We start from the raw sequence: 72,089 nt of genomic DNA, 5'->3' as shown, positions 1-72,089 counted from the left end.
TCTTGTGTTGGAGGGTTGGAAGTTGCTTAGGAGTTGAAAATTTCTGGCATTTGTAGCCAAGCTAGCAGTCTCTTTGGACACAATTCCTTCAACAACTTAGTAGAAATCCTGTCTACTTGCTCCCAATCAGCTCCATGTACAAGTAACCACGGCTAAAGATCTCGTCCCATAGATTTCCCCCCAGGTCTTTTACCTACCAGCCTCTGTGCTCTTCCCAGACCTCCTCTCAAGTTAAGGATGATGACCTTGAAGTGGTTTGAAACAGGCTTCAGGGTTAATCTTGGGTAAACTGCCCATTCCCTCCAGACTGGGATGTGTCATCTGGTAAAGAACCCTTAACAGAAGGTATTTCAGAAGGGATTTGGGGCCATTGTTTTATCTCTTATTAAGTCCAGATCCTCGGTTTACTCCTTAAAACTGCTTTCCTTTGGTTTCCAGTGGAAATTGCCTTGTTTTCATTCCTGCTAGCCTCTGGGTTCCCAAACTCTCAGTCAGCTTAGACTGAAGACCACAGACAGAAAACACTTCTCCTGGAGAGTCCCTAGAAGTTCCCTACGGCTCACAGCCCACCTAGTTGTGGGCCAAAGTTCATCTCCCTTGTGGGGAGGATAGCAAGAGGCAGCCAATACACCAACATCCTAACTGTTTCTCACCATTTCCTCCAATTTTTCTTCTACCCTTGGAGTGCACTATTCCCCCTCCCTTATTTTCATCTTGTTAGAATAGTGTCCAGGTCTCATATCTGTCCCTTTTACACAACATCTTCCTCTCTGGTCTAAACCCGAGTGGATGGTCACCAGTTCAGAAGCTGAACAGCCACATCGGGCTTCGTTGTGCTTCAAACACTGCAATCCTGGTAGGGTCACCTCCTCTCTGCAGCTTTGCTTTTCTGCATCTTGCCACCTGCTGTGTGTGAGTGGTGGCCACTGCTCCGTCCAATAGAGGAGACTCCTCTATCCTGCCTCTGTTGCCTTGGCTGGCCCCTGGCTTCATGTCCAGGTATTCTGACTGCCAGGTCAACTGAATTCCACATGGCTTCTTCCCAGGTGCTCCTACTGGGCATGTGGGAGACTGGAGTGATAAGGTTTGGCTTATGGAGACCCTGCATTCTGAGCCACACAGAAGCTCTGCGATTTCACCCATCCCTACTGGCTGAAAAGAGTCCTCTAAATGAAGCATTCCATTTGAGCTTTTCAGTGTCCCTTCACCTCCAGCCTCCTCTGACCCAGAAGCAACAGGAATTATGAAGGGGCAGCGAAGTTTCCCTAGAAGTTTCTTACAAGGTCCAAACTGCCTTCTGAGGAAGATGAGCTACAGTTCTGCCCGGGCTGTCCTTCCACTATTTCTAGTTTATAATTTCACATTTCATTAGCATCCTCCCCTTGCCTGCGATGCTTTGAAAGACTTCTTTTCTGCTTTTAGGTCTCTTGGTTTAGTTCATTCAGAGCTGCAATGGTGGGAAGGGGAAGGAAGCTGGTCTCCAAGGTAGCATCATTATTTTCAAGCTCCCAGCCTAAATGTGTTATTCGTGGTCAAGACAAGGAAGGTAAAGTACAGCAAGCCACCTCTCACATAAAACAAGAAGTACAGGCTATTCTGAAATGAATCCACAAAAACTTGGGTATGGCCTGGACTGTTTTCCAAGAACTCTGTGTGGATGGTGGCCATAACTAGACCTAAGAACTGGATAAGGACTGGGTAGCTGGGTAAGGGCTTTTGTTTTCATGAAAACACAAAGCAATTATTCAAGAACAAATGGCCAGTGTGTGACAGAATAGAGACAGAAGGCCTGATTAATGGAATCTGGGGAAACCATGCCGCCATCTTGATGCCGCCATCTTGATGCCACCACCATTCTGTGATGTAGGCTGTGATGTACCCTGAAACACATGTCATGGAGGTAGCATATTCTCTTCCTTTATGAGTCAGCCTGGAATGTAAAATTAGAGGAACTTTGCACTGGAAAAAAAAAATCCCACTTGTCTCATTTCTTTCTTTCCTTATTAGAAACTTTCCTTTCACAGTTTTGATTAGTGCCTTTGCCCATTTGGAGAATATTTTATGATCAGGTTTAAGAGGAACCCATCCATGGCTATTTGGCTGCCAGAAACTAAATAAATAAATACATAAAGAAAGAACAATATCCAGAGAAAGCCAATAAAAGAGCCTTTAAAACTTGTGTGTGTTTCTGCTGATCATGTCTTGAGGTTTCACTCTTTCCCCTCTTCTGTGGGGAGAAGGTACTGGCAGGCTGGCTGGACTGCCAAACGCTGATGCAGAGTAGATCCAGGCTGGCCGCTGTCGACAATTCTTTGATGGGCCTCTTCTAGAAGGAAGATTGATGTGAGTCAGCAAAGTCCTCATTAAGTGAGTCACACCATTAATAAAAGGTGCAGATTGCAGAGTGGTGTTTATTTCAGTGTTGATAGAAACCAGGACACAGTGGCCTTGAATCAAAAATAACCTTGGGCCAGACACATTGAACTTGGATCAGACCTGCAATCCCAGGCATTCATTCCATCCAAAGGCAAACACACAACCAGATACAACATTCCCTTCTTGGTCCTGCAGATGGGTTGCTCCTCATCACCGGTTCCTGCCCCGAGCTTGACAGTTTACAGAGCCCATCCACTTAGGACGGCCTTGTCCCAACTCGAGTAAGCCTTACATAACGGTTAAGTGATGTGCTTAGGTTTCGGCCAGTCCTGGGTCAGCATCGAGGCTCTGCTATTTTCAAGGGTTGTGAACTGAGTTGATTCATTAACCTCTTTAAGTTTTGTTAAATAACTTGTAAGTACTCTTACTAGACTAATTCTCTCAACTTCCCCATTTGGGCCCAATGTCCTTAAATGCTCCAGCTTTATTAGTGAGGATGGTGGTCCCTCCACCATGGAGCATGAAGATACACTAGGTAATTTAAATACTGAAATCATCTCAATGAGGGGCACATAAGAAAAGCTCAAGATATTACCCTGAGATTTGGGGACTGTAGACATTATGCCAATTACTGAAAAAGGAAACTGGAGTTGAGAGAGTTTGTCTAAGATTGTAGAGGTTGAACCCAATGGTGTCACAAGCTGAAACAAGTTCTTCTGACATCAGAGTGAGGATTCTTTCAAAGCCACCCATAGCACAGGTCTATGAAGGATGGGCATATTTTCTCTTGCCTTGCTTATTCTCCAGGAAATGAAATTGTCTCATACTTTCTCCTGATTCTTATTGGTTTACTGTTTTATCTTTATTCACTTTGGTGTAAATGTCAGAGGCTGGGGCTACCCTCGCAAGTAAGACAGGTGCTTCCTACCTAACAGTTGTTATGGTTAAGTAACAAGGTCACTGTAATTTAGTGTGTTGGGTAATACAGGTGCCTTACAGGTGGCATCTCACCTGTGTTGGCTGGGGAGTGGGGCAAAGAAGGTGATCAAAGAAGGTCTGGCATTTAGTAGGTGGTCCGATAAATATTTATAAACTAGTTGCTTACTTCTCCTGAGGAAGATGGGATTGAGCTGAGATCTGAGGGACAGTAAGTGTCAGCCAACTGAATTCGATTCAGGCAAGTATGATGCATTGAGGGCTCCAGGGAAGAGGACATACCACGTTCAGGGAGCTGTCGTTACAGGGCAGGGTCAACAAGTCTCTTAAGGATTTTAGACCTTATTCTACAGGCAGCAACTTGGCTTCCAAGAGAAGTCTTTTGGTTTAAGTGGCTTGAAGCTGTCCTATTGACAGCACCATTTTTTTTTTTTTTTAACACAGTAAGAATTTGATGCAGGAATAAAACAAACCCTTTCATAGGGAAAATTGCTATCTCATTGCCAAACAATGTACCCACCATAATTCATGGTTATACATGGCCCTTAGGTCAGGTCCAGCCAACAAATAAATCTGTTTTGTACATTACTGGATACAATTTAAAGTTAAAAAGCTTAATAATTACAGACGAAAATGTGAATGACTATTTCTATTATCCTAGGATAAGAAGGTAGAAAACTATACGGAGACATTGAAAGATGTGCCTACATAAAATCAAAACTTTCTTGAGAGGCAACAAAAGAACTATAAAAGCTGAAATATACACAGAACTTTATCGTTTTTTAAGTGTTACAGTAATTAAATAATAATTTAATTAAATAATTTAAAAATCCTAATGTACACCAAGTGTTTAAAAATCAAAAGGAACAAGATGAGCAGATTAGTAAGGAGCTCATAAAAGAAAAATACACAGAATGCATGAGGGCAATGAATTATGTCTGTTACAGTAATGTACACATGCCAAGTCCGGAGAACAGACATGGCGGCGCGTGGTAGACACTATTTGCCGAATGAATAAATACAGAATGTTCTTTGGCTTCCTTAGTGCTTTCAAAGAATACTTTTTTAAAAACCCACAAGATTTACTTTTCAATCACAAATTTAGTCAACGTTAAAGATATTGATAACATCCAATCAGAGACTGCGAGAAATTTCAACCGAAATTCACAGAAGCACACTGTATTGATTATAAATTAGAAACAATGAATCCCCACTAAATAGAGGCTGATTAAATAAATCAGAATATACCCATGAGTCGAGTGAAATACTATACAACCGCTCAAAACATTCATATTGGTGGATATATAGGTGGATAGTTTGATTGGAGACCCATATATGACATTTGAAATTGAAAATTAAAACTGAGAAGCTACAGAAGGAATAGTTTAAGTGTTTCACTATTAAAGTATAATGTTTACAATAGGAATAACTTTAGTGAGTTAATGAAGTTTCCTCTGTTCCTAGTTTATCAAAGTTTTTTTTCTCATTTTTTTTAAATCCAGTGTTGCTGTTAAGAATATTGGTATTAATCCTTTTTTTTTTTTTTTTTTTTTGGTCCTTTGCAGATATCCTTGTTTGTTTGTTTTTTCCCTCTCTTTCAAATTCTCATTTTAACTAAATTTTCCCATAATGTATCTACGTGATGGTCTTTTTTCATTCAGTCCTGCTCAACATTTAAAGGGCACTTAATTCTGGCATTCTTCTTCTTCTTTTTTAAATCTCTGTCACTACTTTCCATTTTCCCTTTTCTTCACCCTTCTACTCAGCATGTTTTAATTTTTATTTCATAATTATCTTTTCCCTTGTTGGTGCTGAACATCAGATTAAGTTTTTGATGCAATCTATTAGCTTGTAAATTTATTCTTTTTTTCTTTTTATGTGTATCCATGCTGCTCTTGGTCCATATAACTGAGCTTTAGATTTTTGTAATAAAATTTCTAATTCACAAGCTTTCTAGTTGATTCTGTCTTCTTTTCAAAATAATCTGTGATGTGTACTCTGTTTTGCAAGGATTGTAATTACATATATGTATATATACGTGTGTGTGTGTGTGTGTATATATGTATCTTTAAATATACATATTTAAAGATTTATTTATTTTAAAGAGAGCGAGAGAGAGCATGCACAAGTGGGAGAGGGAGATAGAATTTCAAGTAGACTCCATACTGAGTGTGGACCCCAACACGGGGTTTGATCTAATGACCCTGAGATCAGGACCTGAGCTGCAACCAGTTGACTGCTTAAACAACTGTGCCACCCAGGTGCCCCTATTTTTCTGTTCTCATCACTCTGTTAAATCTATCCTCTTGACTATTATATCAGGCAGCTGTTGTTGTGGTAATGCTGCATAACATAAAACTCTGAAAAGCAGTGGCCTATAATAATAAGCATTTATTTTTCTTGCTCACAGGTCTGCAGACTAGGGTGATTCTACGTTAGATGGCATTTGGCTAGGCTGGGCTAGGCCCTAGGACTCAGCTGGGATTCAGGTCTGTCTCACTTCACCCTCTCCTTGGACCAAAAAGTGCCTGGGGGCATCTTCACCTCATGGTCGATCACGGGAAAACAAGAGATCAAAGGAATCCGTGCAAGCATGTTTGAAGTCATGGCTCATAGCCACATCTACTGACAGTGATGTTTGCTTATCTGCTCAGTCTTGGATTAGATTTTCTTAACTAGGATTTCTGGGAGGGCTATATTTGTTCAGCACTGTTTGTTTGTGGGGGAGGGTGGAACTTGGAGTCATATCGGGTCTACCCAAGCCCAACTCTAATGATTGCATAGCAGATGCTGTTGCTGCCCTACCCGTATCTTTTCGGCACATACATTCTGAAATGCTGGCTTTGTATTGTTAAATACTCATGACTCTCTGCCCAGGGGCTTTTTTTGGTCACAGTAGCTTGCTGAGCCTATACTTAGAGTGGGACCCAGAAGATTGGAATGGAACTAACACCCACAGAAGCAACCCTCAATCAATCATGGACTGGAAATGGATGAAGTCACTAATTTACCTCTTTCCTGTGGAAAAACTCACAAGTGTATATTACATATCTCACAGTCATCTCCAACAGACTTGGGCCCCAGTTGTCCTTGGTTCCTCTACTCTAAATCATGACCTGCTCTTTAACAAAGCCTATATTGACTTCCTTCCCATGCTTCTTTTACCTCCTCACTTGCCTGTAGGCATGTCCTGAGATTATTTCCAAAATAAATGACTTACATTCCAATCCTTATCTCAGCATCTGCTTTTAGAGGAATCAAACTTAAGACAAAACTATATTTTGGTAATAAAAGTTAATGTAGGGGCACCTGGGTGGCTCAGTGGGTTAAGCCGCTGCTTTTGGCTTGGGTCATGATCTCAGGGTCCTGAAATCAAGCCCCATGTCAGGCTCTCTTTTGGTGGGAAGCCTGCTTCTCCCTCTCTCTCTGCCTGCCTCTCTGCCTACATGTGATCTCTCTCTGTCAAATAAATAAATAAAATATTTTTTTTTAAAAAAAGGAAAGAAAATCAGTAAAATCAGAAGAAAACCGTCTCTCTCTTTAAAAATGAATACATCTTAAAAAGCATCAACAACAACAAATAACCTCAAGTAGAGACCGGGGCACACTGAACCGTCCTACCCACTCTTGGCACAGATAAGGGAAAACAAAGAACCCTCTCATATACTGTATGTGAGAATATAAATTGGTACAGAATTTTGGGAGAGTCATTCCATAATTGCTATTTAAATTTAAAATACCCTTTAACTTTTTACTTCATTTACTTCCATATGGCCTAAAATCTTATACTTATGTATCACTTCTAATTTTAAAAAGCCAATGAAAAGCATTTAATGCTTTACGTTGCACATTTACCATATCATGACCCATACACACACAGGGTGTGGGAGGACAGAGCAGAGCAGCACAGAGTCCAAAAGCCAAAAAACAAACAGGCATCTCAAGGCAGAATTAAGCAAAGAACCCAGGTCCCTATAGCGGCCATGAATAACACTGAATCAAATATAAAACTCAAATTTAGTCAAAGCCAGCTCAATATCAATTTCTTGCATTAATTAAAAGTGTATTGCTTGAACTATGTCCAACCCATGTCTTTCTGAAATTTCTAAGCTTTTGGTTCCAAAACTTTTCACCATTTATCATACTTTACAGCCACCCTCTTAGGAAGGAACACAAGGTTGGTCTGTGTAAGTTAAATACACAAGTGTGCGCTGGTGCTTTTGTTATGTCATTTCCCGTAGGTGATCCAGGAAGAAGTCTTGAGCCTCAAAGTGGCAGATCATGGAGGCCAGTTTATTGCAATCAATTTTTCAGTAACTCCCAACTGGGCCAGATTCAATCCAATAACAAAAGATGAAAGTGTCTAAGTCTATTAAACTTTCAGGTGCCTGAATTTACTTAAATCACATATTAATTTCCTTCCCTGATCTCACTGCTAAGCTGTCAAAGTGCTATCCATGTGTCACTGAATCAACTACTCTGGGGTCAATTATGTTGAATTGCTTTACTATTAATTGGATCACAGCCCAGTAGACTTAATTCAGTCTTCAGTCTGGAATGGTCCATGATCCAATCACCCCCAAGTCCTCTCTCTGAAAGCAGCACAAGGGAATGTGTTGTCTGATTGTCCTCTTGGAGGTCAACCTTAAAATCCAGGCATGCAGTCTAACAACCCCCCGCCCCTATAGTAATGTTGAGTGTAACCATTTGTGAGCTGGTAATTTGGGCATGTCCCAAGAGCAACTATGTCACTTGAGGCATAATGACATAGTCCTGCTCCCCTCCAACCCCCGCCCCGAATGTAGCACCGTCAATGTAATGGCTTATTGCTTCTGGAGTCCTCATTTCCAACCCCATTCTTTACAACCCTCATTCTTCCAGAATGGAATTTTCTACCACCTACCCCAGACTTCTTGCTTTACAAAGTTAAGTCTTGTTCATCTTTAACACCTTTGCAAGTGCCCACACACTCTCCCTCCAGTTTCCTGCTTTTAATGTTCTCAAAAGCCTGCTTTGCATCGTGGCTTACTGGAACGAGTCCAAGAGTCCTTTCAGAAGCACGGTGATGGTATCCATTTTCCCTGAGGAAGAAGTGTGGCATCTTGAAGGAACAATGAAAGATTCTTCTTAGCTGCGATATTTTCTTGCAGCTTTTAAAAACACCTGGATGTATTCTGGGATATTCTTGATAGAATTTCTCCTTCCAAATATGGATCTAACCCACAGCTGGAAATAACATGTTCTCCAAATCCCCTTGCCAAAGAGCTAAATATCTTCCCAGCATTTTAAATCATTTAAAGGCACTTAACCACTCAAAATGGTATGAATTCTCCTTCCACTCACATGGAAAGCATTGCACAATTGACAAAGAGCATTAGAGGGGCTTCAAAACCAAAGCTTGAAAAAAAAATCAGGAAAAGCAAATACTCTAGAGATTTATGAATGAAAAATCCTTAACTAAACCATCGTGAAAAGCTTATCAGCAATGAGTGAGCAGTCCTTCCTTGGTCTCACACCCAAACTGGCAAGAATTTACATCTGCTGGCTGGAAAGACAAATCAGACTTCTATAAAATAAAATAAAATAAAATAAAATAAAATAAAATAAAATAAAATAAAATAAAACAAAACTATGAACACAGTAAAAACAAATCAGTTTTCTTTCTTTTTCTTTTTTTTTCCTGAGAAGTAAACCAACTCTTAGAAATATGTCAGTAGAGCATATATTTGGGGATGGGTGCAATTTTTTTCCATCCCTATTCTTCTAGACCAAATCACTCTCACCTCTTATCTGAACAAGTACAACACTGCCTAGCTGAAGTGACGGCTCCCACTTTGGCCATGCTAATCCTTTCTTCAAAGAGCCTCCGAATCGTATCACCTCCCTATGAAACTGTCTAGTAACTTCCCATTGTTCTTAGAATAAACCCTTCACCAGGGTCAGTTAGGACCTGCACGATCTGACTCCATATGTGTTTCTTCAGGTTCATCTTGAACCATCTGTATTAGCTATGGCACTTCAACCTTGACCTGTTCTGAGAACACACTTTGCAGTTCCAGCTCAAGCCTTCTGCACTCACTATTTGCTCTGTCTTGAGCACACTTTTCCTGGCTACTTTATTACTTTTTTGGAGATTCTCGTCTTTTAATCCTCAGCTTAAATCTCAACTGGCAGAAGGCTTCTCCACTAACCTATCTAGAGCAAATCTACTTTTATCCCCAGTCACTTTTTATTACATTCATGGGTTTTACTTCTTCATAGCACCTGTTTACTACTTTTGCATTATCTCTTCTGGAATAGAGGTTTTGTCTGTCTTATTCAGCATTCTGCCTTCACTGTTTAGAACATCGTCTAGTAAATACAGCTTTGACAAATATTTGCTGAATGGATAAAGAATGAATTCAAAGATCCTCTCTAAAATATAGAGGATAATAATAGTCCAAACAACTTATTAGTGAACCAAGCCCAATAAATCCATACTTGTTCCTCATGAATGAGCTATTTAATGAGGACATAGTAATGCCAAGGCTGCAAAGAGCCCGAAAGCACATTGTTTCCAGAGATACTACTCCTTTCTTGGGCTCTGTGTTTTCAAATCACTCTAAAGCAGTATTTTTCAAATGTTCCGGATGATCAGAATCATGAGGGGGCACCTGTAAATATGAGACCTCCAAGACTTGGCTCTTGGAGATACTGAGATAGTGCCTCCAGGATGATGCCTGAGAGTTTGAATTTTTAAGAAATATCTCTAGGTGCTTTTTATCCCAGAAGTTTGGGAAACACTACTTTAGAGCCCAGATTGGAAGACTTTGCTACACGTTTGAACCTCAAATCCCAGACTGTATCCTCATGCCAAGCAAATCAGGATATTTGAAAGAGGCACTTAGGCATCCATTTTTCTTCTAGGACTTTGGATTATTCCAATGTCTGTCCAATCTTGGGAATCACTCCTCTAAGATGGTACTTCTCAAACTTTACCTTGCATATGAATCACCTGCAGAGCTTGTTAAAATGCAGATTCTGGTTCAGTAGGTCTTGATTGGGAACCAATATTCTGGGTTTTCTCATAAGCTTTCAGCAAATTCGATACTGTGTCTCTTTGGATCCCTCCTTGAGTGACAAATTTCTAGTGGATCCACAAATAGTACAATGTGTAGTGTCTTAATTTGTGTGGGCTGTTACAACAAAATACCCCAGGCTGAGTGCTTATTAACAGCCGATATTTGTTTCTCACAGTTCTGGAACCTGGAAGTCCAAGCTCATGGTGTCAGCATGGTCAGATGAGAGTCCTTTCCAGGTTGCAGACTTACTGTATTTTCTCTTGCTAGAAGGCTCTTGGGATCTCTCTGGAGCTTCTTTTCCTTGAATGCACTAATCCCTTTTGTGAGAACATCACCCTCCAAAGTCCCCACGTCTTGTCACTATCATCTTGGGGATTAGGTTTAACCTTTTGAAATTTGAGAGGGGGACACAAACACCCAGACCATAACACATGATGTCACTAGTTATGCATATGGTGTGGAAACCAATTGAAAGAGATTTTGGGGGCACCTGGGTGGCTCAGTGGGTTAAAGCCTCTGCCTTCAGCTCAGGTCATGATCTCAGGGTCCTGGGATCAAGCCCTGCATCTGGGTCTCTGCTCAGCAGGGAGCCTGCTTCCTCCTCCCCCTCTGCCTGCCTTTCTGTCCACTTGTGATCTCTCTCCCTCTGTCAAATAAATAAATAAAATCTTAAAAAAAAAAAAAAGAAAGAGATTTTGTCTCTGACATGTTGATTCAATGAATTACATTTTGTTATAGACATGTGGGGTTTGGGCTGAGTAATAGAATGTATTTGAATTTTTTTGACATTTTCATTCACAAATACATGTGGGTCCACTTCATGTGAGGCAATGTGCTTCCTCTTCTGTGGATGGGAAAACATCACAATAAAGCAAACAATAAAAATTCTTCCCAAAAAAAGTGGTATCTCTGTGTCACAAATAAATTCAGTTATCTTCTTCTGTCCTATACAAATGAGAGTACTCAAAATTCTTCAGATCTTTTAAATGGATAGGTTACTAAGATGGATGACAATCTTCCAGGCATATTCATAGTACGTAATTATTTGTGATGGGGTTCAAGACACACTGTCCCAAAATATGGGACCCTAGCATACTGAATACCATAAACTGAAGGAATTTGAGAATATAGCAGAAGTGGGAAGCCCACTCTGATAGGCCCCCTTCTTTTCTGAAAGAGGTCATAAAACTCCCAGTGAAAGGTACCCTCCCTGTACTAGGAGGAAAGAAGACATTCTTATCACCAGAAATGGGGAACCTGGGGGCCAAGAAGGCTGCATAAACAAACCTTGTTAAACTAACTTTATCTTCCTAGTTACTTCTTCTCTATTTGCTATCCTTAGCCCAAACCACTTTGTCTTTGTCAATTCTTCACAAATTCTTTGTCTAAAAGGTATAAAAGCTTTTGATCTGGTCAGTTCTCTGGGTCTTTAGTCTTTTGTGAAGGTTCCCATGTACACATAAAATTCAATAAAATGTGCGTGCTTTTCTCCTATTAATCTGTCCTTGTTGGTTTAAATGCCAGACCTAGTCAGAGACCCTAAGAGGGCCGAAGAAAGCTTTTTCCTTCTTTACACTTGCAATCTTGGGTAAATAGTTCCATCTATGTCTTCAATCTGAGTCTCAATTCTAGGGACACGTACATATTGGTAAAGTCAATGATCAGTTTCTGGGTCTGGTCATTACCCAACACAGCAAGGTCTTACTATAAGCAGAAGCTGTGATTGTGAGAAAGAAGTTTTTTCTTGACTGGCTTTGGTCAAAGGCCATGTCTTTATATCCAATTAGTTAGACCTTTGGCAGTTTCATCACTGAGCAATAGATCTGATTATCTTCTTAATGACTGATATAATCAGACCCTTTATTGATAAAGCCACTGCTTTGCACTCAACCATAACGAGAGTTGAGGGAAAAAGAAATTGATCCCTTTGGTGAAGACTAATCTGTGCCCTTAAAATATGGAGTCTTTCGAAAAGGGGGGAGGGGATGTGATTCTATTTCTCTAATGTGCTGACACCAATGGCATGAACAGTTCTATTACTGAACCTTGAACTACAGGTACAAAGTTATCCACTGTGAGAAGCAGCCTCATGACTTGTCCTCCAGGAACGAGAGACAGTTTGTTTTAAACCAATACACAGAGCTAGATAAATTCAAGTATGGCATCCTAAGTTCCACTTGTGGAGAGAGAATCTCTATTCATCTACAGCGGTGGCATATTTAAGACAGAGGTATTATTACAGAGTGGAAATAAAGACAGTCTTCCCACTTGCTAACTGTTCAGCATTAATCAAACTTCCTCGGTAACATAGGATTCAACTCCCTTAAGCCTAAAATTGAGCCTCAAAGTCCTTTCCATTCAAAAGCCTATGAATCGGGCGCCTGGGTGGCTCAGTGGGTTAAGCCGCTGCCTTCAGCTCAGGTCATGATCTCAGGGTCCTGGGATCGAGTCCCACATCGGGCTCTCTGCTCAGCAGGGAGCCTGCTTCCTTCTCTTTCTCTCTGCCTGCCTCTCTGCCTACTTGTGATCTCTGTCTGTCAAATAAATAAATAAAATCTTTAAAAAAAAAAAGCCTATGAATCTATGAGAGTGTTTCAGCTCGTTGAGCTCCTACATGGGTTCAGCTTGGAAATTGGAGGTTTGTAGGTTTCAGTTAGTGCGCCTTCATTACTGGATGGTTTCTGACAGCTGGGCTAACTAACTGGAAATTACCAAGTCTATTACCAAGTCTATTCTCTCCGACTGAGAGTTGTAGCCTTGTTCTGGAATAAAGTGAAGATATTTGCCCTCTGAACTGGGCTCCACACGTACCTCTCACTGGGCACAAAATTTGCTTAACAAAATAAGAAGACACATAGCCACAGAGATGTTTATTCAGACCTTTGCAAGTGACCCCGCTCTCAGCACCCCTTTCAACACTGTTGTGAAAATTACAAGGTAATTGCCAAGTTCAATCTGCTTCCATGATGTAATAAATGGAAAGACCTGTGAATTGCTCCATTGCTAGACATTAAGGCAGGGAATGATGTCATTCCTTAAAAATAAATAAGCATAACCTAATGTCTTTTTATTAATAGTCGACTAATTGCTGCATCAGAAGAAGGGAAGCTTTGTAGAAGGGAATGAGAAACTGCGCCTGACATCATACCAAATAGCACAAGAGGAACTTTATTCTCCGAGTGGACACACATTCACACATGGGTAAAATGACTTCTTAAGTAATGAATCCCCAGATAACGCTGTAAGAAACATGAAAGGGGTGTCAGCCATCCGATTGGCTCACAGCTGGAAAAAATTAGAGACTGAAAAATGACTAAGAAGTGATACAATGTGATCCATGGGGGAAAAGGCTGTCTGGGGAAGGACGGGAGAGGCTCTGTTTCAAACGTGACCCCCTCCTGCCATCACTGGCAGCTCTTCATTTCAGACCCCACATCTCACCTGTGCACTCGTGAGTTTGCTCAAGAGCGCTGCGACACAGGCAGAGTCTTGGTAATGTGCAGTATGGCTGAATTTGAAGAGAAGCAATGGAAAAAAATAGCATTCACCCATACGACAAGTTCAGAAGTCAAGGAACTAAAGAAGAATCAGAATCTCCAGGTATTATGATTTTTAAGTATTTATGGCTCAACAACTGGCCTTTTTTCTTATGTGGGTTGGAATGTTTCTCCCCAGGAGACTGAATTTATCCCTTTCTCATCTACTCTGAATGTGATGATTTTTGTAGCACTTAAAAAAAAAAATAAGAAAGAAAAGCCCATTCACAACTTCTGGAGTGTGTCCATCATATTTCCTTTGGACAGACGTCATAAAATACCTGGCCAGATTGAAATACACGGTTCATTGATAGTGGAAACAGGATCCCACGTGCGTTACCAAAGACAAAGTTGATGGCAACATGCCTCTTGTCCCCGACCTGGAATTTCATTTGCTATGGAAGTCAACACGCACGCCAGTGAGGTGAGGTATCTCCATCTGGATCTGGGCCCTGTAAGAGAAGGGGGTCAGGAAGCTGTCATCAAAGGAAAACAGTCTTCAAATCAGCTTCTTGATCAGTGTCCTGACAATTGTGGGCCAGCCATACTACCAGGTAACATTTCTCTTTGGGTATCTTTTCATACTGAGTCAGCGCTGGAGCACGTATGAGTGAATCAGAGTGAACAACGTATCCAAAGAGCATGTAACCATTCATATAGCCTGTCTTGGTTGAGGATCGTAAACACAAACAATTGTTAACCTCTCCCGACACATCGACACATCGCAGAGCAGAAACAGCCCTATTGAGATTCCCACCATTTAGGGTGCCTAGGGTTCAGGAACCATTCTGGCATGGTGAGTCCCAAGCAGAGGGCCATTCATAATTAGATACCTCACTGGGACCTCAGTGATGAGGGGAAGAAGTCCAGGAAAAAAGCAGAACGAAAGAGGAGAAAACCCAGTTAGGGGGTGCCATATAAAGAGCTTTGTATGGAATCCCAGGGAGCAATCAAGAAGAGAACTGTGGTTGAGGATATTGTCAACAGCAATGAAATAATTATTACCAATGGTAATGATTGGGAATCATGAGTTCAATGTGCCCACCTGAGGCTCTGGTTCTTAAAGGGTGGTCCCCTAGTTAGAAATGCAAATTCTCAGGCTCTATCAGGATATGAATCAGAAACCCTGGGAGAGGGTCCATAGATCTGTGTTTTAACAAGCCTTCCAGGTAATTCTGATGCTTGCTCGAGTCTGTGAACCACAGGTCTAAGAACCCTACTGAAGTAAGGCCCAACAACACTTGTTCTTTCTGAAAGCAAGTTCCTCACATTGCCGTGATCCTTGTTCCCACTCCACTCCCAGTCTTGTCATAACCTCTGATCACAGCTGAACTCTATGAAAAGGCACCTGTAGGCAGGAAAGAGATAGTGTGCGTTGCTTTAATACCCGTGACATTTTGGGCAAGTTCATCCACTTGCCCAGCTTGACCTCATTTGCCAAATCTGCCAAGTGAGCTGTTGGCAAGGTCCCTGGAGAACTAATTTTATATGATTCTATGAGCTGTCGGTGCCATTATCCTAAACCCTAACTATCCACTACTGCTCTCATTATGCATGTTATCGAGAGACTCAGAAGGGTAAGGAGGTCTGATAATTCTCCTCAAGATAGCAGCACAATAAACCATTGAAGCCTTGTAGATAATGAGACCCTTAACAAAAACTGCCTGTGACATCATATCTGAGACAGGGAAAGGGATCTATAACAAATAAACATGTCTAAATTTATCAGTCTGCATTCTTGCGACATACACTTAAGATAGTGTATTAATGTTAGTAAAAGCAAGGTTCTCGCCTGGGCTGTTCCCAAGTAAAAATTGAGTAATGAAATGGTAAATCTGGTGACTAGGTATGATAGTGAGGTTTTAGAATAGATTTATTCAGTAATAACATTATCATAATAGATGTAAGACCCAAAGCACTGGAAAAGATTTTGGGAATTAGACCGTGCATACCTTCAATAGAAGAGCCAGATTCAGGCTCATTTAAGTATTTTATTCTATTTTTTAAAATTTTCTTAAGTTCTTTTTTATGGAAAATTTAAAATAGATGAAAAGCAGACACAGTTTAATAATGACTGTCCCCCCCGCCCCATATTTGCTGGAGTCCACGTTTAGGGCAAAAACTGTAGTTAGGAAGTATGCAAACAGGGAGCATTGGAGAATCAGGAAATCAGAGAGAAGACCTAGGAAGGCACAAAAACAAGGTCAGGAGCTAAATGCTTACCTTGCGGGGTACACGAAGGAACCCTGTGAGGCTGTGCTCTGCCCTCGGCCTCCGCATGACTCATAATGGCATTGGCATTAGTGACCCTCACAACTCTTCAAAGTGCTTTACTCACACTCCCAACACAGCTGCACACATGAGGCATGGATTGTGTTCCTACTGTGTACATGGGCAACACAATCCCGGAGGTTAGTTCACAGTAGAATGGGGATTTGAACCCGGGCAGGAACCTTCCAGAACCTACGTGCATACCCACTGAAATGCCTCTGTACCTTACAGAGATTTTCCTACTTTTACAGACCAAGGAGAAGAGAAAGGGAGCAGCTTCTTGCGGGCAGATGATTCTCCTGACTTATACTGGGCAACCCCCCAATAAAACAGAAATTCTGATGCCCCACCCAAGACAAATTAATTTCAGATCTTCAGGGCAACCTTTGAAGCTCTCCAGACGATTCTGATGTGCAGACAAGATTGAGAAAACACTGATAGTGGAAGAGGCCTTCGGTGTCATCTGTCTTCTGCTTTGAAATCCCAACTCTGTCTCTTGGCCAGCTCCTCACCTGTTTTATGGGGAAGTATCTTTTCATTTAGATGATTACAGTAAAGATGATCTTTTGAAGGCTTCTGGCACATTGCAGGTGCTCAACAAATTATAGTTATTCATCCTACTATTAGCTGCTGACATATCCAAAGTTAGAATAATGGATTTTATTTTACTTTGTTTTCCAGTAAGCACAGTAAATGGTATCCAGCACATGGGGGCTTCAGCAGTGCTTTGGAGTAATAGCTAACATATTAAAGAACAGACTATAGTAATCAAAGCTTGTGATCTATAAAAGTCAACCATGTTGACAAGTATAGCGAACGCCATTGCCCTCCAGATGTCTTACATTTGTGCTCAGTAAAACCCAAATACCTCCGTTCTGACCACGCGGAGAGAAGCTCAAGTATTGTTTTTCGTCTTCTGCTGTTTATCTGTGTGAACTTGCCTTCCTTGAAGAGGCTGGTTAACCATGGCAAGTCCCAAGATAACTTGTTCTCTGCCTTCAATGATTTGAAGGGACTTTGATGATCATGAAGCTGACACTGTTTATTCCCTGGGTCTGCAGTGGGCTCAATGGAAAGACACGGCTTAAAATTGAAAGGAAAACTCTCAGATGGGCATCTTGGTCTCTGAGTGAAAATTTGCTGGGGACTCTCCAAAAATCAAATGCAGCCCTGTTCTGGTTGGATTGGCCTTCACCTGCCTCGCTTAGTCTGCAGGGTCTCCTCCCACACTGCAATTCAACATTTCTTTTGTTTCCCAGATTTAACGTGGCCATGCGTCCAGAGTGACTTTGGAACCCCAGTCATGGCTGAACTTGAGCTGAAACTCCAAGTCCCCATAAGCATTTATAGCTTACTGGTCATGAGAGAGAGGACATTTTCTTGACAAATCACTGCTCTCAGACTCAATACTGGAGGCCCTTTAGCTTGTGACTATCCATCCAGCACCCATTGTCACACTGTTCCCAGCTGCTGGGCCATCTCCCACTTCTGCCCCACTGAGGTTATATGTATTTATTTCCCAATCGCCCCAAAGAGGTTATATTCCATTGGCGGTAAAGTGATCACTCCAGAGAGTTTAGTTAATATAACCTTCCACCTACCAAAAATCAGTCTTTGATTTCTAAACACTTACATTCATAGAGTTTTAGAGTTGGAAGTGGCTCAAGCATTTGCTGGAATGTCTTCATTCAGTGAATGTAGTTAATCAGTGAAATAGTTTCAGTACAGCTGAGTGACTTACTGAAGACCAAGTGGTCATTCCAGACTGAGACCACCAGCTCCTTCTGGTGTTCTCATGTTGCCAGGAAGATTTTTAATTTTATTATCTTCCTTATTAATTTTTTTGACTTTTTCATACTGGAGAGTTTTAAACATATATGAAAGTAGACAGAATAGTATACAAGTCCTTAATTCCCTAATTCAACAACTATCAATGATGGCAGGTCAATTTGGGTCAATCTTGTTGACTCACCATGGTCAGTCTTGATGCTATGGTCAATGATGTTTCATCCAAACCCTACCACCTTCCCATATTAATGTGAAGCAAATCTTAGACATTACATTACTTCACTCATAAGTATTTGTTATGTTCCTATAAAAATGAAATGCTCTTTAAAAAAATATATAACCACATAACAGTAGAGTATTATCATACCTAAAAAATTCAGTCTCTGATACTCTCAAATTTGCAATCTTTAGATGTCATGAGTTCACCGTATTTTGTAAAACCATCATTTTAAAGTATTAAGGAATGTAAGATTATGACAATATTGTGACTAGAGTTTTAAAACCTGCTTGGAAGAATTCAGAGTACAAACTACCAATAATGCAAGAGGTTTAAAGAAGAATGTGGTAGGTCATATGTGTTTTAGAAAATCAGGCAGCAGGGTCACCCCAGAATACCATGCTCAGGAAAGAAGATTAAGGATGCCTAATTCGAACAGGGCCTTGAAAATGAGGACTCAGGCAGTAGAATTTAAAAGGGAAAAATACAGAGTAGGGAGAGCTGTGCCTAAAATCTCAGAAGCAAACCATATGATGTTGGTGTGGGATGGGGATGAGAGCATTTGCGTACAGCACAAATTTTGTAACCAGACCCAATACTGAACGAGAATACGGATATTTCGGTTGGATCAGATCTGGAGAGTCGTGAGATGTCAAGCTCAGGGTTTTTTTAGCTTATCTTTGCATACATTGGGGACCACTGAAGGCCACTGAGCTATTATAAAAGCAATTTGGCTTCATGGAGAATGCCAAACGGGGATATAACATTTTGTCATTATTACGCAAAATAAATCGAAGCAGAAATAAGACCTATCTATCTCCATACTACCATCAGAAAATATAATTAGGGGAAAAAGTATAATTTAAATGATAGCCACCAACACTCTGTAGATATTAAGATTTTTCCAGGGACGTTCTAACATCATTTGTCAGCAGACATCAAATTAAATTGGCAAAAAAAGAACATGACTAGCTTATGTCTCCAGTAAAGATATTTGAAGTTGTTTATTGAACTGGAATTCAATCTCCATAATTTTGTGGCTCCCTCTTTTCATCCATAATAATTCATCTCTATAATTAAAGCCTAATGAACCAAACAATTTCTCTTTTCATAATCAACCTCATCTGTGTGAGTGGCCGACATTAAAACACAATCTTTCCAGTAAACGAAGTCAGTGCTCCTAGTAATGAAAAAAATAATCTTTCTTTGAAATTTCACACAGACCCCCATTAATTAGCTTTATTTTCTTAAGAAAGCAGGATGTCATAAAGAGTACTAATAGGGATTCCTGATAACCCTCAGAATCTGAACAAAGTGATGTTATGATGAAATTAATTTACTTATGCACCTCAAAAATCCAAGAATGTATGGTGTCACTGTGATCTATTGAGGACTTTCCCTCCCTTCCACGCTTCCTCACTTAATAATGCTCTGGTTCTCAAGAGTAGGACGGTGAAGAAAAAAGATGATATCTCCGTCTTTGGGTCTTCATTTAAAATTTAAATATCTCTTGGAAATGTAAGGCTTTAAGCCATTATCAGCTAATGTCTTTGGGCATGATTAGTTGAAATCCAGCTGGGACCAAAAGGAAGACTCAGCCCAGGCCCCTGTTGGAATGGAGGCCCAGCCAGGAGAATTTGCAGAGGTAATAACACTAAGGGGAAATTTTCAGTCTCTACAATCTTGCATAGAGCCGTGGTCTAGTGACTTCCCAAGCAAACCACCTCCTAAACCAAGCAAACCACCTCCCATTGGCCTAGATGCCTAAGATGGCCACATCCAAGTGGCTAATGCATCTGCTGGAAAAAATACGTAAGGTTGGAATGATTGTAAATGATGTTCTAAATACACCGCTGATAATATCCTTTGTGTCAGAGTCTCCATAGCTCAGGTTTCAAACTGGCCCTCCAGGCTTCACTTGAGACCTCTTTGCCCTACAGTGGGATCCTTGAAAAGCTCTAATCAACATTTAAAAAGAAGAGATTTCACAGGAGGATATGCATGTCTAGCTTCTCTCCGAAAATGGGGAGATGTGGTAAAACTGACTGAGTGTTCCACCGGATGCTACAGGGGCTCCTGGGAGCAGCTGTGTTCCTTGGAAACTGTGTTTTCCTGTTCCCCTCCCCCTCACCTCTGAGGCTGTGTCATTAGCCATTATCATTGTCCTTAAACTGATTTTTCCACCTTTGGAAGAAAAGATTTTCCAATATAGATGTCTCTGTAAGAAGCTTCAAGACAGCTAAGCTGACTTTTCCTATATCCTACCTGTCTTGGTCCTTCAGGCTTCTTGCCTGGTCCCCATTGGCCTTTGAGTTTCAAACTCTGCCTCAAGACCTTGTAGGGGAGGTAAAAATTTTCCTTGACCTATTTAGTGTCCCTGGCTGGGTCTCAAAATTAAAACCAACAAAGACAGATGAACAGGAGAAAAGCATACAAATTTATTTAATATAGGTTTTACATGACACGAGAACCTTCGTGAAGACACGAGGACTTGAAGAAACAGTGAAGCAGTTACGCCTGGGTATTCGGGGGCTAAGTTTGATGAACAGTGGGCGGTTGTGTAGAAAGAGCAGCACTGTGGGGTTGTAGCAATTCCTCTCAGAGCCCCTTTGTCTTGGGAGTTGAGGATGCTCTTTTCATCCGGGCATAAGGAGGACCCCTCTCCCATGACGGTTTTATGACCTCTTTTAGGGGAGAAGGGTGAGTCAGAGCGATGTCCCCATCTCTGTTGTTTTCTCTGTTGAAAAACAAATCTTATATTTTAAAGTAAATTTTAAAGATCCTATTGGCTTTACTCAGTGATTCATGAATCGGGCAGCATCTTATCTAGCAGAGAGAAAGGAGCTCGGAGGAGCTGTACAAAAGGAAAAGACTTTTATACGTAGGGGGAGTGGGAACAAGGAAGTCATATGAAGGGAAAAAAGTGGATTGGTTATTGCAAGGTCAGTTTCCTTTAGGGGATGACCGGGTAGGTGGCCTCACTGGTGCCGATCAGGTGATTCCTGACTGGCTTAAGATTCTCTTGCTGGGAGCGCTGAGACTATATGTTTTTCTCAGTTCGGTGACACGGGGCTTAGCATATGTGACTCTAATTTGCTCTCTTTTTGACAACTCAAGCTTCTTCAGCTTAAAAGCCAATATGCCAAGGTGCCCTACTTGAGGTCCTATGATCGGAACCCCATAAGAGGCAGATGAATTCTCTCAGGAGGCTTTGCTTTTAGGTGGATACGTGGAATTCAGAAGAAACTTCTTCCTTCGGCTGTTGATCCTCAAATGTCTTCAGCTTAAAATAATCCTCATGCTACTGGGACCTGTTCAGAACCCCTTCGAGAGCTTGCTGGGAGAGATCGGCATGGAGTGACAAGACAGTGTGAGCCACGCCAAGATGGGACAGAGCCCAGGCAGTTTAATGTACATCTGTAATCTGTAAGGGCTAAGACTAAGGGTCAGTTCTGGGGAAACAGCAGGACTTCTGCTTTGTTTGCACGTATGTAATCGTTTTTTTTTCCTCCGTTAGTCCCACGTCAGGAATGCTGTGAGGCTCCCCATTGTACCCCCAGGGCCAGACACGTAGGTAAATGCTCCCTTGCCTGACATTTAAATACTAGGCTTCATCATAAAGGATAAAGGGGTTTTCCAGTAGGTTTTGTTTTGCCTTTTTAAATTTTTTTTAATATGTTGAAGACCTCCCAGGGGCTCCTGCCACAATCTGCCTCACATGCTTTTCAATCTCCTCTCACAAGGCTTGCATGGGAAGCCATAGCTCTAACTTTGTGCACTCTACGGAACCCCCATCCAATCTATCTGGCAGCATCTCATCTAGCAGATAGAAAGGAGCTCCTAAGAACGGGCACAGAACCTTCACGTGTCCTCTGCAAGGCAAGTACAGTGCCTTGACGGCAAACAGGGGAACGATCTTTCATCCCTCCCTGGATCTATGTCCTGTGCAACAGGATGCCACAGCTCCTCCTGTAAAGAGGTAGAATTTACCCCCCACTTCTTGAATTTGACCTGGCCTTGTGACTTACTTTGGCCAATAGGCAGAAGTGCTGGTGGGCCCATCCTACGAGGGTTCCGAGGGTTTTGTGCACTTCTGCTCACTCGGAAAGCTGCAGTGTCATGCGTGGAAGCTCAGGCTAGCAGGCAGGATAACAGGAGATGGATGGCCCAGTCAACCCATTGCCCAAGAACAGCCAGGAGATGGATGGCCCAGTCAACCCATTGCCCAGGAATAGCCAACTCACCTCAGTCACTTTAGTGAGGCCATCCTCAACCTGTCCCTGAGTGATGCACACCAACTCTTCAATGTTTGATGACCTGCCTGAGTCAACCTAGTACAAGTCACCAGTTGGCAGGTCTCCCAGAAGACTGGTTGGGTGGTAATCAGCAATAAATGTTTCCTGTTTGAAATCACTGGGCCTTGGGGTGGTTTGTTATATGGCAAAAAAAACCTAACTGATACAGGAAGGGCAAGTGATTTTCTCTTTTCTGCTTTTCATCATAATCTGGAACTCCTTCCTCTCCGAAGCATCATGCCCACTTTTCTCCTCGGCGGCCTCTCTTCCAATAGCCTTCCTCTATGATCCGTCCTTTGAAGACTCTGATCATATTACGTGTGGATTTCTATGTCACCACCATGAACTGAAAATGGAATCTGAATATGAAAAGGCTATTTTTTTTTTAAAGTGAGAACCATATCATTCAGGAGCTAATTGTGTGTGCATGCTTGAATGACTGACCACTGGCCTGGAGAGGTTCTCTAGCATTCCATCTTAGCTTGCTTATAACAGGAAACACACCAACGGTGTGTGGAGTCTGACGGGAAAGAGACCCCAAGTCAGTGACTTCCCAGTTTGCTGTTCACAGGCAGGAAAGATGTGGAGAGCTCCCATCTTTGCAAGTCGACACAGATTGCAAGTGACACATGCTTCTTGCCTTCATCTAGATGGGTGAGATTCTGGGGAGGAAGCAGAAATAGGGATATTGACATCAGAGGGACGGAGGATCCGGCCACCCGCATAGCATCTCTGGGAACCCATTGCTTGGCATCCCTACAAAGCCTCCCCCCAGCATTGTCCCTTGGGTCAGTACATAGATTCAAAGGTGAGTCATCTGCGGTGAGCAAAAGAGATATGCAGTTGTTGGGGATAGCCATTAGCACAAGTAAAAGAATTCATCTTGCTGTTTTCTGGAAAGAAAAAAAAAAGGCACCAGTAATTACATTTGCAGTCTAATGTTTTCAAAGCATTTTCTGATTATTTATGACACAGAATCCTTATAATGGGAAAGAAATAAATGATGTTCACAGAAGTGAAGTGACTAACTCCAAGTCATAAAGCATATTAGTGGCTGAGTGGCTAACCACCCAATGCTTTCATTTCCCTCATTTTACTAATTTAACAAATATTTCTTGATCATGCGGCATTCATAAAGCAGGACTCCCCCTTCACATACTTTGGAAATATTTTTTTTCCTGGAATTTTCTTTACTTGTTCATTTTATTATATATATGTGGAATCTGAATGGCTAATTTAAAAGAAAACCATGTTTGGGGAAGTTCTACATTTAATCTAGTAACCGACTTAACAAAGTGACTCTACAGATCACAAGAAACCATTTAAAACATTAAATTAAAAATATTAATGTTGACTTTAGCTAAGTAGACTACATCGAGAGGAAAATATAGTATTTCCACAAGCAGCCCACATTAGACAGCTACACGAAATGACAGGTACTACAAAAATGAGCAGGAAGCTGGTATAAATCCTTTTTGATAAGCGGCAAGGCATTTGTTAAAACGAAAGCATGACTTGAAATTGTAAAGAAGAAACAAATGGTCCTGGGTTGGGTGTGGACAGGAGGCAAATGTCTTGCATTTGCTAGGCAAATAAGACCTTAAAATGTAGGTAGGGTTCAAGTGTTTGCCTACAGTTTCATGAGATCTGTTACCAGCAGGTCTAAATCAGAACACTCTTTCTCTCTTCAATTCAGGCATCTGATTGGGAACAAAAGATTTCTCCAGAGGATAGTCCCCGAAGATGCCAGATGTGGTCCAGCAGAGGGGAGAGAGAAAGTGAAGGTAACTGACAGGGCGATGCAGAAATGTACACGAAATTGGAAGAAATCAGCAAAGCCGTGTTTGCCTGCCTGTGGAGGGAGGACATCTGGTCTGTTCCTACAGATGAGATAAGGTGGAATCCTGCAATTCTGCAGGCAAGAGAGGAGTTTCAAGAGAACAAACCAGTATCATTTTGGACCTCCTGGTGGGAAGTAAGGGGGACCAGAGCTCTAGACTCAGGGTAATGTCAGCCAGTCTTGTGTCCCCAGCAGCATCCTGAGGTTCCATACACAGTCTCAGCCTTAGTGGCTCCCTGTCTTTGCCTTCAAGACCTCAAGCCCATTTGGGTCTTGGTTAGCTCTGCCTGCCTTCAGGGAGTTCCCTCACTGGATGAGCTCCCCTGGCCCCTGAAGTGGGTATTATCCACGTGGAGCTCACCCCACAGGTGAAGGCCAACCCTGCCCATTTTCAGAAACAGCTGTGGATCTTCGACGTGAGACCCCAGCTGGGGCTCTGGGAGGAAACTCCGGGGAAGTGAAGATAGGGACTCAGCAGGGTCCAGGCAAACGATTTTGAGGAATGAAGCGTCTGAGTGACAAGCTCTAGGCAAAAGCAACAATTAAAAAAAAAGCTTGTGCAAGCCAAAGGGTTTGTAATTAGGGAAACTCTCTGACCCACTCTCCCCTTGCTATTTCCATCACCCTCGTGTCCTGGTGGGAACTGGTTCTGGAGCTCACCCTAGCATTATGTCTCTCAGCGTATCGTCTTTGTGTCAGGATTGGCTGAGGTGTTTTTTAAATGTGCGGATTTCCATGGCCAATCCTTATCTAATTGAATCAGATATCCAAGGTTGGAGCCCAGGAACCTTCATTATTAGCTAGATTATTAACATTATCATCCAGATGCATGGACTTTTGAGAATTGCTCAAGTATTTCAGAATATGGTGATCAGAAGTTGGAGGCAGTTCCAGAATCTTCTACAGTTATCAAAATTTTACTCCTCTTGTTCATCCCGTTAGCTCCACCAGCCTGCAGCGAGGGGGTCCTGCTCCCCACTGGTCAACCATTCACATTAAACAGGGATTTATTGAGAGCATACCATGCAACAGGTACCGCCCAGGTCCACACACACGGGAGAGATACAATTCAAATAAATGTCCTTGCTCTTCCAAAGCTAACCTTCAAGTGAGAGGCGACAAATAAAAAACAAATAATAGATCATAGAAAGGGGTAGCTCTGTGGTGAAATGAAGCGTGTGTTGACAGCATAACCTCCAATGTGACTATCGGTGGGTTCTTGAGGTGATCAAGATTAAGTGAAATCATAAAGGTAGGGGTCCTAGTCAACAGGACTCGTGTCCATCTGGGAGCAGGAAGAGACATCAGGGATGTGAGCCATAAGCCAAGGAAAGAGGCACCATGAGGAACAAGCCCGATCACCACCTTGGTCTTGGGCTTCCAGCCTCCAAAAGCATGAGAAAATAAGTTTCTGTTGTGTAAGGGACCCAGACTATGGTATTTTGTTATGGCATCGCAGGCAAATAATAGATACCCAGTTGACGCTTGCATTGCACATAGAAAATAAGTTTTTAAATACCATGCCTGCTACACATTTACACCAAAACATTACCTGCTGTTTGTACGAAATGTAAATAAAAGTGGGCGTCCTAATTTTTTTTTTTTAAGATTTTATTTGTTTATCTATTTGTCCGAGAGAGAGAGCACGCACAAGCGGGCAGAGCGGCAGGCAGAGGCAGAGAGAGAAGCAGGCTCCCCGCTGAGCAAGGGGCCCGATATGGGACTCTATCCCAGGACCCTGGGATCATGACCTGAGCCGAAGGCAGCAGCTTAATCGACTGAGCCACCCAGGTGTCCCGGGCGTCCAATTTTTATTTGCTGAATCTGGCATCCCTGGCTACGGGAGTACCTGGGAGCAGAGAATTCTAGCCTGAGTGGACTGCACTAAGTGCTAGAATTTAACCCCAAATGGAATGGGTGAAAGCGAAGAATGGGAAGAGATGGCTCGCAGCTGGGCGGCCAGAGAAAATTTGGGATGTCCTTACACGACTTGTTAGAATAATGTACTCTCTGTCGTTTATCTAAAATTCAGCTGTAACTGGGTGTCCTCGATATTGATTTGCTGAGTTAGGCAGTGGTAGGTGGGGGACCGGATTCTGCGGAGGGGGCTAGGCATTATGGGAGTTGGACTTAACCTTTTCCCGAGACAGCCGGCCATTAGGTGACTGTTGAGAGATGCAAGCTTTTTAAGGTCACTCCGAAACTCCTACAGCTCTTTGCTGGGAAGGTTTTGGTAGACAATGTTTTAGTTCAGATCTACTGTAGCAAAGACTGTTCTCTTTGTAACTTTCAGGCATACCCCTGTTGCTCCCCTAAGTCCCAGGTGACCCGGCTGTAACGGGAACTTGGAGCTCAGAAAAAGGTTCACGCTATACCCATTTTACACCATTAGTTCTCTCACCATATTGAAGCTCGAAAATCTCATTCTGATTTTTCTAAGCCCGCTCCTGTCCCCTTGGCATACTTGCATACATACCGTTTGAAAGGAAAGAAGGCGGGTCAGGCTGCCTTGTTTAATTAAGGCTTTCTAATTGGAAACTTTTTGTAAATCAAAATCCGATTCTCCTGGTTAATTTTGCTTATAAAACTTTACAAATTAAAACCTAGTGGAAAAGAACTAAAAAAAAAAAAAAAATTAAGGCTTTGAAAAATTCCTAAACACTGCAATGAAAACCTGTTCTATTTGTTCAGAAAGTTTACTGCTAGGAAAATCTTATAACCTGTTTAATCCCCTGCAGCTGGGAAAAGCAGTTAGGGTAGATAGAGTAGGCCATTGGCAATCTTCTGCAAAGAGCAGGGGGACAGAACTTTATTTCATCATGAACCATCACTATTCATAGCCTAAGGAAGATCCTTCCATTACTGGTAGGGTAAAATAGTGATTAGGACTTTGTTCCCACCCTGAATTCTAAGCACATGTCAGCTTTACTTCTCTTATAGGAGATTAAAGAATAATGAAGCAGTGGAAAAGTTTGGGGGAAAAAAAACACACACATAATGATAGTCGAAACAACGGATTAGGAGCAAAGTGAATGACTTTATTAATTGGTGGTCTTATTAGGACAGCTCAAATACAGACATGTGGTACGATTAATTTTCGTCATTTTTTTTTAGAAGATTTTATTTATTTATTTGAGAGAGAGTGAGCCCATAAGCAGGCAGAGCAGCAAGAAGAGGGAGAGGGAGAAGCAGGCTCCCCGCTGAGCAAGTAGATCAAGGCAGGGCTCGATCCCAGGACCCTGGAATCATGACCTGAGCCAAAGGCAGATACTTAAGGACTTAGCCACCATGGCGCCCCTTTAGTCATGTTTCTAAAGCAGAAATCTGTTCCTCAGAATAGTCTTCAAGTTGATGCAATTATAACACAGACTCAAGAAATGTGCATTGAGTAGTTGGTTATTTAAATAGTAAACCAATTTCTGAATATTTCAGTTAAAGGACACTTTCCTCAGATTCCTTAACTTTTAAATGAACAAAAATGTCCACAGTGAGCTTCTGTGGTTTTGGTACGCCCAGAATTCACTTTTCCATTCTTCTGTAGCAAGCATCCTTCCTCTTCCCTTAAGGACTGCTCCCCACTTCTGGGGGAGCTGGTGGGCATACAGCAGTGTCCTCAGGAGAAGATAGCAAGGTCTAGTCTGGGTCCATTAATATCGCTCACTAGCTCGGAAGAGTCTAGAAAACCGACGAGGAAACAAAGACTCTTCTCTTGGGGCTTTTTATATGCTGAGTGGGTAGAAACAGACTTTCTAACTAAGAATGGTATAAGGCTGTAGCTCTCTGGTCTTTGTTTCCTTCCACGTGGAGAAGAACTTTGAAGGGGAAGAGAAAAAAAAAATCCCAACACAGAGCCAAGGAGAGATAAGAGGGGTAAGCTGATCAAGAGATGACCCAAGGATGAGAAGTAAATCAAGAGCCACTCAGGTTCTTTTATTAAGATTTTGTCACTCCCGAACGCATTTTGTCCCTGCTTCTTATTTATCTGAATCACAAAGTTTCTGCATATGTTTTGTGAGGCGGAGTTAAGCTTCTGTCTTTGAAGAAACAAAAAGAACCTTTACATAGGTATGTTCATTTCTTTTGTCCTCCTAAATGATCAGGTGGAAAAGATAGTGCTGTGGTATTTTTGAATTCTGACACTCTCTAACATCGCGCCTGCTTTCTCAACCAGTTGAATTTGAATAGCTGCACGCCCCTGGGGAAAGCTACATTGGCCAAAAGAACTTCAAGTTGTGGGTGCCTGGGTGGCTCAGTGGGTTAATGCCTCTGCCTTCAGCTCAGGTCAGGGTCTCAGGGTCCTGGGATTGAGCCCTGCATCGGGCTCTGAGCCTGCTTTTCTGCCTGCCTCTCTGCATACTTGTGATCTTTCTCTGTCAAATAAATAAATAGAATCTTTTAAAAAAAAAGAACTTCAAGTCGTGTTAATTTGGATTTTTAGAGGGGGCACCTGACATCATCTATTTTTTTTTTTTTCAAAGGCAAGGAGGTCTAAACAGGTGCAGTGATTATTCCCGGGGTGGGGGGTGGATGGTAATCAGATTTTTAAAAAATCAAAGTATTATTTTAAAAAGGCAAACAATATGTGAATGTGTGGTAGAAAACACACACGAGTCCCTCGAGGATGAATGGGAACAACCAGCAAGCAAGGAGAGAAGTGTCTGTGTGTTATGAGGGCAGAAACCTATGTCCTGGTGTTTCTGAGTCGTCATCATACACAGCTTCAAAGAGAACTGTGTCTCAGAAAGCAGGCAGAGGGGCTGTGTTCTGGGAAAAGTTTGGATACCATTTTTCCTTAAATGTGAGAGCAAAAGAGCAATATTTCTGTATCAAAGGATTATTTTGTGGTGTACGTACTTTTAAATATCATATGGACCTGATGAATTAGCATGCACAAAGATTTTCCTTTTCCCTTTTAATTTTTGTCAGCATTTCCAGTGACTGGCCTTATAGCCTGCTTTCACTGAGAAAGTGGAGAATCACTGTGTTTGGGGATGGAGGCGCTGTGTGTGTGTGTGTGTGTGTGTGTGTGTGTGTGTGTAGCTTATGTATGAGGTGAGTGCTTAGAGGAAAACAAAGAATTCAAGGGGTCAGAAGGACAGGTGGCAGTCTGACCCATGGCTTTGGCAGGGGTCAGTGGGCAGGCCGACCAGGTAATGCAAAGTTTGTGAGTTTGAACTCCACCTGAAATGGTTATTCAGGGTGAGGTTCCTCATAAAGTAAATTTAAAGGTAACTACTGAGTGGCAGAGCCAAGAAAAATATTATAAAGCACTCTGCACATATTCAAGTAAAATTCTGCCAAAATCCCTCCTTCCCCACCCTCCCTCCTCGGCCATGGGTCTCTGTTTGCCTAAGGGTAGAGCACCATGCTAGGGCCTCGCCCCACATCCAAGTGCATTAAGCATGGCAGGTAAGAGCAGGTGAGTCCCAAGTCCATGCCTCCTGCGTGTGATAAATGATGGAAAAAAGAAGGCATGCAGAGCGCGAGGCAAGGCTCCTGGTCGGATTGGGAATCCCATTCCACCACAAGCAAACAGTACGTCTGTGTCTGCAGCTGACTGTTTCTTGGACTGTGTTTGCCACTGAGTCCTATTTTCCCAGCTGCGTCTGTCACCACTGTCACCGTCCAGCCACTCACAGGCATCACCACCATCAACAGACACGTCCGATCTACAGGGAAGCAGGGCTCACACGGTGCCACGGGTCGTTCTAAAGACTGCAGGTGCTTCGTCTCGCTTGTCTGAGTGAGTTCATTTCACCCTTTAGTGGATGGCACTGTGTCAATTTGGGGGGGCTACAAAAATACAGAAACAATATTCCTGCCTTAAAGAGCATGCAGTGTAATAGGGAGAAACACAGCATATGGATCAAAAGTGAGCTAACCTTGCAGGTGGAACTAAATGATACTGAACGAGAGCAGCCTTACAGACAATGAAAGTGATTATTTCCTGCTCAGTGAACTCATTACATTCTGCCACATTGTCTAACGTAGTTTAGACCTGTATCCGCTAAAAGTGTTATGGAATGGGTACAAAGAACACCAAAATAACCAAACAATTTAATGGCAGACATAAAAGATGCACACACATTTTGAATATGGTCACCCACCTGTTACTTACTTGCTAAGGAAAAATTAAAGTTTCAAATAAAATCTCACGGAAATAAATGGAAGCTTTTGTCCTTTGAAATTTCGTCTTCTGTTCATTCTCAAGCAGATGCCTTTTAAAAATGTCTGGGGTAAGCCAAGATTACTCTTTTAGCAGTGGTAGCCCTGGCCATCTTCGGCCAAGTTGAGTAAAATATGAAGCCATCGAGAGCAAAATAAACCAAAGGCTTTGGATGTGTCCTACATTATTATAGTCATTGAGGGTTGTTAGGAATTGTAAGCTATCACAGAATCTGGACCGCCATAAAGGATTGGCAAATAAACAAGTATCACCCTCACCCTGCAGCAATTACTCACAATAAAACTATGCTTCTAGATCCAGGCACATGGTTCCAGCAGAGACTTAATGATATATTGGAAAGGAGGATAGACAGAGAAAATATGAGAGACAAGGAAAACATCATTGTGACCTCAGGCTGTAGAATGCCAGGCAGATTTTCAGGCTTGTTGTCCACAGTCCAAAGCATGGGAACTAAGAAGAGTTTCTGAGAAATCTCCCATCAAGCAGTTCTGGTACCTTCCATATGATATTTTGGAAGGAGTAATGTGAAAGATATTTCTGTCTTCCAAAGTGTGCAATGGTGCCAATTTTTGACTCATAGCATCTTAATTGTGCTGCCCTTTTTTTACCCTCCTCCGGGTCTGCCCCGTACGTTAAGAACACTGTGAGTTCTATCTCCCTTTGTGTATTTTTGTCAGCACCTGAGTAGTGAACTCATTTTAGGCTCTTGTGACATAACTCTCCTTCTTTCTTATGAAAAGAACTCTTCACTATTTATGATGGGGAAATAGAAGGGTTCATGGAGGAGATTGTGATGTCCTATTCTTTCTTGTTGTATGCCTTGCAAGAGCTCAAGGCGACGTTGAGTATTGGTCTTTGCACTGAATTTTTTAAGCCCATTAAAAACAGCTTGCAGTGGGGGCCTTTGGCTTCTACCTGAGATTTGTTACTGCAGGACGATCTTCCTAATAAATTCTGGCACTGAAACTGCTAATCCCAGTTGGGATCTTAGGGTCTCTGTATTAGTATCCTTACCATAGTCTAAAAGTCTTGGTTGTGCTTAAAGCATTTAGTTGGAGCTCTTCCTATGCTCTGTGCTCATACTGTGGGCTTAGCCCTCAGCCACATCTTTCCTAAGACCACAGGACATGAAGCATCCTTCAGAACTGCTGGAGAGCCACCTGATTTTCCATGACCATTCTCAGTGTGTCCATGATATTTCAGGAACGTTTTCATGTGTCCATGATTTTTTATTTCTCTTTTTCTCTGTGTGAACTTTCAGGTTCGTTTTTCATTTTTTAACATTTTACTTTTAAATAATCTCTAGACCCAAGGCAGGGCTTGAACTCACAACCCCAAGATCAAGAGTTTCACGTGTTCTACTGCCTGGGCCAGCCAGGATCCTCCTTTCTTTGTGGATGTTCCCTAAGATGTAAGAGGAAGCGTGTGTTCTCCATTATCTTTACTATTCCTATTTATCACAGGCTCATGTGCTCCCAATGCCTCTCTGTCTCCTTCCTTTTAGCCTGTTCTAGCCACCAGTGATCATTTGAATTGTTGAATTCCATAGTTCACTCATATTCTATTTTCATCCAGCAACAAAGATATTCCTGCACCCCTTGAATATATGACCAACCCAGTTCATTTTGAGGGCCTTTTTCTTGCGCCATTTCTGGAACCAGTTATCATCCAAGTCCCAGCAGAAAACAGGTGATACAGTTAAAACAAGATAATCCAGATAGGAAAACAGACGGCACATTCTTTATGAGGTATGGGTGTAAGGGAATCACAAGCATGGAGTGATTACCTAGAGAGAGTAGAGGCTTTCTTAAAACCCTAGACCCAGAGGGACAAGGGGGAGAGAGTACTGGAATTTGGAAGAATAGAGAATGGAGTCACCAGTTATCTTGGAAAGGGCAGGAATTTCACATAGCAGTCTAGGCTGACCTTAGAAGGAAGGACCCCATTCCCCTGCCTCCCCCTGATCTCTCCTTACTCCTCCCAGAGGCTGAAACGAACTGGAAACAAGGCAAAAAAGGAGCCCTATGTTGGAATCTATACAGGTCAGCCCCTCAGACAAGACTGCAAAGTGGAGAAAGGGAACAGTGAATCAGGATGGGCAAATAAGAGATACCCCACACGTGTGTTTCTCATAAATTTCATATAACAGCAGTGAACAAGTGTGTATGTGTATAACCCATTTTAACAATCTCTGCCACTTTCATAGGGGAAACTTGATTCTCCACCTTTTCTTGAGCAACTAACATCCTTGATATTAGGCTTCTTATTTTATTTTCCATCAACTGGTAATTTTCAATTGTTGTTTTCTTCTTGCTCCCCTCCCCCTTATTTTGGCTATTTGCACTTGATCGTAGCCAAAAGGCCAAGAAGTGATTATTATTTTGGCTATTTGATCAAATTGGTAACCACCCCAATTTTCTTCTCCTTGTTCAATGGGAAGCGTGCCCTGCAGTTCCTTCCCACCGATGATTGCTTTCCCATATCCAGCGCAATTACTACTGCATAAAATCAAACTACCAGCTATCTACTCCTCCTGGGTTCTGAATTCCCTTGCTGTTTCTGACTGTAGTTAGCCCCACACAGGAAGGTTTGGAATCATTTTACTTTGCCACGCCACAATATCCCCCGCCCTCCCGCACTCCCCAGCTTCTAGGTCTGGAAAACAGTTCAGTATTGCTAGTGGCAGAGTGTTTTCCGTCCCTTTCCAGCACGTGCATCTCTGCTCCCAGCCCTGCCCCTCACTGGGACTCCCCTGCCACAACAGGGAACTGCTTTGAACAAAATCATGGCCTCTCCCAAGAGGACCTCATGGCCAATAATGACAACTCGCTGTCTGTCAGAAAGGAAGATCTGGGCCCCCTGCTTTCACTTGGGAGACCCTGAGGGATCATTTCAGCTTCAGCTTTCAGAGGATTTGCTGAGGCCTCAGTGAGAATCACATTTTTCCTCTGTTCTTTCCTGCCTTCCTTTCCTAATAGGTATGTTTCCCCAGAGCGCTCCCCAATAAACCCTCTGCATGCAACAGTCCATCTCAGAGTCTGTTTCCAGAGAATCTGATCGAAGACCTTATTCTTTGCTCTGTTTCCCCTCAGGGCACAGTTCAGGAAGGATCTTGAAGTGGAGTTTGGGGAACTAGGAAGTGGGTATGTCAGTTCCTTCTCCGTTGGGCTGGTGGTTTACCAGCTGGTACTTGTTGGTTCTCTCTGGGGTCCCAAGGTACCCCTCTCTGCTTCCTGGTCTCCTCAGCTGTAGGGCTGTGCATTTAGAGAGGAATTTTCGGTTCCTCACCGTTCCTTGGTGGCCAATGGCCTCTTGAGCTGCCTTTCTCCATGAGGTCTGTGTTACTTTCCTAGGACTGTCATAACAAAGCCCCCCAAGTTGGGTGGCTTAATATCTTCACAGTTTTGGAGGCCATGAGTCCCAAATCAAGGTGTTGGCAAGGTCACATACCCCCTGGAGGTACTAGGAGAGAATCCTTTCAGCTTTTGAGCGGTGTCAGCATTCCATGGCTTTCTTGCCTGTGGCCACGTCATTGTAATTTCTCCTTATACCTTCCCATTGCCATCTGTGTGTCTGCATTTTCTCTTCTGTCTCTTCTTGTCTTTGCATTTAGGGTCACAAGTAATCTAGCACAATCATATCTCAAGATCCTTGACTTAATCATGCCTACAAAGATCCTTTCTCCAGTTGACATAACATCCACAGATTCCAGGGATTTGTGCATGGACGTATCTTTTGGAGGGCCACCATTCACCCCACTGTAGGGTATATGGAGCTTCTCAGGTGAAGGTCTTTCCAGCAAATCACTTGAGGCTTAAATTGTTTCCCTCTGACAGTCTCTCAATGTTTACCAAGTCCAGTGGGGCACTGTCCTGTGCCAACTTCCTATATTCATACACTGCAAGCCCCTCCTGACACATGGGCAGCAGGGCAGACCCTTTTCCTCCACCTAACCCTCCATGAGTTCCACTGCTGGTCAGAAAGGTCATTAGAGTTGGACTGGAGTTGGAAAAGGCAGAAAAGACATGTAATTGGATTAGTCAGACAGCCTACTCCCTAGGATTTCAACTTCTCCCAATCTTAAAAAAAAAAAAAAGTGATATTAAGCTAATATTATAAAGAACTATTTAAAAATGCTTAATCTCTAGAAAGGGACACTCAATCTCCCAAAATTCTATTATAAAATACACACTCAGATACAAGGAGTCACTAATTATCTTTTACTCTGATCTATATGACCCAAAAGGTATACAGGTCATGGGCACCACATACTGGTGTAATTTAAGTGTATGCTCAGAGAAGGCTGGGAAAAGCAAAACCAAGGGGGTGGGGGGTTAGAGGGGTGCCTTTTTGGTCTATTTTTATTTAGAAGACATTCTCTTCTCTCTTTGTTTTTTAAAGATTTATTTATTTATTTATTTATTTATTTATTTATTTATCAGTAAGAGAGAGAATGAGAGAGAGAGCGAGCATGAACAGGGGAAGCAGCAGGCATAAGGGAAGCAGGCTCCCCACTGAGCAAGGAGCCCAATGCAGGGCTTGATCCGAGGACCCTGGGATCATGACCTGAGCTGAAGGCGGAGGCTTAACCCACTGAGCCACCCGGGTGCCCCTAACACACTTAGTTAATGATCATGGAACGCCAATGTTATATAACTTAATGGGGATGGAATCTGCTGTAACCCTCCTCATTAGTGACACATGGTAAAGGTTAGTTATTCTGAACTCCCTTCCCACTGCTGTTAAGGGATTTTATAATCCATGCAGAAAACTGAGATGCTGGCCAGAGCACTACTTTCTGTAGGCTGCACACGTCCTCCTGCCTCTCCTGTCCCTCCTGTTACCCTCTTTGGAAAAACCATTTGTTACCTTCTTTGAAAGTCCTAATTAAAGGAGAAAATGGAGTCAGGGCAATTGATCAAGCCCCATAACTGATAAGGGTTTGGGGAGTGTATGAGGAATGCATGTTAACGGAACCTGCCAAAATCGTACGTACCAACGTATTGCTTGGGTCGTGGAATTATTGTGGGTAGTAAACCAAACCAATATTGGGTTGTTTTTGTTTGGCCCAGGAAACAGAATTCACTAACAACAAATAGTCTTTGGGCCTGTCCCCACACATCTACCAAAAGAGGGAGACAAACTCCTGATCCTTTGTGGGGACACTTGGAAGGATCAGAAGGACAGCACTGAACGAGAGTTGAGGACTTTTATAAGTGCTTTGCAAGCAGTGTTCTTGAAGCAAAGCTCGGTCCAAGGATCAGCCTGACCTCCTCTTGGAAAAAGTCTCAACTGGCTAATTCTCTTGAGTCCTGCCTGATAGAGACAGACTTGATCCTTCAGCAGGTGGCTGGTGACTCATTTGAGAAACAAGTTTACACACGTGAGAACAATCAAGGAACGGTCACGTAGAACCGATTTTAGAAAGGCAGAGTTTGTAAGAAGCAGCTGGATTCTTCAGGAGAAGCTTCTGGAGGAAGTTAGAAGGAGCTAAGGTCTTGGGTCGCAGGTGAATCGTGTGTGTAGGGAAGCGGGACAAGGCTAGTCACCGGAAGGCGGTAGATGGGTTCTGTCCTCTTGGAGGTGTAAGAGCATCAGCTCTCAGGACACAATCAGTGTGATTACCTGCCCGACAGGTCCCCTTCTGCAGGGAGTCCCTGCCTGAGAAACTTCATCATGTGGAGTGTTTTTTTTTTTTTTTTAAGATTTTTATTTATCTATTTGACAGAGAGAGATCACAAGTAGGCAGAGAGGCAGGCAGAGAGAGTGGGAAAGCAGGCTCCCTGCTGAGCAGAGAGCCTGATGTGGGACTCGATCCCAGGACCCTGGGATCATGACCTGAGCTGAAGGCAGAGGCTTTAACCCACTGAACCACCCAGGCGCCCCATGAGGAGTACTTTTATTCTCAAATTTTAAACTTTTTTTTTTTAAGATTTATTTATTTATTTTAGAGAGAAAGCAAGGAGAGAGGCAGTGGGAAAGAGAGAGAGAAAGAATCTCCAGTAGACTCCACTTTGAGCACAGACCCCCCCCCAGGCGGGGTTCAATCCCACCACCCCAAGACCATGACCAGAGCAGAAACCACGAGTTGGACGCTTATCCAACCGAGCCACCCAGGCGCTCCCAGGGGGGTGGGTGTTTTGCCTGGAAAATGTCTTCCTTGAATATGGATCATCATGATTCCCTCCCTCAGTTCTTAGAGTTTCCCCCTCAAAAGTCCCCCAAGCGGTGGTGAGACCATCTCTCCGACCTCTTTCTATAAAAGCAGCAAGTCCTCTTCCCACGTTGGCCACTTGGCAAACCCTATGTCTTCTGCCCTGTTTATTTCTCCCCTTTGGGTTTTTTTCATCTTCTACCATGCTAAATATTCTACCACGTATCTGCGTATGTCTGTCATCCTACTAGAATATCAGCTCCTTGAGTGCCCATTCCCAGCACTTGGAGTATGTACTGAGGACACCCAGTAACATTTGTTGAATAAACTTCAATGACAGGTTTAAACATCAATTTTTTTTCACTGAGGACTTGAATATAACTTATAAATCTTCCAATCCTTCTTATAAAATCTACTCTATTTTAACAAGCATCTTGAAAGAGGCTTTGATTAATGTTTATTGGAGGTAGTTAGTTAAAACCCTTTAAATACTTTAAACTGAATTTATAAATTAAATAGATTTGACTTTCTCATCGAATATATGCCTCTGATAATGAAAACCTCCCCCAGTATAGTAAATCCAATAAGTTAAATATAATTACAGAAAATAGTAATTTTTCTTAAATATTCCAAAATTGTACACAAGTGCAGCAAATGCTACATATCTAAAATCAATTACTCAGTATACAATTCAAACTGGGATCATAAGACTTTTCTGTCAGATTAGTCGATGTGCCAATCTCTTTTAATTGCTAGAAATATTTTAAATATCACATGTGTAGAAATTCTTCCTAAATGTAATCGAATGCTTATCATGAAACTGATTTATCCCTTCTGTCTGTCATCTCACAGTTGTTCTGGGTTCCAGTCACAAAGGCTGTTTACCTGAAAAAGAGCAGCTTTGCGGGGTGCCTGGGTAGCTCAGTTAAGAGTCTGCCTTGGGCTCAGGTCATGATCTCAGGGCCTTGGGATGGAGTCCCACATGGGGATCATTGCTCAGCGTGAAGTCTGCTTCTCCCTCTCCTACCCTTCCTGCTTGTGTTCCCTCTCTCACTGTCTCTCTCTGTCAAATGAATAAATAAAATCTTAAAAAAAAAAAAAAAAAGACTGGCTTTGCTAAATGCAGTGGCATACAGTACTGTGTGATCTCTAGACCAGAACCCACAGAGACCACTCATCACTTCAGGACCTTGAGGGCAGTAGGGCAGCATTGTCACTTGGTGATTATGGGAGATGCAGGGAGGGTCTGTGGATTCAAGGCTGGTAAAACTTAGAAAGTGAGCAAGGAAATGCCAGAGACAGCTGGTTGACTATCAGCAGTGTTCCAGTGGGGACTATGCGACCCCTAAGTGCAAAGGAAACAGAACTTATTTTAAGAATCCCATGAGACATCCCCTGGAAACTCCCCAAAAAACATGGAGGATACTACTTTATAGATAGGACTGGAGGTTTTGATACTGAAAGGGGGCCCCAGAATCAGCACAGTTATTTGGTTTAACCACTGATACTGTGATCCTGTCTTTATTCGTGATGTGACGATGGGAGAGAAGTTTGGATTGATTTTTTTTTTCTGTCCAAGATATTTTGTTATTAATATCCTCCAGAAATAACTCTTCTTAGTAGTTCCCTTTTTTTTAAAATTTTTTATTTTTTATAAACATATATTTTTATCCCCAGGGGTACAGGTCTGTGAATCACCAGGTTTACACACTTCACAGCACTCACCAAAGCACATACCCTCCCCAATGTCCATAATCCCACCCCTTTCTCCCAAAACCCCTCCCCCCAGCAACCCTCAGTTTGTTTTGTGAGACTACGAGTCACTTATGGTTTGTCTCCCTCCCAATCCCATCTTGTTTCATTTATTCTTCTCCTATCCACTTAAGCCCGCATGTTGCATCACCACTTCCTCATATCAGGGAGATCATATGATAGTTGTCTTTCTCTGCTTGACTTATTTCGCTAAGCATGATGTGCTGTAGTTCCATCCATGTTGTCGCAAATGGCAAGATTTCATTTCTTTTGATGGCTGCATAGTATTCCATTGTGTATATATACCACATCTTCTTGATCCATTCATCTGTTGATGGACATCTAGGTTCTTTCCATAGTATGGCTATTGTGGATGGATTGATTTTTTTATATACATTTGGTGTGTGTCTACTATGTCCCCTGCACTGAGATGGAATCGTGATACAAAGATGTCCAGTAGTACAGCTGTGCGGAACGACAAAGGACAATATGACGGTTGAGACATGGATTGGATTTTAAGTGCCAAGCCTGAGACTGTTGCTCAGTAAAGACCTACAAATTAGTGGGTGGTGGAGGGACTTTGAGTGAATCCATGTCAGAAATCATCAGTTTTCCCAGATTCCAGACGACAGAGGAAACAGACTGACCTATTTGGGCGCGCTAATCTTATTGAAATAATGGTGAAATATTCTTGTGTCAGTAATAGCTGTATATTTCAAACAGTCGGGAGAACGGCCTCAGCCACTACATGATAGATTTCAAGCCAAACAGGGGGAATAGTTACAAACTCTCACTGCCCAAGATAAGGTGTTCAATGTGAAAGAAAGGAGAGGAATAAATATTGCATGGGTATTGCAATCCCAAACCTTCACAGGTCAGAAAACCGTGGCGTTGCTGCCGAGGGACCCAGGAGGCAGGGTTGTAAATAATGCCATCAGGCAGAGGGGAGGCTGGGGAAAGACCCCTATCGGCCTCCCGATCTCAGCGGGCGCTCTACACCTTCGCCAAGAACAATATGTTCTTACACACATGCTGTCACGTGAATTATCTGAGCACAGCCTAATGCTTTCTGAAGCACCAGCATCCCCATCAGCAGCCTTCAAAGAACGGTTCCTAAAGAGATGCCAAGTTGAGTTGTGAGTTTCCTTTGTGTGGGTTTCTGAAGTCCTGGCAGGTAATTCAATCAAATTCCACTCTCCACCTGTCCTGTTTTCCTCTCACCCTTGCCCTACCTGCCAAGAAAGAAAGATAAATGGAAACCAGAACTAACTGAAAACCATTTGGAGTATTACATTCCCGTCACATATTGTTTTAGCCTAAGCCCCTGGGATTTGGCTTGTTTTGGGTCAATGCCAGTCTGGGGTTTCTCTGAGGAAGCTATGGGCTCCAGCTGTCTTACGGGCTTCTAGCCTCAAAGACCCTGAAGTAGATACAATATGGCTCTTGCTCCTCTGACGCAGGATGGCGAGAGGGAAGGAATCAAGGGTCCTTGCTTATACCACCTTCAGCTGCTTATCAGCCACTGGAAAACTGCACAGAGTGCTAGTGGATCGTTTCCAGAAACGATGAGTCTGGGCAGGTAGAAGCTATCCTAACAGGATTGAGCAAATGGGAGGGAATGAAAGGAAAAAACAAAACAAAACAAAACAAAACAAAACAAAACAAAACAGGAGGGTCAGCAAGCACCTTCCCCACGTGGCCAGTATCCTCCTTCCTTGCATCATTCACATAAGCATTTGACAACTGTTTATAGAGACCTGACTGTGTACCAGAGTCTTTGATACATCATGAGGTCATCATGATAAGCAGTCTGGACCATAAGTTACAGAGTTCATAATCCACGATTCCAATGGCATGCGGAGGGATTACAGGGAAATATACTGTACAGAGCGCTATGGAACTCACAGAAGACAGTGACTAACTCTTTGTATGAGGGTCAGGGGAAGCTTCATATTTGGTAATAGTTGACCTGATATGTGAAAGATACGTAAGCATCCACTCAGAGTCAGACCAGGTGCGAAAATGGACAAAAAAGGAAGAGCATATGAAAAGACCTCAATTCAGCAGTCTGCAGATCCAATTCAGGGATTACAAATTTAGCCTTATGTGCACTGAGGATAGATTTTGGGGTACAGAGGCTGGGGAATTAGACAATAGATGGTTCCATTCTTTATCCTGCAGAGAGTGGTGGGAAGGAGGGGCACTTAGTAGTTCCATAGAATGTGATGCACAAAGGAGAAAGGGGGATATTTAGGAAGCTCTTGCAATAATTAAGCAAAAAATGAGGAGTGTGTGAACTTGGACAGTGGCAGGTGGGAGTCTAACCCAATACCACGCGGCATTGACCATGTCCTTCCATATTCACTGGAATAGGTTCTGTGGGTGACACTGAACCCTGCTGGTTTTGGCCAATGAGGAGTGAGAAGACTTATACAAGCAGAGCTCCAGAAGGAGTACATGCCCTGAGGCTTGTTCTCTCCTGCCTCTGCCATCGCCCTGAGGATAAGCCCAACCTAGCTTGCTGGAAGAAGACACGCATGAGGCAGAACCAGCTTACCCAGCTGTCCTGGCAAAGGCCAGACCAGATCAGATAACCAGTCAGATAAACCTCAGACACAGGAGCAAACCCAGCCACGATCAGCAAATTGCTTAGTTTACCTCTTGAGAATGCCCACCTTACAGGATTTTGTGGTTAGCAGCTATATGACAGAAACTAACTAGCATATAGGCTGCAGCTTTTCTTTTCAGTGGACTGGGTAGGTTCACACCTCCTTGCGGAAGGAAGCTGCCTTGGTTTCTTCTTGGCTTTAAAGTATCAAAGGAGAGGAGGGAAGAATAACAATTTGTCATTGAAAAGTTACGACATCGTCAGAAAGATGTAGGCCGGATTCCATCTCTGCCACTGGAAAGTTGAGTGCTTTGGGGAAAGCTACTTCATTGCTCTAATTCTCGGTTGCTCTTTCTGTAAAATGTGAACAAAATGCATGTTTTAAGGGATTGTTGTATCAAGTAACATAAATGTATGTAAGGCACTAAGCTTGAGCATAACATATGGTACACTTTAAGAAGTTATATTCATTGTTGTTATTTTTCGATCTTGTTCTTATTCTAAGGGAGAGAACACTCACCCAGGAGGAGATGCCCTAAGTCCATCCTACAACAACACCATGAGAGAGTTTTGCAAAAGCAGGATCCCAATATAGAGGTACCCTGAACAAGCGACTAATGGTGGAAAAGTCTGGATGAGAGACAACAAACATAGGATTTCAGTAACAGAGTGAAAACAATACCACAAGTGGGATGGCAGCCTGTTTAGGATCTCTGTTCACCAAGTTCCCATAGAACCCTTAACCTTGACCACTGTCACTCCTGTGTCTACTCAAAAGTGCCATGAAGTAAAAAAGGTGAAGTGTGTCACAAGTCATAATTAAATATACACATCTTCACTGAAAGTTTTATTTTAAAAACCAAAGGTCCAGAGACCAAAATAAAGATCTTTGAAACACTCCCAACTGTTCTTCATATTAAAGCCAAAAGCAAAGTTTTGCTTGCCTTTGAGTAATGCAGAGCCCCCAAAGGGAAATACAATTGCTGATATCAGAAAGGCTTCCAATAAGCAGTTACTACATTGAATTCCTGCCCAGTTGGAGGGAAGAAGGCTGCAGACAAAGAAGATTCTCTGGACTGGTGGGAATGCAAAATAGGAAACCCACTCTGGAGAGCTATTTGGCCATTTCTTATACATTTCAACCTATACATGCTCTATGATCCAGCCATTCCACCTCTAGGTAATCACTTAAGAAAAATAATAACTTTTGTCCAATCAAAAACCTGTATGCAAATCTTTAGAGTGGCTTCATTCATAATTGTCCCAAACGAAGCACATGAATGTCTATGAACCAATGAATGGATAAACAAATGTGGTATGTCCATTCAACGGAATACTATTCAGCAATAAAAAAGAATGAAACGATGAGAGGTTGGAAGAATCTCAACTTTGTTATCATAAGTGAAAGAATTCAGACTCAAGACACTGAACACTGTATAATTTCATCCAGACAATATGTCAGACAAGGCGAATCAATATGAATATATAAACAGTGATCAGATCCATGGTTGCCCAGGAGGCTGAAGGTAGGAAAAAATACAATGCAGGAGGAGAAATAGAGAGTCTTATCACAGGAAATGGTGACGCCATGTTCTTCTCCATTGTTCATATCATATGTGGATAATTCATTTGCTTGAATTTACCACACTTTAAGGTCTTTGCTAAATCCAAGGATTCTGAAAAGGCAAAACAGCCATCTGAAAACAATAACCTCTAATTGGTGGTAAAGTATCAATTCTGTTTAAATTAGGAACAAAAAACTTTAAGGCAAGGGAACAAGGCATCTTCATAAAGAGGGCAAAGTCTCTTCAGTGTTCAGTCATTACCTCCTGTGTGCCCAGGAGGTAGCAAAAAGGCTGGCTTGCCATCTGACGAACATGTTACTGATTGGGCTGCTCAGTGAGCAGCCATAGCTTTAATGGGCCCTTAGATTCCATTCCAAATGTGAAATTTTATCATTCTTGCTCATTCTATATCTCATGAATTCTCAAAATTCCAGAGATGATGACATGTTCATTCCAACAAAACCACAATGTCATACATGAAGCAAAAGTTAGGATCTAAAGTAAAGACATAGGCAAATTGTCCTTGACAGTTTTATAGGACGATGGGTGTTGGAACCCAGTATGGGGCCTTGATGAGCCCAGTACTGATTCTTTCTTCTTCCAGGCCTGGCACAGACCATCAATTCTTCAGTAAAGAACCATTTACAAAAGAAGTTGTGATGCATGAGCATTTGCCCCTTTACACACTAGGTTCACACTCATGGTGGTGAGATGCTCACATTAGGGGCATTAGGGCAACTGTAGAGCCATGGTCCTCTCCTCCCATCCTGTCCAGGACATTGCTTTTTGGATGGAATGAGGTGCATATGTGGGAGGTTTATTCTTCTCTGCCTCTTTTTTTATGTGCGTACATAATTGGATTTGTACAAGGGAAAGCCAACTGTGCGATGACTCCATAGTAAAGGAGCAGGTTTAAAAAGACTTCTGGGGGAATAACTATCAATTAGCAATTCACAGGATGAAGATAAAAGGGGCGATTTATCCACCTGTCCATTGTGGGTGGTGAGCACTGAAGTGTGTGCATGGGGAACATTAATGAATTCAGTTCTCAGTCTCTTAAACCCTCTTCCCAGCCCCTCTCTTCTTTCCCCTCATTCTTCCTCTGTCAGTTTTACCTCCTTCCCTCTTCCTGGAAACTTTCCCTATCTCTCCCTTCCTTTATTGCTCTCACGCTCTGGTTTTTAAAATCAGAAAGCCTTGGGGCATCTGGGTGGCTCTGTTGGTTAAGCACCTGCCTTCGGCTTAGGTCATGATCCCAGTGTCCTGGGATCGAGCCCTGTGCTGGGCTCTCCACTGCCCCTCTGCCCCTCACCCTGTTCATGCGCTCTCTCTCTCTCAAATAAATGAATAAAAATCTTTTTTAAAAAACCAGAAAGCCTCTCTGAAGAAAGCTATTTGATGAAAATTCCAAGTCCTTCTAGAAAGACGACAATTAAAGTTAGTTTCTTCAGGGTAGGAGATAAAAAGCATTGACACTACTTCATTGAGCCAATCCTTCTCTTGACACAATTTAATTATCTAGTGCAACAAACCAAGTTATCTTTCATGCCTGGCCACTTTAATGGAGCTTTGACACCAGGAATTTAATTAAGGTAGCAGATCCAAAAAAAAAAAAAAAAAAAAAAAAAAACCCACACACACACACAAAAAACCCAAAAATGAAAAATCAGATGATCTCTTTCTGAAGCACTGAGCATAAAAATTGCATCACTTAAGAGTGACATTATTAAATGAGGTTTCTTACTCTATTTATAAATTAACTAAACCTTATTTCTGATGAAAATGCAGCAGTTTTAGCTACCATGTTAAGTGGTGAGGTTTTTGGGGTGTGTGTGTGTGTGTGTGTGTGTTCTAAGATACCAAAAGTTATCAGGGAGAGCACACAAGGGTTAACAAACAAACAAAAAGCAAACAAAACCATGCAATTATTGATCTACATATAGAAGGCAAAGCTATTAAAGCTACATATTAAAAGCTACAGATAGGGGTCCCTGGGTGGTTCAATCAGTTAAGCATCTGCCTTTGTTCAGGTCATGATCCTGGAGTCCTGGGACCGAGCCCTGCCCAGGGACCTGCTGAGCAGGGAGACTGCTTCTCCCTCTGCTTCTGCTCCTCCCTCACTTGTGTTTTCTTACTCTCTCTCTTCCTCAAATAAATACATAAAAATCTTTTTTTTAAAAGCTAGAAATAATCTTAAACACCATATAGAGATCTTCATTACACACACCAACATGTACCCACACATACATACACACAAATGTATTCAATATTTATTATGCAGAATGAGAATTTCCAACACATATATACCTACATGGAAGGTTCAGTGGTTTGTTGAAAATCACACAAGTTAGAGGGAGAAAGAGGATCAGCACCCAGGTCTTCTATCTCAAAACATAACACTTTAATTATTATCATAAGAGTCAAATTTGTGGCTATCTTTTTTTTTTAAGATTTTATTTATTCATCAGGTAGAGATCACAAGTAGGCAGAGAGGCAGGTGGGGGGAGGGGGAAGCAGGCTCCCTGCTGAGCAGAGAGTCCGATGCGGGGCTCGATCCCAGGACCCTGAGACCATGACCTGAGCCGAAGGCAGAGGCTTTAATCCACTGAGCCACCCAGGTGCCCCAATTTGTGGCTATCTTTAAGGAGGACTGGGGTTTGATGAGGAGAAAGTATGTGGGAGCTCTAGGGGCCGGCACTGTTCTTCTGCTTCTTGACCTGGGGGATGGGTACCTGGGTGTTGACTTTATGATAATTCATTGAACTATACATTTATGTTTTATGTGCTTTTTCATTGTGTTATACATTTAACAATGTCAAAAATTTGAATAATACATAAATATATAGCTATATAGATACAGATATTATATATAACTTTATATATAATACATAGATATCATACACACACATACATGTTCTACAGGAACACAGACTAGTCCTTATATCTGTTTCCTAAGAAATGATTATGTAAATGATGTCTGAGAGAGAGACAGTCACTGAGATCAACTGTGGACTGGGCAGCTCTATGCATTCCAGTTTGAAGATTCAGGCTGGGATTCCCTAATTGCTTAGGCACACAGATCTGTGTGGTCGGAGCCAGGTTTTGTGGCAGAACGAACACATACACAGTATTGTGTTGTACCCAAGACTCAGCTTTTTTCTAACAATTATCCTTCCTTTCCCCAAACCATGGAATTCTTAGTGGCCCAGGGGAAAGTGTATTTCCCAGTTTTGCTTACAACTAGATGTGTTCAGGTGGCCCATTTCTAGCCAATGGGGTAAAATGCAAAGAGCTTTATGGCCACACATGAGAGCCTTCTTTGGGAGACAACTGGTGAAGATCTCTGGCCCTTTTTCTCCATCTACCCGTGGCCTGGAATGCACATGTTGTTTTTTGCCCCATAAGGATGAAGCTGCACTCTAGGAGTGGCTGAGCAGTGAGCAGAAAGCAACATGGGTCATGTGACACAGACCCACCCTGCCATTCCTGGGTTAAGTACCTCTGGGCTCTTCTCAGAAAGAGGATGAAATTTCTATCTCCTTTAAGCCCCTGATGTGTTAAGTTTATGCAGGACTCACAGTTGTTTTTAATTCTGATTAACCCATATGAGCTTCTGTCAAGAGACAACAGCCCCTTTATGGTCTCAATGTATTTAAAAGGCTTTCATAGCTGTGTACAACCGCCAGGGCTGAAAGAGTCCACTTATGACTCCAGAGAGTAGGAATTTATTAGTGGAAAGAGTGATAATTAAGAAACCATAAAACCAAGGTTATCATGCTGTCATTCTATAATAATACTATGAAAGCATGGGATGAATCTAATTCTCTTTTTTTAAGATTTCATTTATTTATTACAGAGAGAGAGAGAGAGGGAGGGAGCAAGCATGGGGAGAAGGGGGAAACAGAGTCTGAGAAGCAGGCTCCCCACTGAGCAGGGAACTGGATGTGGGACTCAATTCCAGGACCCTGGGATCATGACTTGAACTGAAGGCAGGTGCTTAACCCAACTGCTCTGAATTTTATTCCCTTTCAAGAAAGGGGCTTAACATGAGTGTCTCGGATCATGAAAATTCTTAGTACTTTTGCCTTATGTACAGATAAGTGTTGGATAACTCATTCCTTTATAGGGGTTTAGGATCAAAACTCCAATGTCTAACGCACTAAGGTTTGCTTTGGAGTATAGTTTCTGGTTGCAGGTAGACGTGGTTCAAATCCTGTCTCCATCACAGCATGGATTTTGATCAACAGGAAAGGCGATAAGGTTCTCTCCTAAATACTTCGTTCTGATTACAAATCCTTTCTATCCTTTCAAGGACATGTATGTTTTGAAACTCTAGCACAGAGAGAAGATTCCTCTTTTTCTGCTTGTGTTTCTTATGTTTCTCCTCTGAGAACAAACACATAATGGCATATTTCCCTGAAAGTGGGAAAGAGCAAAAGATGGAAATACTAGGGCAAGTATGTGTAAAAGTTTCCAAGTGTCACTCTTAGGGCAGAGATGGTCTCTATGACAGGGAAGTGAAACGATGTATCCAGAGTAATTGGTGGGATTGGCATTGCAGTGACTTACTCTGTTCCTAAGTTTTGTGCCAAAGAAATCAACTTCTAACTCCATCTGTCCCACATGGACCAATTAATTAATTGCATTTCTAATGTTTTATGTTAAATTGATTTATTTATTTTGGGAGGGTTGCAGAAGAGAGCAGACTCCCCACTGACTGCAGAGTCCAACTAGGGGCTCCATCCTAGAAACCCGAGATCATGACCTGAGCCCAAACCCAGAGTCCACCACTCAACTGACTGAGCCACCTAGGGGCCCCAATTAATTGCATTTTTTAGCTATACTTTTTGTCCCACAATATGGACTATCATCCAAAACACCTGCCACAAAATTCTGGAGTGGAAGCTCTCAGTCTTTTCTCTTTTTCCTTTTTTTTAAGATTTTATTTATTGTTTGTCAGAGAGAGAGAGAGAGAGAGTTAGAGAGAGCACAGCAGGGGGAGTGGCAGGCAGAAGGAGAAGCAGGCTCCTTGCTGAGCAAGGAGTAGATGTGGGACTTGATCCAAGAACTTTGGGATCATGACCTGAGCTGAAGACAGACACTTAACTGACTGAGTCACCCAGGCATCCCATAGGTCTTTTCTTATAGCACTTAGGAAGAGGGATCCTAGACTCTAGTCATGTCTCATTTGCATACCACTGAACTTACTTTTTACTCGAACTACTGAAATGCAAGCCAGAAATTAGAAAAGCACCATTCCTCCATCTCTACTTGATGTCTCCCATTGATTTGCCACCTTTGCATTCTTTCTTGAGGGTTGCTGAAGGTACAGGGATGGATTAAACTGTTGTGGTTTGAACAGTTTAAACCAAGGAAGAAAACAGGATTTTAAAAAAGCAATCTGGAAACTAAAATTTAAAAATAACAGCAGTCTGGGACACCTGGGTGGCTCAGTCCTTAGGTGTGTGTCTTCAGCTCGGGTCATGATCCCAAGGTCCTGGGAACAAGGCCCAAGTCAGGCCCCCTGGCTCAGCAGGAAGTCAGCTTCTCCCTCTCCCTCTGCCTGCTTCACTCTCTGCTTATGCTCTCTCTCTGTGTCAAATAAATAAAAAAAATATTTTTTAAAATAAAACAATAAAAATAACAGCAGTCTGTATTAATTTAACAAAAGAATAAACAGGTTTATATATTCCAATTTCCCCTGAGAGCAAACTCGATTTACAACACAGAACAATTACTGTAATTCATAAGAGTGACATGAATCATCAATAAAAGGTCAAATCCAGTTTAATATGGTCTGCTGAAGGCCTTCTAAAATTATGTAATGCATTTAAAAACATTTTATAATATTGTATTTTTTAAAAAAGTTTGTTCAGCACAGTAATCCTTAATTATCTGAAAAGCTGACTTACGCACCATGCCTTTCTGCCCAATGATACTGAAATTAATGAGGCTGCAATTTTTATCATGAGGTACTAAGAATATGACTTTCAAAGGAAGACGTGTACTTACTTATCTCACTTCAGCACCATAGTTGAAAAAAAAGCTCTTCATAAGCATGTGCCTTGATGAATGACAGTGAGTTTGTGAAATTAATGTTAGTGGTCGATACTATGATGCTTCTTATGGTCTCCCTAAATTGTTCAATGAAAATTTGTCTTTAAGTTAGAAAATGAGGGTGAAATCCTAGGAAAAATACATTCAAGTGGAGGAGAAAACAAAAATCCATGATCACCCAGTTGGAAAATACAAAGTAAACATTTTCCACATTTTTAAGGGCACAACCCAATCAGGAAAGAAATAATGTTTTTTAAGACACAATTCTGGGCCGTTTTGCACTAGAATCCCTGAGAATATAGCTATTCATCCCACTGAAAAAGAGCATCTTTAATCTTACGTCATATACATTGGAAATATATTTACAGAAAAAGATTGTCATGTTGAAGTGCTTATTATAGAAGAAATCATCTCCAAATTATTAGGCTTACTAAGAAAATTTATCTAGTTACTATCGATTCAAGGCCAACATACAAAAATATAGTATATTCACACACATTGTTAACAAACAAGTTTAAAAAATACAATGAAAAATCAGATAGAATTTACAACAGCATCAAAAAAAAAAAAAAAAAAAAGTCAAGCACCATGAAGTCAGTCTATCAAATATGTGTAATTTTTCTTGCACTGAAAGTTATAGAACCACATTGTCCAATGCAGTCTGCACTAGCCACTAAGGAACATTGAAATGTGGCTAGTTCTAATGGAGGCATGTTATAAATGTAAAATACACACAGAATTTTGAAGACGTAATATGCAAAACATACTATAAAATATCTCTTTAATAATTTTGAATGTTAATTGCATGTTGGAATTTTAATTTGGACATATCAGATTAAACACAATATATTATTAAAATGAATTTCAACTGTTTCTTTTTTCATTTTTTTACATATGGCCACTAAGGAATTAAAACTAGGTATGTGAGTTGCACATATTTCTTCCTGATAGTGGTGTATATAACATTACTGAAATAAATGAAGGCTATACTATGTTCATGGACTGGAAAACATAATTTAAGGCACCTGGGTGGCTCAGTCAGTTAAGGGTCTACCTTCAGCTCAGGTCATGATCTCAGGGTCCTGGTATTGGTCCCCACATTAAGCTTCCTGCTCAGTGGGGAGCCTGCTTCTGCTTCTCCTTCTACCCCCTGCCCTGCTCATGCTCTCTCTTGTTATCTTTCTCTCTCTCATAAATAAATAAAATCTTTTTTTAAAAAGGCAAACATAATTTATAAGTATGTCAAATATGTCAATTCTCCTGAAATTAACTTAATAATTGGGTGCAATTGCATCAAAATCCACATTTTTTTAAATTTGTTTAGTTGGGCAGTGTGTATGTGAGTTTAAGCATGAGAAGATCTGTTTTAAATTTTTATGGATGTGTTCACTCTGTCAAAATGTATCAAATTATACACATGATTTCTGCACTTTCCTTTATTTAATATTTCAACAAAAAGTGAACATGTCTTTTGACACTTCCATTGCCTAGCTATATTTATTTATTTATTTAATATATCTACATTTTTGGACATACATATATATCTATGTAAAGAATATCTACAGAGACATCTAAAAATTACTAACAGTATTTGACTTTTGTGAAACAATGGAGTAAAAAACCATATTTTTCACTATATGCCCCTTTGCACTCTTAAAATTTTTATTGTGAGCAAGTATTGTTATATATATTTTTAGTTTTCACAAAGTACATACACACATGTAACCAAAATGTAGACCAAGAAACAAAAATTACTAGTATCTTAGCATAAGGTAACATATATATATATTTATACATAATTTATATATATAATGTATGTATAGCATATGTAATAATGTATGTGTAGTATATATATGGCATGTAAAATTTTATATGTACAATAAATATAGTGTCATATTAGACACAATAATATATAATACATATATATATATTTTAAGATTTTATTTATTTATTTGACAGACAGAGATCACAAGAAGGCAGAGAGGCAGGTGGAGAGAGATAGAGGGGGAAGCAGGCTCCCTGCAGAACAGAGAGCCCGATGTGGGGCTCGATCCCAGGACCCTGAGATCATGACCTGAGCCGAAGACAGAGGCTTAACCCACTGAGCCGCCCAGGTGCCCTATAATATGAATATTTACAATATGTGAATTGTAAATACATTCTGAATCAGCAGAAAATAAAATATCCTCTTGTTTTCCTTGTGTGCCTGTGTGTATGTGTGCATGTGCACACTGGATCTTGTATTTGCAAAATAGTTTGTAGGAATCATGTGAGGCTTAGGAAAATGTCATCCTCTGAAGAACTAAGTTGGCTGGCTGACAGGGAGTGCTACCCACCCTGGATTCCTGTGGTCTCATTTCAAGGACCAAGATGCCTTGAAGTTGTGGTTAGGTCTTTGGGAGGTCTTGTCTATTTCTGGCTCAGCCTTCCTCTATGGATAAAGCCAACTGGTATCCAAACCAAATAAAGGTCTTCAGTAATGCCTCTGCCTTCATGGGCGTAGAGGGCCAGTCCCTGTCCCCTGAACCCCATGAAGTTGTCAGAGTCATTACCTAGCAGCTCAGCCTCTCAACTGCCTCCTGGGGAATCAATGAACAGCCTCAGGTGCAAAGTGGCTCCCAATTCCAAGTTCATCGTACTCTTAGCCTGGCTCCATAATTCTTCACTCCTTTGTCATCTCTTTGTTGATTTCAAGCAGGATCTCTTTAGTTTAGTCTGTTTTTCTAACTTTCCCCAAAAGAAGGATTGGTTCTAAACTAATAACTACTTTTTAATCCTATGGGTTCATCTACTTCTTTGTTTAAAGATTTAATGTATTTATATATTTGAGAGAGAGAGAGAAAGAGCAAGGGTGCGAGTGGGGTGTAGGGGGAGGGGAGAGACAGATGGAGAGAGAGAGAAACAATCTTAAGTAATCTTAAGCCCTGATATGGGCCTTGATCTCGGGACCCTGAGATCATGACCTGAACCGGAACCAAGAGTCAGCCTCTTAACCGATTAAGACACCCAGGTATCCCTATATCCACCTATTTGAAGGTTCTAGATTTTTCCCTAAATATTTACTTTTTATATTTCCATATCCTTTTGTTGTAGATTCTTCAATATGAACGTCAAACATTCTCTATGAATATCTGTTAATTCTTGTTGCTCTTATACATTGAATATTTGAAATGAAGTTTAATGTCCCTGCACCAATGAGTCCTTTCTGATTTCCAGTCATTACCATGATGGCCACAAACCTGTCTAAATTGCTAACTTCTCTCTCTCTCATCCACATGATCTATTCAGTCACTAAATTCTTTTATTTCTATTTCATACATAGTGATGAGCAGGGGGATATTTTGAGGTACTAATCAAGTATTTCCCATGCTTGCTTTCCCCACTATCCAGAAAACATTCAGCACCCTCTGTCTTCACGGGGATGGCTGATGAGAGCTGATAATAGAATCTGGTGCTTGTCTCTGAAATCACAATATATTCTTGACCCCTAGCTGAGATAAAGTCTTGATAGTGAAAGCTTCACCTTACATGATTTGGGTTTTTTTTTTTTTTTTGCATTTTTTTGTTTTGTTTTGTTTTTGTTTTAGACAGAGAAGCTTTTGACTGCTAAAAGAATAAGGCCCTGATTGGGATTCTTATAGCATGAAGTTTATACCATTAAGAATAGAGAAGGAAAGAAGGCACAATGATCTAATGATCCCAAGCAAAAGTTGAACCAGATGATGTAAACATAAATTCAAGGACTATATCTAGTGCACAAATTCTTGCCAGGGTCGGGGGTGAGCGGGTGTCATCCCTGTCCTCCTGCTCCTCCTGCCCCATATTGAGCTTCTGGGTGCTGATGGCAATGGACCAGGGATCTGTGGGATTCACAAAACAGAAAGTGGTGGTGTCTGAATTCCTGATGCAGCTCAAGGAGGTCTTCTGTGTCGCTGTATCTTCAAGTCTGAAAAAGCAATAGTGGAATATAAAATGCTATAGCTGCTGTGGAAAGCCGTTTAGCAGCTCTTCAAAAATGTTAACATAAAATTACCATGTGACTGAGCAGTTCTGTTCCTGATGCATGCCCAAAAGAATTGGAAACTGGGGCTCAAACAGATAGGTGTACATGCGTGCCTATAGCCAACAAGCAGAAGCAACCCAAATGTCCATTGAACAAAATACAGTATATCCATATGATCACAAATGACACATTCATGAAAAGGCATACATTGCTAAGACATGCAACATGTGAACATAAAACCTATGGAGAGTCAGCAATGACAGACAAGAACCATCACATGGTTGACTTCATTTATAGGGAACATGAAGAGTAGGTAAGTTCATAGAGACAGAACAAAGACTGGGGGGACAAGGGGCAGGAGAAGGGTGGAATGGGGAGTGATTGTTTAAGGGAATGGGGTTTCTTTAGGGGGGATGAAAACATCTTGGCACTAGAGAAGCAAGATGCTTGCGTAATCTCATTAACATATTCAATGCCTCTAAACTACACACTTCTAAACAGTTACAGTTGAATTTATGTTGTGTAAAATTTACCTCATTTACAAAAGAAAAAAACAGGGGCATCACGGTGGCTCAGTCAATGAAGTGTCTGACTCTGGATTACGTCTCATGTCATGATCTCAGGGTTACGAGATTGAGCCCCTCATTAGGCTCCATACTCAGCGGAGTCTGCTTGTCCTTCCTGCTATGCCCCATCCCTCTGTTTGTTCTCTATCTCTCAAATAAATAAAATCTTTTTTAAAAATGAAATAAACAAACAATGGTCATCAGATGTCTCTAAACAGTCTACACCTGAGACATTCCTATAAGACCTTAGAGAAAATGAAACATATTGCGTTCCTAAGAATGGCTCAGAACCAACTGAGAGCAGGCCATTGTGGTCAGGAAGAGGGTGGCCTTCAGGATGGAGTGGGGGGTATGATGTTTCGGTCACAGATGTACGGGATAGGTAGTGTCAACCAAAGACTAATGAGGGTGGAAGTCTCAGCCGAGTCCCACAGGGGAATGCTGATGGCTTGAGTTCCTCTCTTTCCTCACGCCAAGAATATCCTCAGGACTTAGATCACATTGAGAGGAATCTCAACAGAGCACATGAAATACTGAATTAACCAAGGTTAATTCCTAAGCTGACCTCCGGCAATTCCAGAAGTGAATTAATTTCCTTTGAAATGCCCACCATAGATCAGCAGGCTGGGCTGGGAGTCACATGTCCAGTTGAATTATAGAAAACAAAGTTGTGTTTTCTTGGACACCAAGGTCAGTCTCTATGGAATGTCAATGTGGTATAAATCTTCCAAATGTGTTCACCTTTTAGTATTTCCTTATTTTTTTAAGTTCAATTAGCCAACATATAGTACCTCATTAGTTTCAAATGTAGTCAATAATTTATCAGCTGCGTGTAATACCCAGTGTTCACCACATCACATGCCCTCCTTAATGCCCATCATCCAGTTACCCCATCCCCCCACCCACCTCCCCTTCAGCAACCCTCAGTTTGTCTCCCATAGTTAAGTGTCTCATGGTTTTTCTCCCTCTCTGATGACTTCCCAGTTTTCCCTCCCTTTCTCTATGATATTCTGTGCTATGTTTTATATTCCAATGGCACCTGTGAGCCCACATCTCACTGGGCCAATGATAGACAATGTAATTGGGAGCTCCTTTGTCCAGAAAAGAGTGTTTTAACAGATCTTTGTGTTTCAGGGGTTAAAAAGGAGAAGTTTCCAAGTTCCCAGGAAGAGGTTGAAGAAAGAAAGGACCGTTGAGGTTTTAAGCTTGGGAGGTATTGGGAAGCGAAGCCCACAATGACTGAGGGCTTTGGTAGGCTTGCAGTCTGGGTGGCAGTCCTATAAAAATAGAGGGAGTATACCATGAGCTGCCATGCCTGTCTCAGGCTAAGGAATAGGCTATGCAAAACTCTACAGACCTGCTTTTCTAGGTCATCTTTATGCTGGTTTCAGAGCTCTCTATTAAAGTCATGGCAAGAGACATGCCTTGATTGCTAGCAGGCAGGGCATCGCTCAAAGAACAGCATGGACTTAGAGTAGATACAGCCCGGTCCTGGGAAAGGAGATGATGAGCCACTTTATACCTGATGTCCTCATTTTCCATCTGTCTTTCTGCCACACTCATACCCAGCCCACACTATCCCTTTTGCCTTGAATATTCCTTCTTCGCAGTCCACCATCTTACATTTATCTCATTTCTACCCATCCTGTCGATCCCAGGTGAGTTGCCGCTACTGTGGAGACGTCTGTACTGATTTCTCAACTCTTGGTTGGGTGCCTCCCTAACCTGATAAATCACACGTTTACCCCATCCTAGCCCTTGTCACTTTGATCATAATTCACATGCCATGATCTCACTTCCCCGTGGAGCAAGGCTCGGCAAACTTTTCCTGTAAAAGGCCAGACAGTAAATATTTAAGACTTCACAGACCACATACGGTTTTGCATACTTTTTTTCGCTTCATCTTTTGTATTTTATTATTCCTAGTTGTTGTGGTTCTTTTTTCAGCCACCTTTTAAAAATGTGAAAAACCCATTTTTGGTTCACAGGCCAATACAGGCCATTTGGCCCAGCTGGCTACAGTCTGTGGAGGCTTGCCGTAGAGGGAAATTTTTTAAGGGCAGAATCATATCTTTGGCTTTGCATCCCCAGTGCCTCTCACAATTCCTGCGAGGGTACTCACAAATGCAACTGAACTAAATTGAACTCTATATGCTGAGGCTGACTTACTCTGACTTATTCCTCTTCCTTGACTCTTGCTTACCTTTAATAACCCTGTATGATTTTTGCCATCTTTTACATTTTGCTTTGTTCAACTAGTCCCTTCTGGTCCAGTGGCTTCCCTATGAACACAGTGTCTATGACAAAGTCAGTTTTATTTCTTTTCTTCTTCTTCTTCTTCTTCTTCTTCTTCTTCTTCTTCTTCTTCTTCTTCTTCTTCTTCTTCTCCTCCTTCTCCTTCTCCTTCTCATTCTCCTTCTTCTTTCTTTCTTTCTTTCTTTCTTTCTTTCTTTCTTTCTTTCTTTCTTTCTTTCTTTCTTTTTAGGAGAGAGATTACAGAAGCAGGCACATGCTGCCTGTTTTCACCACAGAAATGTTCTTCTGGCTTGCCCAGTGCTGGTGAACAATGAGTATTGAGAGGACTTGTTTGCAAAAATTCTCCCAACGTATGTTACAACTCTTGGTTTCAGCCAGGATTCTGGGTCTTAAATACACTGTACATTTCGCTTCCTTCTCAGGATTTGGAAGAATATTTGAATGGAGGTTTTTACATGGAGGTCTGTGGAAGGTGCCTCGGGAATACAAGCTGACAGGATTCGAGCACGATGATTTTGGAACAAACAGGCCACCCCTCTACCTAGGACCATTGCATCACCCGTCATCGTGGGACTCTTTCCAGTCCCTGGAGATGTCACCTGTTACTTCGATATGGTGAGAAGTGGTAAACAGGAATACGGTCCCAAAACTGTGGTTTTGTTTTTAAAAATGTGTATATCTCTGATTCCTGAACAACACATGACCACGCAAGGCCATAAAATCCTTTATATACCCCTTTGACAAATATTCTACATCAGGGAATGTGACAACGTGAGAAGCAACAACAACAAAATATGCACCTATAAAAGCAGGCTCGGGCTGATGAGAGATTAGTCCGTAGGTGAAACCACACTCAAGCAGCCAAGAACACTTGCTGCCCTTCTTCGTAGCTGGCTCGAGGCTCCCTCTTTCCAGTCCATCTGCACTGTTTTTACAGCAGGCTCGCATACTTACGGAATGAGAGTATGCTGCTTGTTGCTACAAACAGCCCCCATAAATGTTGGAGCCAAGTGTGTCTAAACATTACAGCATATTAAACACCTTTAAGCATGATCCATAACCTTGTAATTGGTACCAAAATAACAAGATGTGTGTTTTAAATGGGAATTTGACTCTGATTGCTGTTGTCAATCTGTTCCATTAGAATGTAGCTGGGAAAGCGGGCCATGAGAAATTATGGATGTGTCGGAGGCACAGAATCTTGAACTCTCAGACCTCACAGAGCATCTGGGCTAATGCCCATCTTGGGTTGATGGGGAAACTAAGACCCAGATAAGCACCATGATCTCGTGATCTGCTTCATGTGTCCTGGCTCCTACTTCCATGCCTTCTCCATTCACTGCAGTGCTTTTCTAAAACAGAAAAACTTTTCTTGATATAAACAAACATTGCTTTGGCTTGGAAATGACACAAGTTCAACTTGAACTCTGTCTCCACTGGTAGAGGAGGAGGATAGAGTCCAAATGACTTTTTTTTTTCCCCCCGTGGGCATCACCAAAAACTTTTTTCTTCCCAAATAAATCTTTCCAAATCTACTGCAGATTCCCGACTCTTCACCAGGAGCATCTCTTCTTTAAATATGACCTCTGCACGCCTCAGCCAAGATGAAAATGCTATTGAGAGGCGTTTGTGAAGGATTGGAATTACTAGACATGAGATGTTTACATTCTGACCTTGGTGCTTGCTGGATATGTGACTTCAGCAAGTTACTAACCCCTCTCACCCACATTTGTGCAAACACATGCAGACCCCACTCTTTGTACAGTTTACTCATCTGGAAAAGGAGAACCAGTCCCAGCTAATAGAGCCATGAGGATTACAGGAAATAGTGTTTCAAATTATCACCCTAGTGTTTTCCACATAGCTGACATTTAACCATCGTGGTTAATATCAATGAATGTAAAATGTGTTGTGTTATAATATGTAATTGTCATATGTACAATGTAAACCTGCTGCTGATGGGGATAATTGCCCAGTTTCCACATTCACCACCAAGAGCACACACACCAAGATACACACTGAGATCCTCGGCTTATTCTGCCAATCTCTTAATGATTGACAGAAATCAGAACATTTGATGTTTTAATGCTGATGTTCACTGAGGGGAGTAAGGCTCTGATTTACCAGTGTCTCATGAATGAGGATTGGTAATTAGAAGCTTTAAAGGTTTTGTTTTGTGTTGTCTTTTAATCTCCATCCAAGCTTGTGATTGAAAAATGCTTTCAGGACTCTTGCTTTGCTGGCCAGCAAAAACTTAAGAAAACCATTATCATGTGGGGAACATACAAGAGAAAATGGATGTGTTTCCTTCAGCACCTGTTTTCATTAAGTAAGGGGAAGGAAATGAAAGGATTTTTTAATGCTTATCAAGTAAGTGCCAGAAGCATTACATATGTTATCCCATTTAATCTTCAAACCCAAAGAAGAATATACTGTAGTCTCAGCTTGGGAAGTGCTAGAAGACCTTCTCCAAAATTTCTAACTTGAAGGAAATAAGGAACATCTCTTAGAGTTCAGCTTTGGTTGAATCAATACAGAATTCAAGTAGAAAGATGAGGAGTCACAAGGAGGACTAGTGTTGAGGCCAGTATGATATACAATCGTGTTAACATTATTGATGTTCTTATGTAAGAACAGTGTCGTTGGATAGGGGTACAGGATAGCCATGGAAGTCCAGAGAAGAGAGAGACCCAGGGATAAACAGGTGCTGTCAGAGAAAAGGAAAAGCTCAGTCAATGACATTGGGGGAGTCTTGTTTCGTTGCCAGGTTTTCTATGGGGATGAGCACTTGAGGCTATATTAGCTTGATTCATTAAGCAGCCAACCAACTTCTCTTTTTCTGATTTCATGCTCAACAAACCAACCCCTGGTTGTAATTTGACTTCCCATGTAGATTTGCCTACAGGAAAAGGAAATTGCTGATCATGCAATTACCAGGACTCTGGCCCGAGTCTTATTTATCTTGGGAAATTGATAAAATGGCTTTCTGGTTTTATATATCAGTTGTGTGATCTGTTATTATTAATAGGTCTGCCTGATATAGTCATGTTTCTGGGTCTCTCAGATAGCTTGGTGCCAACCTGTGAGATCTTGTTGGAATTAAATATCCTACCTGCTCTGTGTAAGAACCACTTTCTGAGACACACCGCCCCCCACATGCCCTTCCTGACAACAACAATGACACCTGTTCGGAAAAAATATAAGAATTAACTCTTGGAAGGAGTTGTAGAACAATTCAAAAATGACAGAATTTAAAAGGAAGAGAAAATGTGAAACAGAAGAAGAAAATTAGGTGAGCCCTATGTTTCAGCACTCTCCCCCTATAAGGCACTTCCCACTTCTCATCTGCACAAAGAAAAAAAAAAATAGAATACAAGGAGAAAGTGATATTATTGGTCTGGAAAAGAGAAACAAACAGATAAGAGTTCAGGGTTGCCACAGCTCCCAGAAATGGAGGGTGATGGGAAAATCCTAAAGACAGGTGACATCGAGCAAGGGTCCCTGAAATATGCCTAAAAATTCTCTTCACTGGGGCACCTGGATGACTCAGTGGGTTAAAGCCTCTGCCTTCGGCTTGGGTCATGATCCCAAGGTCGTGGGATCCAGCCCCACATCAGGCTCTCTGCTCGGCAGGGAGCCTGCTTCCCCCCCCCTCTCTGTCTACCTCTCTGCCTACTTGTGATCTCTCTTTCTCTGTCAAATAGATAAATAAAATATTAAAAAAAAAAGTTTAAAAAAAATTCCCTTCACTGATTCTTAAACTATTCAGTTCGGGAAAGTAATGTCAAGGAATCCCTGAGAGAGCATCAGCTGGAAATCTAAATAAGTAACTCAATAGAGATTTTAGGAACTACCTGGTGCTAAAGAGTTTGGAGTTGAGGTCTTGTCAAGGAGAGGAAATTACAAGTACAGTGGGGTTTTGAGTAAAAATAAGGAGCGTGTCCTAAGACTAATGACTATGCTGTAAACAGCAGCATATGGGCCAAAGCTGCCCAGGGAAGGTCCCAATATTGACATCCCATGCATGGATTTATTATTTATGACTACTTTCACACTACAATTGCAGAAATGAGTAGCAGCAAAGGGACAATTTGGCCTGCACAGGGTAAAATATTTACTATCTTTCCCTTTACAGAAAAAGTTTGTTGACCCCCCTGCTCCAAAAATATGACAAAATTAAAATATATCTGTCTTAACAAAAGCCTTAAACAAAATTCTCCCCAATTCAAGTTGAAATGTTGGGTTTTTAATCTCCTGCAGAGACAAGTGAACAAACAAATAAAAAATACACAGAAAAAGCCTAAAGAGTATTTACAGGAAAATAACACAATCCAGAGTCTTTATAACATATTATACACAATATCTATTAAGAAAAAATAATCTTGGAACACTGAAAAAATAATATTAAAATTTTTAAAAAGAAAAAATAAATGACCAGACATGCAAAGAGTTAGGGAAATGTGATCCATAATAAAAGTGGGGAAAAGGTTAATAGAAAACTTTATAGATATTTGAGTTATTAGAACGTGCATATAAGGACTTAGAGTCACTATTAAAATATGCAAAGAAATAATAGGAAAATATAGATAGAATGAATTAATATGTGTAGAATTTCATCAGAGAAATGAAAACCTTGAAAAAGGGTTAAATTGGAATTTGAGAACTGGAAAAAAATACATTATGACTCCTGGCTCCAGCTCTGACATGTAAAGAGCTTGAAAGTCATCACTTCTATTCTTACAAGAAATGGCTGGATAAATTAGAAATCAATGATTCTTCTTGGATCTGTTAGAGAACTGAAACTGCAGAACCCCAAAATCTAGGGTTTGAACATCATGAAGAGAGACACAGCTGAGTTCTGCTTACCCGGAGCAGAAGCTGTGACTGCCATACACCCACTCAGCTGCAGGCTAAGTGTGGACTAGTATGAGAGAAACACCTAAAGACCGCGGTCTGAGAGGTGATCCCATGCATTCATGGGCTTATACTCAAGGAATCCCACCAGGTTCTCACCGTTAAGAGCTAAGAAAGATTCATTCATGGCTTTGTTCGAGAGAGGGAAAGAGTAATCACAGGAAATACATTCTCTATAACAAATGCCTTTTCCAAAGGAGAAGGCTTGTCAGAGCCATACCCCAGTTGGGGGAAGGGCATTCCTCTCTCTCTAACCCATTCTAAGCTGCTCATCTCATCTATGAGAGGAAAAACAAAACAAAGAAACAGAAAACAAAGTGCTTCAAGTTAATAGGCTGGGAATACCGTAACCAGGGAAGCTGGTAGGGAACAGGGGAGAAATGCCGTAATTCTGGAGAAGTCATGGGCCCCAAGACGCAGCCCCACTAAAATACAGAGATTTAATAATATTCTAGAATACCCTCTTTCTTCCACACATTACCAACATCAGCAGGGTGCCAGTATGATGACTGGATTATAACTGAAAGTCTTCTCTCTTTGGAAAAGCCCAAAGTCAAGAAGAAAGACAAAATGACACTAGAGGAACTTGAAAACTCCTGCATTCCTAGTTGCAAGAAATATTAAAAACCCAGTCTAACTCCTAACCAAGTTACCATAAATCCTCATAATAAATTCCTAATTACTTCAGTCCTATTTTCCAATACAACATGTCTGGCTAACAATAATAAACTACAAGACACCTAAAAAATAAGAAAACAAAACAAAACAAAACAAAAACCCACAGCCTGTAAAAACTCAGAAATAACATAGATGTTGAAATTATCAGACAGGCAATTTAAATAACTATGGTTAATACATTAAGAGATCTAATGGAAAAAGCTGACAACATGAAAGAAAAGATGGGTAACATAAGTGGAGAGAAACTCTAAGGAAAAGTCAAAAGTGAACACTAGGAAATTAATAACACTGTAACAGACCTGAAAAATGCCTCTAATGGCCTCATTAGTAAATTTGTCACAACCAAGGGAAGAATAGGTGAGTTTCAAAATAGGTCAATACAAACTTCCAAAACTGAAAAGCATAAAACTTCAAAGAACAGTGGGATAATTTCAAAACACCTAAAATTTATGTAATTTGAGCATAGGAGCCAAAGAAACATTTGAAGTAATCATTGCTGAGAACTTTCCAGAAATAATGACAAACACCAAACCACAGATCCCTAAAGTTCAGAGAACACCAACAGGGATAAATACCAAAAAGAACACATCTAGGCATATTATATTCAAACTGCATGAAAATCAAAGACATAAATCTTGGAAAAGGATCAAGGCTAAGACATACAGAGAACTTCTCATTAGAAATCACACAAGCAAGAAGAAAGTAGATGAAGTATTTAAAATATTGAGAGGAAAAATCCACAAACTTAGAATTAAATATACAGCAAAATTATCCTTCAAAAGTGAAGGAGAAATAAAGGCAAAACAAAAATAAACCCAACAGAATTAATGAAAAATTAATACCTTCTCTACAAATAATGTTAAAAGAAGGTATTTTGGTTTGTTTGTTTGTTTGTTTGTTTGTTTTTTGTTGTTTAAGACAGAAGGAAAATTATCTAGATCAGAAATATAGGTCTCCATAAAGGTCTCTATAGGAACAAAACTGAAGAAGGGATCAATGAAGATAAAATGAACTCTTGCATTTTTCTTCTTTTTAAAATTTTAATCTAATTTTATTTTTTAGAAAAAGAACATGTGCCAGCTGGGGGAAGAGACAGAGAAAGATTGAGAGAGAGAAAGAATCTTAAATGGCTCCATGTTCAGCACAGAGCCTGACATGGGTCTCAATCTCATGACCTTGAAATCATGATGTGAGCTAAAACCAGCAACTGGATGCTTAACTGACTAAGCCACCAAGACACACCTTTCGTTTATTTCATTTCATTTCATTTCATTTTATTTCATTTCATTTCATTTCACTTTATTTTATTTTTGAGAGTGGGGAGAGAGTGTGTGCAGGGAGGGGCAGAGGGAGAGAGAGAGAATCGTAAGCAGACTCTGGGTTGAGCATGGAGCCCAAAGCAGGGCTCAATCTAATGACCCTGAGATCATGACTTGAGCTGAAATCCAGAGTCAGATGCTTAACAGACTGAGCCACCCAGGTGGTCCAAAATCTTGCATTTTCTTATATCTAATTGACTTATGGACTTAAGGATAAGTGACTGAAGCAACAAAAGTTACAATATACTAGATCTGTATAGTGTATGGCTAAGTAAATTGATGAGAGCAATGTCACAAGAGGTGCGGTGAAGGAATTGGGGATACTCTGTTATGTTTTGCCCAAACTACATGCAGAACAGACTAGTATTATTTAAAAAGTAGGCTTACTTTGTTAAAAATGTATATTGGCTAAAAGGTGCAAACTTCTAGTCAACAAACAAATAAATCATTGGGATATATTGTATAACATAGGGAATATAGTAAATATACTATAATAGCATTGCATGGTGACAGAATTATTGTGGGGATCATTTCATAATGTATAAAAATATTGAGTTACTATGATGTACACATAAAAGTAATAGGATACTATGTGTCAATTGTATTTCAATTAAAAAAGTATATTGTAAACTCTAGGTTAACTACAAAAAGGCTCTTTAAAAAAGCATAACTTATATACTAAGAGAGGAGATAAAATGGAATCATATAAAATCCTCAATTAAAACCAAAGAAAGCAAATGACATGGAAAAAGGAAATAAAAGGACAAAGTCAACAAATAGAAAACAGTTACAAACATGGTATATATGAATCCAACTATATCAATAGTTACTTCAAATGGGAATTAAAATTACTTTAAACATGCATGGCCTAAATAAATAGTAACTGTCAGAATGGATTAAAAAAGTAGATAAAACCCAACTACATATTGCCTATAAGAAACTCACTTTAAACATAAATACATAGATAGGTTAAAAGTAAAGAAATGAAGAAAGGTAAATTATTTTAACACTAATCAAAAGAAAGTTGGAGTCATTATATTTATTTCAGACAAACCAGACTTCAGAAAAAAGAAGGTTATCAGGGATAAATAGTGTTTCACGATAATAAAGCATTTCATTTTTCCAGAAGAATAATAATCCTTAATGTGTATGAGCATCAAAATACGTTAGACAAAAACTGATAAAACTAAAAGAAAAAATAACTATTGGAGCTGAAAACTTTAACAACTTCGGTCAGCAGTTGACAAATAAAGCCGACAGAACGTTAGTAAGGATACAGTTGAACTGAACAATGCTATTTTGATTGAATTGACATTTATAGAATACTCCATCTCACATCACATTCTTCTCAAGCTCACATAGGACATTTACCAATACAGACAACATTCTGAGACATAAAACATATCTTAAGGAAATTTTTTTAAAAAAAGAAAGAAAGCAATAAAGCAATTATGTTCTAACACTACATTGCAATTAAGCCAGATATCAATAACAGAACTATAGCTAAGAAGTCCCCAAATATGTAGAAATTAAACAACACACTTCTAAATAACCCTGGGTCAAAATACAAGTCTCAAGAGAAATTTTAAAACTATATTTTGAGGTGAATTAACATGAAAATATGCTTATAAAATTAGTGAAATACAGCAAAAGCTTAGAGAAAATTTTATAGCATTAAATGCATATATTAGAAATGTATTAAGATCTAAAATTCATAATCTAAATTACCACTTTCGGATACTAGAGAAAGTAGAGCAATTTAAGCCTAAAACTAGCAGAAGAAAGAAATAATAAAAGTTAGGCCAGAAATCAATGAAATTGAAAACAGGAAACAATATAGACAACCAACAAGCTGCAAAGCTGGCTCTTTGAAAAGATCAATAAAATTGATAAACCTCGAGGCACCATGGCTCAGTCAGTTAAACATCTGCCTTCAGCCTCAGGTCACAATCCTGGAGTCTTGAGATGGAGCCCTGCGTCAGGCTCCCCGCTCAGCAGGGAGTCTGCTTCTCCCTTTCACTCTGCTCCTTCCCCGATCATGCTTGCTCTCTCACTCACTCTGTCTCAAATAAGTAAGTATTTTTTTAGAAAGATAATTTAGATTATCTTTTTAAAAAAATTGATAAACTGGGGCACCTGGGTGGCTCAGTGGGTTGAGCCTCTGCCTTCAGCTCGGGTCATGATCTTGGGGTCCTGGGATCCAGTCCCATGTCAGGCTCTCTGCTCAGTGGGGAGCCTGCTTCCCGCTCTCTCTCTGCCTGCTGCTCTGCCTAATTGTGATCTCTGTCTTTCAAATAAATAAATAAAATCTTTTTAAAAAAATTGATAAACCTCTTGCCAGACTAACCAAGAAAAAAAAGAAAAGATATGAATAATCAATATTATAAATTCAAAAATAAGGCCACCACTACTGATACCATGGACATTAAAAGGAGAATGAAGTAATACTAAGAACAATTCTTGGTCACAAATCTGAAAACATACCAATTTCTCAAAATACAAAACTAGGGGCAGCTGGGTGGCTCAGTCTTGAAGCATCTGCCTTTAGCTCAGGTCATGATATCAAGATCCTGAGATCAAGCCCTACATCAGGCTCTCTGCTCAGCAGGACGCTTGCTTCTCCCTCTCTCTCTGCCTGCCTCTCTGCCTGCTTGTGATCTCTCTCTGTCAAATAAATAAATCTTTAAAAAAATTCTTGGGGTGTCTGGGTGGCTTAGTCAGTTAAGGGTCTGCCTCTGGGTCCTGATCCCAGGGTACTAAGATAGAGCCCCACATTAGGCTCCCTGCTCAGCGGGATGCCTGCTTCTCTCTCTCCCACTCCCCCTGCTTGTGTTCCCTCTCTCACTGTGTCTCTCTCTGTCAAATAAATAAAATCTTAAAAAAAAAATACCAAAACTACCCAGCTTAAGCACAGAGAAATAAATAGCCAGAATAGACTTATATCTATTACAGAACTTGAGCAAATAATTGATAATCTTTCAAGTAAGAAAACACAAAATTGATGTTTCAACTCGACCAAAACTCAAGGAAAAGAAATATCAGTTCTCTATTACCTCTTCCAAAAAACAGAAGCAGAGAGAATATGTTCCAATTCATTCTTTGAAGCCAGCATTAGGCTAATACCAAAACTAGAAAAAAGATGTTACAAAAGAAAAAAAAAAAGAAAAGAAAAATGAAAACTATACATTAAACTCTTTTGACTATAAATGGAAAAATCTTTAAGAAAGTATTAGCAAATCAAATCTGACTATGTATAAAATGCCCACTATGTATAAAATAAAATGTATAAAACCATACACCATAACTAAGTGGGATTTGTTCCAAGTGCACGAGACCGGTTCACTATTAATTTTAATATAAACTGCCATATTGACAGGCTATGAAAGAAAAAAGTGATTACTTAATTGACATAGAAAAAAGTATTTGATAAAATTGAAGACCTGTTTGTGATAACAACCCTCTAAAAACTAATAGAGGAAAATGTCCTCAATTTTATAAAAGGAAAAAATCTATAAAACCTGATAGCTGAGATCATAATTCATAGATGTTTTCCCTGTAAAATTGGGAATAAGGCAAGGATGCCCTCTCTCACTACTTCTATTCAAGATTGTACTGGAATTCTTAGTGCAATAAGACAAGAAAAAGAAACCAAAGCTATACAAATCAGAAAGGAAGAAAACCGCTTTTATTCACAGTTAGCATGATAGTCTGTGAAAATCCCCCAAAATCTGTAAATAAAAGTCATGGAATGAAGAAGTGATTACAGCTCAAGGACAGAATACAAGGTTCCTTTGCTGTTGATTCTTATTATTCATGGTCATTATCTTATATAAAGTCATAATGAACCCCGAGTGGGTACATTCTGCGCAGTTAAGTTCCCAGAAGCCTCTGCTCACATTTTGCCAACTGATCAATACATCACCTTGTTTTATGTGTGTTTCCATGTAAAGACACCCAACTCCCTCTATATAAAGTTACCAATGTTTAATTATATGCAGCATGTCTTTAGAGAAAAACACTTGCTGATGAGGGTTTGACATTTTCCTGACCTTGGGCAATGTGATCATAAATTTCCTTGGCTTTTAGCCTCATAAAAATGTTGTTCACTACAATTTTTTTTAACTAGTCATCATGTCATGAATCCAGAAATTTAGCTGCCTTTCCGTCTTTTCCATAGCTTCATCTCATACTGTAGATATCCCTTTGGTACTTTCTGCAACAACCTCAAATACAGAATCGGTGAGTGTCTTCTTCCATTTATTAGACTTACCATATTGGTGTTTGACACTGGACTTAAAGCCAACAGCAATATAACTCATGCCTGAATGAATCCTATTTAAGACACAATGAACACTGGACAACACTTCCATTCTACACTTAGGTGTCATTTTCAACAGTGAAATCGCCAACAAAAAGAACAAAAATGCAAAAGAAAAACAGCAGCAAATAGACTGCAAAAAGCACCATTGTTTATAAGATAGGAATTTAAATAAGAATGGTGGGAGTCACTGCATTTCACCTCAGTTAGAAATGTATGAATTAAGTAACTCAATTTTTTTTTATTATTTATTTATTTATTTATTTATTTATTTATTTATTTTTGCTGCTCTCTATGTGTCCATGAATGGACTTACCAACAAATTTTAGTGAGTAGACAAAGTTGCAAATATGGAATCGGAGAATAATAAAGGTCCACTGTATAAAAGCCAACTGCTTTCCTAGAGTCTAACAATAATTGTAATTTGAAGGTAAAAATAAAGCACAATTGATGAAAACAGCTCCCTCCCCCTATGCAATACTTAGCAATAAAACTAACAAAATATGTATTGGACCTGTATGCAAAAACTACAAAACACTACAAAAAAGACATGAAAGGTCTAAATAAATGGAGAGATAGTCTGTGTTCATTGATTGGAACAGTCAATATTTTTAATTTTAATATTTTTAATATTTACCAACTTGATCTATTGGCACAACGTAATTCCAGTAACACTAATTGCAACTACACTATTGTAGTTTCATTAACAGCAAAAGGAAAGGGCAGTGCAGGATGTAATGGGGCTGTTTTATAGTGATAGAAAGGGTAATTCAGGAGGACATAGCAAACAAATTTGTATGTTCTGGCTAATGTACTTTCTTTTTAAAAAGATTTTATTTATTTATTTATTTATTTATTTAAGAGAGAGAGCGCATGTATGCATATGAGTTGGGGGAGGAGCAGACGGAAAGTATCTCAAGAAGACTCCCGACTGAGTGAGAAGCTCGAGGACCCAGAGCTGAATATCACAATCCTAGGATCTTGGCCTGAGCCAAAATCAAGAGTCAGACGGTTAGTCAACTGGGACAACCCTAGACACCGTAGCTAATGTATTTTCAAAATATATGAATCCCCAAAATGGTATAACAGAAAAGATTAACAAATTAACAAATTTGTAAATTTGTAAATTAACAAATATATATTATATTATTATAATCCATAGTTACAATAGGAGATGTTGACATTTTTCTCCCAGTAATAGAAGGGTAGCACTACAGAAGAGTTGAACAACACTATTAATAACCATGGCCTTAACGATATTTGTGGACTGCTATTCCCCATACTTCCAGTACACAGAGTCTTTTCAATTGTTCTTAGGATCTACAACAAACTAAGTCCCAACCCACTTAAAAGTATCGAAATCCTACTGAGTATGTTCTTAGAACACAATAAAATTAAAATAAAAAACAGAAACAAAATATTAACTGTAAATTAAACTCCAAAAAGGTGTATATAGTGCAACAGATAAAATAAGAAATCAAAAGAGAAATTAGAAAATATTTTGAGGTGTGGCATCTGGGTGGCTCAGTCAGTTAAGCATCCAATTCTTGATTTTGACTCAGGTCACGATCTCAGGGTCATAGGATCAAGCCCTGTGTGGGGCTTCATGCTGACCATGGAGTCTTCTTGTCCCTCTCCTTCCCCGTGCTTATGCTCGCATGCTCTCTCTAAAATGAATAAAATCTCTAAAAAAAAAATATTTTAACTAATGATGAAGAGAGCACAAAAATCAAAATTTGTGTAATGAGGATGAAGCAGTACCTAGCAGTAAACTTACAAGTTTAAAAGCATATGTAACAAAAGGGGGAAAAATAAGAATAAGTGATCAAGGTTATTAACTCAATTAACTTAAAAAAAAAAAAGAACAAATCAAAGAAAATAGACATTTTAAAATGAAGAATGAAGATAAGTGAAAAATGGAGATAATAAAAAAAATGACAAAGCTAAAAATCTGTTCTTTAAAAAGTGTAATAAAATTTATAAGACCCTAGAAAGACTGATCAAGAATTTAAAAAAGAAAAGCACAACTAACCAATATCAAGAATGGAAAATGAGGAGTTTCAAAGATGCTAAAGGGTTTAAAAATTGTAAGAGATTATTATGAACAACATTATGCTCCAAATATCGATAACTTGGAAGAAATGAACAAATCCCTTGACAAACACAGGTTTTTGAAATGAACACAAGAATACGTAGAAAACCTGAACATTCTTGTGTCTTTTAAATAAATTTAACCAAATTAAAATCTTTTCCACAAAGAACACTAGGTACAGATGGCATCATTGTAAATTCTTTCTTAAGGAATGAGAATTCCTTTATTATACAAACTCTTCCAGACAAGAAAAGGAGAACAGAACACAGCCTATTTGTTAACTGTGCCAGGATAATCCCGAAGCAATACAAGAGAAAGAAACAAAACAGAAAAAGAACATTACAGGATAGTATTTTTCATGAACATGGAGTAATTCTTAACTATAAAGCAACAAGTAGAATTTAGCAATATACAAGTTGGACAATAAGACTACAAAAAACAGATCCAAAAAGCTTAGAGAACTCCAAGGCAACACGAACTTCACACCTATGCACTTTATAGTCATACTGTGGATATCCAAAGATAAAAAGACTAACTTAAAGGTAACCAGAATAAGAAAAGAAACCCAGTGTACAGGGTACAATGTACAATGATAAGAATTTTATCAGAGAACATAGAGGCCAGAATACAATAGAATAACATCTTTAATGTCTGAAGAAATTAAGTCTACTGTCCTAACTATCAAAAACACTTTCCAAAAATATAGGAGGGTAAGGACATTTTCAAATATACAAAAACTGAAGTAATTAATCTCCAGCAAAACTGCCCTGTAAGAAAAGCTGAAAGATCAGGGTGCTGGGTGGCTCAGTGGGTTAATGCCTCTGCCTTCAGCTCAAATCATGATCCCAGGGTCCTGGGATCGAGCCCGGCATTGGGCTCTCTGCTCAGCAGGGAGCCTGTTTCCTGTCCTCTCTCTGCCTGCCTCTCTGCCTACTTGTGATCTCTCTCTCTGTCAAATAAATAAATAAAATCTTAAAAAAAAAAAAAAGAAAGGAAAAGCTGAAAGAATTTCTATAGACATAATACAGACATCCAGTTATACAAGAAGAAATAAAAAGCATAAAGAACAAATTTAAAAGTCTGTTAAAAATTATGTCTTTTTTCTACACGTAAATTATAAAATCTTCTTAAAGACAGCTGATTATTTAAAGTGAAAATAATACAAAAGAACATGGGATGTAGAGAATATATATAAGTAAGGTATATGATAACAAGACCATAGAGAAGAAGGTAGAAATTAAAGATAGTCATAAACATCAAAATCGTGAAGTAATCAAATATATTTTTTAAAGATTGTATTTATTTATTTGACAGAGAGAGATCACAAGTAGATGGAGAGGCAGGCAGAGAGAGAGAGATAGACAGAGAGAGAGAAGCAGGCTCCCTGCTGAGCAGAGAGCCCATGCGGGACTCGATCCCAGGACCCTGAGATCATGACCTGAGCCGAAGGCAGCGACTTAACCCACTGAGCCACCCAGGCGCCCTAATCAAATATTTTTAAGATAGAGTCAGATAACTTAAGAAAATATATTATAATCCAAGAAGCAACTTCTTAAGAAAGAAATCACATAACAAAAAAGTTATTAAAGGGAATGAAATAGAATACTAAAATCAGATAATATATCATGACTAAGGAGTGTTTTTCTCTGGAGTCCAAGGTTGGCAACAACATTCAAAAATCAATCAACATACTTCACTATATTAATAGAGTAAAAGAGATAAATTATGTGATCATCTCAATACAACAGATATAGCAAAAGCATTTGATAAAGGTCAACACCCATCCATGTTAAAAAACAAAACTTCCTTGAAAGCTGGAAATAGAAGGGGACTTTCTCAGTTTGATAAACTATAATGCATATTGTACTTAATGTGAAATTAAGTACAATTAATTAATGCTTTTCTCTGAAGATCGAGAACAAGGAAGCTACCATCTCGGCTCTCTCCAGTTTTGCCCGACATTGTACAGGAAGAGCAGTAAGTCAAGAAAAAATAGAGGAAGACACATAAACGAAAACAAAAGTTATATGAAAAGAAGTAAAACTACTTACATGTTACATAATTGTGAACATAAAGAAATCCAGGCAAATATACAAAAACAAAACAAAACAAAAAACCTAGAAGGAAAAGTGAAAGTATTTTTATATACAAATGACAAATAAGAGGAAAATAAAATTAAATAAATACCACTTTATAAGAGCCAAAAAATCCAAGTGCATAAGAATAAATTGAATAAATGGTGTGCAAGACATCTTATACATAAAGAAGATTTAAGTAAACTGAGAGGTTTCAAATGGATTCATGGATTCAAATTCAATATCTTAATGATTACATTTCTTTGCAATTTGAACTATAGATTCAAATATTATCAAGTAAACTCCCAGAAGATATTTTTTGTGGAAACTGATAAGCTAATTCTATAATTTATTTAGAAATGAAAAGTAATGGCTAGAGCATTCTGTAGGAAGAATAAAGTTTGGGAATTTACACTGCCCAATTTCAATACATGCTATAAAAATACAGTCTAGAGGAGTCAAGATGGTGGAGAAGTAGCAGCTGAGACTACTTCAGGTAGCAGGAGAACAGCTAGATAGCTTATCTAAAGATTGCAAACACCCACAAATCCAATAAGACATCGAAGAGAAGAAGAACAGCAATACTAGAAACAGAAAATCAACCACTTTCTGCAAGGTAGGACTGGCAGAGAAGTGAATCCAAAACGATGGGAAGATAGACCCCGGGGGGAGGGGCCGGCTCCCAGCAAGGGGCGGAGCAACGGAGCACAAAATCAGAACTTTTAAAAGACTGTTCTGCTGAGGGACATCACTCCAGAGGCTAAACTGGGGTGAAGCCCATGCGGGGTCAGCATGGCCTCAGGTCCCGCAGGGTCACAGAAGGATCGGGGGTGTCTGAGTGCCACAGAGCTTGCAGGTATTTAGAACAGGGAAGCCGGCTATAGAGACAGAGCTGAGCAGTGAGCTCCCAGCTCAGGGTTACCTTGAGCTGGCCGCAGGCTTCGTGAGCTTGGAGCGCAGCCGGAGGCCAGGGAGATGGGAGTAATTGGGTGCTATTCTCTGAGAGAGCACTGAGGAGTGGGGCCCTGAGCTCTCTGCTCCTCCGGGCCGGAGACCAGGAGGCTGCCATTTTCATTCCTGTCCTCCAGAACTCTACGGCAAGCGCTCAGGGAACAAAAGCTCCTGAAAGCCAACCCAAGCGGTCCCTGGTAGAGATGGGCAATTCGGCCTGGGGCAAAGACACTTGAGAATCACTACAACAGGCCCCTCCCCCAGAATATCAACT

The sequence above is a fragment of the Mustela nivalis genome (genome assembly GCF_964662115.1).
Source record: "Mustela nivalis genome assembly, chromosome: 17".
NCBI classification, from domain to species: domain Eukaryota; kingdom Metazoa; phylum Chordata; class Mammalia; order Carnivora; family Mustelidae; genus Mustela; species Mustela nivalis.
Note: the sequence above shows the minus strand (reverse complement) of the source record.